The sequence below is a fragment of the Vipera ursinii genome, assembly GCF_947247035.1.
Source record: "Vipera ursinii genome assembly, chromosome: Z".
Classification (NCBI taxonomy): Eukaryota; Metazoa; Chordata; class Lepidosauria; order Squamata; family Viperidae; genus Vipera; species Vipera ursinii.
The window spans coordinates 27,062,791-27,119,431 of NC_139517.1; the positions used below are offsets into that span (position 1 = coordinate 27,062,791).

General features: G+C 43.1%; 1 protein-coding gene across 1 annotated transcript; it reads right to left on the reverse strand.

The window, feature by feature from the left end:
• Positions 1-3,300: 3,300 nt before the first annotated feature.
• Positions 3,301-55,973, reverse strand: CLEC11A (C-type lectin domain containing 11A; the record flags this gene model as incomplete). Its single annotated transcript, XM_083379248.1, has 4 exons — positions 55,740-55,973; positions 46,809-47,019; positions 4,911-5,102; positions 3,301-3,701 (listed from the first exon to the last, which is right to left on the reverse strand). The coding sequence occupies exons 1-4, from the start codon at positions 55,851-55,853 to the stop codon at positions 3,301-3,303; spliced, it is 918 nt and encodes a 305-aa protein (XP_083235374.1). The 5' UTR covers positions 55,854-55,973.
• Positions 55,974-56,641: the final 668 nt, after the last annotated feature.

The following is a 56,641-nucleotide window of genomic DNA, read 5'->3' on the forward strand; positions in this document are numbered from 1 at the left end:
ATTGTAAAGTAGTATTAACACTTCACGTGATCTTGATTCTATCCCTCTGTTAATGCAGCCTAGCACTGTGTTAGCTTTTTTGGCAGCTGCAGCACACTGCTGGCTCATATTGAAGTGATTGTCCACTAGGACTCTTGAGATCCCTCTCACAGTTACTACTATTGAGCAAGGTACCCCCCCTATACAATACCTGTACATTTGGTTTTTCTTGCCTAAATGTAGAACCTTACTTTTTCACCATTGAATTTATTTTGTTAGATAGCGCCCAGTGTTCAAGTCTGTATCTTAAGCCTGTCTTCTGGAGTGTTGGCTATTCCTGCCAGCTTGGTGTTGTCTGCAAATTTGATGAGTTCCCCATCTATCCCCTTGTCCAAATTGTTGATGAAGATGTTGAACACTGGGCCCAGAACAGAGCACTGGGGGCAGCTCACTACTGTAGATGCAGTTCCATTGACCACACGCTGAGTACAGCCGGTCAGCCAGCTACGAATCCATCTGGTGGTGATGCTGTCTAACCCACATTTTTCTATCTTATCAAGTAGTAGTTTGTGATCTACTTTATCAAGTGCCTTACTGAAGTCCAAGTAAATTATATCCACAGCATTCCTCTGATCCACTAATTTTGTCACTTGATCAAAGAATGCAATAAGATTTGTCTGGCATGATCTGTTTTTGAGAAACCCATGTTGGCTTTTAGTAATGATTTTGTTTGCCTTTAGGTGCTTGCTGATTCATTGTTTGATTATCTTTTCCAGAATCTTCCCAGGTATTGAGGTCAGGCTGCTAGGTCTGTAATTTCCTGTATCCATTTTTTCCCCCTTTTTTGAAGATGGGAACTGCATCAGCTCTTTTCCAGTCCTCTGGTAGTTGCTGAATGGCATCTCATTATTGCCCTGCTCCTGCTGGAAGTTGTAGTTTAGTAGCATCTAGTGGGTGGTATGAGGCCCACCAGCTGTTGGACATCATCTGTCTTAGTATGACCCTGATTTGATACAACTAATAGAATATGGTTCTCAGCAAGTAACAGTGCCTAACCAACCTTGGCTGATTTAGAAACCTAAGCAGTGTTGGCTGTACTTAATACTTAGATGTCACCTAGAAAGACAAGGTCTGGTGAATGACAGGGACTTCGAAAAAATAGCCCAGCAGAAAACAGTAGCAAACCATGGAGGATGGGGGGCTAGGAATGGGAAACATCAGCTACATTAATGCAACAGAATTTCAAGTCCAACATGATTTTGCTTTTACTCCTGGCATAATTGTATTAAATACCTAGAAACCACTTATCTCTTCCTCATCCTGCTTTCAGAAAGCTGTGAATCCTTGCTGCATCATTTTCAGTCTTTATGACAAATGTAGAATCAGTTGTAATTTCTTCTATTGTGTAGAACTTTTAAAAAGGAAGTTGATTTAATTTTTATTTTAATATGGCCATGGCATGTTGTTGGGTTGGCAGTTATATTCAAGAGTAGGGTAATGGTACAAAATAGGTCAGATTGAATCATATGAATGGATATTCCCAGCCCCCTCCCACCTCTCTCTTGCTTTAAGAGAGTGTTTAGGGCAATTTCTTTGTTCATCCATGTTATGGATCACACATTTTGTTTTGTGCCTCAAAAGGTCAGAACACTAGAGCTGATTTAAGCACTTGTGGTTAGAAGCAGCTTTTCCAAAAGGGTTTAGGACAGGGCTCTTCAAACGTGGCCCTTATATGACTTGTGGACTTCAACTCCCAGAATTCCTCAGCCAGGCACGCTGGCTGAGGAATTCTGGGAGGAAATCCACAAGTCATAAAAGGGCCAAGTTTGAAGACCCCTGTTTTAGGAGCTGCATGGAGTCCTGCAGCATCAGATGGCCCATCTAAATCATATAGGATAAAGATCTTTTCCATCCTAACTGCAGTTACAAATACAGGGTTGTAGGAAAGAAGGTCTCCAAAGACACAAGAAGGACCTTTTCTTCCAATGCTAATACTATGCCTGGATCAGTTAACTCGGGTAAGGACAAAGGCCTAACATTTCACAAGACAATGAGCCCAACTAGGTTTGAGTTTCATCAACCCTGAAGAGGTCCAATGAGGAATGGACTCTGCTATCTCCATGTCATCAGTGAACACAGTATTGTAAACAGAGGATTTTCAGTACAGATGTAGATTCTAGGCTTTTTTCCTGGCTTTGGCATCTAATGAATACTATTTCCTACTCAACTGTTACTGCAGATTTACTATGCACTAAAGAGGAAGCAAGAGGCAGTTTATGTATCTTTTCCTTTTGCTTTAGGGCTAAATAAGTGATTTACCACCACCAGGAGCCTTGCATTCCAAAAAATTGTCCTTTTTTTAATAGAAAATTTTATTAAATGTACATTTAAAAACAAAAGTGGACATGATTCAACTTCCCTAGCTACAACACTACTATTAGTATTACCTTATGTTACAGAAAGTAATAACAAAAACTTAAAATACATTCTATGACAGGACAGAGTATAACAAACTGTACATATAACATCTGTAAATTTTTTAGTAAACTGTCAGTCATCAACGTTATATTTACACATCTTTCAGTTGTGTCCTGATATAGGTGCTGATAAATCCTTACATTATCAACCAATCAAACAATAGTCATCTCAGCGATCCTCCTCATCTCTAACCAATTGTACAATTTTTGCCAAATTTCATAATGCTCCGTTTCAGTCTTATTTTTGATTTCTAGGGTTAACCTGTCCATTTTGGCGCAGGATAAAATTTTATCTATTATTTCTTCTTCAGTGGGTGGTTTCTCTTCAGATCGTATAAATCTTTCGCCTTTTACAAAAAATTGTCTTTCATGGCCCGCAGGGGGCGTGCCAGTGATTTAGGAATCTCACCAAAAAAGGATGGGCTCCAAGTACCTTTTTAGTTTTTTTCAAGAGACTTCCAAAGTAAAACATGGCTTAATCCTTTTAGCCACTGAACACATTACCTACTTTAATAAAAGAATCAAAAAATTTTCCCCATTTTCTCTGCAGGCTGTAGGATACAGCTGCTTTCTGAGTGAAATGCTGTCTGGGATTGAAACTTGCCCAGTACAGAATAATTCATCCTGACAAAAATACCAGGATGCTGCTATTCCTTATATTTGAAGAGTATTAGGCTGAGGGTATGGCAGGTGAAGAAGGGAAAACTAATAGATCCATGTATAAAAGTGGAGAGGGGTGGAATGTCCAGAACTTTTAGCTGTTACTGCACCCACAGACTAGTAGTGAAAGGGCACCAATGCAACCCAAACCACCAGGGACTGAGCATTGAAAAGGGGTACAACACTAGAGGCGATATTCACAGATGTAATACATGCGTCTTTCACAGTCATTGTCCCACCATTTCCCATCATCCGAGCTGAGGGAGACACAATTTTCGCGGGTACCACCATTGGGTTGAGTCACCAGATGGTCTCGGTACCAATCAAAGACAGAGACACGTTGGCCATTCTCAAAAAGCCACAACCCTTCAGAACGCCGGTCATGGATGCCAATCCAGGCTGGCCAGTTGTAGGGCTGAAAAGCATCATAAAGATAGCGGCGCAGGACAGCCAGTTCAGTATCGTCCACTGGCATGGCCAAATGCCCTCCTCTGGCTTCACAAAGTTTTTGGGCTGCATTGTAGACCTCAAAGTGCTTGAAGATCAGGAAGCATTTAGTTTGAGTGCGCCGGCCCCGCAAGCAACCTGAGTTGGGCAAAGATAATTAGTAGTAGTAATAGCAATAGCACTTAGACTTGTATACTGCTTCATAGTGCTTTACAGCACACTCTATGCGACTTACAAAATCACCATATTGGCCCCCAACCATCTGGGTCCTCATTTTACTGACTTCAGAAAGATGAAAGGCTGAGTCAACCTTGACCCAGTCAGGGTCAAACTACTGATAGTGGGCAATACTACATTCTAATCAATGTGCCACCACAGCTCTTAGTGGTTTTCATCTCCAACCTCCAAGGAATGGAGGACTATATACTAGAAGTATATAGAAGGGCCAGATCGCTGCCCTATGAATTTTATGAAAGTTTGTGAAAAATGTATAAGCAATGATTAATTTATTTGCTAGATTTATTTCTTCATAAGGCTTTCCTTTAATTCACACAGCAGCAAGCTTGTGAAATAGATTGGGCAAAGAGGATGAACAGACCCAAGTCATCCAGTGACTTTCTGTGGCTGAGCCTAAATCTATTTTTCCGCAATCAATTCTAGTCCAATATTGTTCAACTGCATCACAGCACAATGGACATAACAGCAGGGGAATGACCTTGAAAACTGGATTCTTCCTCTTAGTTCTCTCAACTCATGCACATATTTCAGCCAATCCTTTGAATAACCTTTCATTTGATCTTTTTGTCTCTAGACAGCAGAGATCAGCAGGCCCCAAGCAGTATGTTACATCTGACTCTTTCAAGTAGGATGTCTGCTTTATGTACAATAAAGTGATAACCTTTCCTTTTTGGAGGGATTTGGCAACTGGTAGCTTCAAAGGCTGAAACCAGTTCTCAGGTTGATCTCCAATTTCCAAAGATTCTGGACAGGGTCCTCCACTCCTTGGAGGTAGGAGATCAAAGACACTTATGCTTCTGGATATTGAAGCTCAGCTGGATCATCTTTGTCGTTGCTGGGATTAATTTCATGCAAACTGCTAGTGCAATTTTCTTCAATCCAGGGCTTTTAAGTGTTGGGTTGTAACTCAGATCCTATAAAACAGTGTTTCTCAGTCTCAGCAACTTCACGATGAGTGGACCTCAATTCCCAGAATTCCCCAGGCAAGATGCTGGCTGGAGTTCTGGGAATTGAAATTTACGCTTCTTAAAGTTGCTGAGGGTCAGAAACATTGCTATAGAATGGGGGGAGGGGAGGAAGACTGATTCCACTCCCCTTTTCCATCCTCACCATCAATACGTCCAAGTTCTTTCTGGTTGCGTGTGGCAACTTCGTTCAGAGAGGCAAGTGACTCACTAGCCTCAGCTAGGCCCCCCTTCAATTCAGCCAGACCTTGGGAGAACTGTGACACCCGCACATCCATGTGATAGAACTGCACGTTGAGACGGTGGACTGCTGCCTCAAGACTGTTCAATCGTGATACTGTTTGTGCATCAGGAGGAAAAAGAGAAGAAAGCAATTACAACTTAAGGATTTGAAAAACAGGAGATATTAGAGTCATCTTACCTAGGGAAGAGAATAAATCAGGAGTGAATCAGAATACAAAAATAAGGGAGAGGAACACTAAAGAGAAATGGAAATTGGGAAGAGGGATTGGATCTTCTTAAAGAATTTTAGGATCAGGTGAGAATGTTTATGCACTGGATTAAGTCCCAGGCCATATCCAGCTCTTTAAAATCCAAATAATTTATTAAGGGGAGGCAAAATCATTCTCTGAAACCAACCAAATAATTGTATGGTCCTGCTGGTAATCTATTTTTCCAGATAACATTGGACAAAGAATAGACAAAGTGCCCACAATCACCAGCACTAATAAGGCTAAATGGTCTGTAAGGAAGCTTTGGACATAGCATGATTGAAATTTCTGCAAAAATCATATACATAATCAGGAATCAGGGAAACCCAATTGCAATGCAACATATTCTACTAAAACTCATTCCTGCAACCTTTTACTGGGTGAAATGGTGCATCATAGGTCAAAACCTTTTGGACCAAAATAGTTCAAATGGACTAACTTACAGAATGCATCTAAAATCTGAGATGCAAGACTCCTGTAAAATTGAAATTCGGCAAATTTTATAAAATATTTTATCACATAAAATTATCATAGACATAGTGCAAAACATGATAAAACATTTCTTGTGGTCAACTGATGTTTGATTATGCTACACAGTTCAACATCAAAGATCTCTAAAATGAGTCAAGAGGTCACGGGGTGTCTAATAAAATATACATGAAGGGAGAGGACATAACAGTAAGAGAAAGTAGCATAAGGACAGCTGATTACTGGGAGTACATTAGCAATTCTAGAATAATTTCTGCTATGTGAATTTACATTTTAGGTTTCCCTCATATAGCAATTTCTCCCTCCATTGTAAAATCATCAAGACCATATGACAAGACTTATCAAGCTACAGATTCCACAGATACATCCATGTAGTTATTTTGGCAATGATGCTAAAGCAGTTTAGTATTGCCTACTTCCAGGATACAGGGAAGCCTTTATTTACGATGGTATTTGAGCCTGGAACTATAGTGGTAAGTCACTGAAGTCATATGTTGAAGTATCCATGAGATCAGAAGTGATTCTCTGGTCTTTTTTGTAGTGTTATTCGTAAATACTACAGTTCTTAAGTGAACTCCATAGTCATTAAGTGAATGCCATGGTCATTGAGTGACTCCATTCATTTCAAAACCAGAAACTGGCAAAGGCTATTGCAAATAGGAGTCATATGACCATGGAGGGGCAGCACGACCATTTATGATGGCTGGAGTCCTTTACAGATTGTAAAGCATCCATTTTGTGGTCGTCATAATTTTGAATGGCCATAAACAAATGATCATTAAGCAAGGACTACCTATATCTTTCTTACTTCTTATCTATTTCCGGCAATCTCCCATCCAAATTCTAATTGTATCCCTATTTAACTTTTTAGAGCAGGGCTTTTCAACCAGTGGTACAGGTACCACCTGTGGTACATTGGAACCTGGCAGGTGGTACGCGACCATCCTAGAAAAGTGGTAGCGGGGGAGGGGAATGGCAGCACCGCACACACATAAACGAAAGATGGCTCGAGCTGCAGGGCTGTCAGGGCTCAGCAGAAGCGCCAGGATCAGTGCTTCTTCAGGGCTGTCAGGGCTCAGTGGAAGTGCCAGGATCAGCTGGAATGTTGCAGCATCTCCAGGATCTTGTGATTTACATTCAGATGCTTGACAACTGATTCATATTTATGATGGTCACTGTCCCAGGGTCATGTGCAGTGACCAAAATCTGCTGCAACCACCCAGCAGATGAGGGGGGGGAATAAAAACCAAACACACACGTACATCCCCGCCCCACCCCTGCTGCTAATCCTCAACAGAAAAGTTCACAACAATGAAAACCTCGGATAGGAGGAAGAGCGGCGCCGGGCAGGCAGGTAGGTGTCTTGCTCGGCTGTGGCTTGGGGGGCACTTTTTTCAGTGCCATTGTAACTTCGAACAGTCAGTAAGCGAACTGTTGTAAATTAAGGAGTATCTGTATTATGTCGTAGGCTCTGATGAGCAGGAACGAGAACACGCAGAGGAGTACAGATGAACACATACTTTATTTAAGCAGAAACTGTACTGAGAGATTGGAGTCACCCTGCCTCCATATATATAGCCAATCAGATTGAAGCTATACTTGCCGCCCAAAGTTGACCAATAGCAGGACTGATGCCATCCTGTCTGAGATGCTGGAGAACCGTTGGTTCTCCAGCAGAGCACATGGTGATATTCCAAAAGCCCAGTACATAACACCCCTCCCTCCGAAGATCAGACTATAATACCCTTGACAATTGTCAAGGCCCAAACTAAATAATATTAAACAATACTAAATGTGATGATTTGTAAGCTAAGGTAATTAGAAGTCCTTACGCGACCTTCTCAGACGTGTCTTGTAGAGTGGACTACAAAGATATTAAAGAACGATATAACAATGCAATATACTACAAAGAGATAAAACAATCTCTCGATGAGCATGCCATACAGCAGTTAAATGTGCCCCCAATTTCTGTAGATAGTAGCAGATTGTCATACAGTTACACATCACTTTATTTTACAACATAGTCTTTAAGATATGCTGGGGGTTTATCTGGTCTGGATGAGCATCTAGGGGTTCCAGTCACTTTGTGGTCTACCACCTTACCCAGTGGGCTGGGTAGACCCATGTCCCCCTGAGCTCCTGTGTCTAGGGGAGTTGCATTGCTCTGGATGGCCTCTTCCGATGGGCCCACCCCAGATTCTGACTGTTTAGCAGAGTGTGCACAATGGTCACTGAAATTCGGCTGATTTGCATGGTCAGGGGTTCCATGTTGCACTTCTGAGCTGCCATGCTCTTCTTCTTGATCAAATTCCACTAAGGAAGGAAAACCCTGGTGGTACTGGTGTGAGCTGGCCTGGATGCCAACTTGAGGACTTCGGGAAGGACTTGTACCATAGTCCTCACTCAGTGACCGCTCTGGGAATCTTTTTCTAAGTTGGTCAATATGCCTTTTGACCAGTTGCCCTCCCTCCAACCCCTTTGTAAGATAGGGGTCCGGATTCTTTGACCACCTGACCAGGAACCCACAAGTTTCCAGGCCCATAGTTCCTGGCCCAAACCCAATCACCTGTTTGCAGCACCCTCAGGGGTTTAGGTTTAGAGGCTTCGTATGCCACTCTGTCTGGATGCGACCTGTCCAGTTTAGTAATCAATCACCATCCCCATTGAAGCTCAGCAGGACTTTCCTGTAGCTGTGCAGGGTGTAGTGTGTTGACAGAGCAAGAAATCTACCAGTCTATGATGCCAGTCACCTGTGATGCCAGTCACTTGAGCACCTCCTTCATTGTCCTCACCATGCGTTCAGCTTGTTCATTCGTAGAGGGGTGAAATGGTGCAGACGTAGCATGTCTGATGAGGTTAGCTCTGAGAAAAGCCTGAAACTAAGCAGCAGTGAATTGAGCCCCATTATCAAAAACCAAAACATCAGACAACCCATGTGTTGCAAAGAGTTTTCTCAGCACCTGGATGGTCCTAGCAGTAGTCATATTAGGGACTGGAACTACTTCCAGCCATTTTGAGTGTCTATCCACTACTACCATAAAAAGCTGTCCTTGAAAAGGCCCAGCGTAGTCAATATGAACCCTGGACCAGGGGGTATGTGTTTCCTCCCACCTATGAACTGGGGCCTGAGGCATTTCAGACCTAGACCTCTGACAGGTATAGCAACCATGAACTTTATCCTCTACAGCCTTATCCAGGCCAGGCCACCATAGGTAGTTCTAGCCAATGCTTTCATCCATACAATGCCTGGATGGCCTTCATGTAAGGAATGTAAGACTATGTCCTCAAAGTTGTAGGAATAATAACTCTGTTGCCCCATAAAATGCAACCCTTATGTGCAGACAATTCATGTCTCCTGACAAAATAACTTTGGAACTCAGGGCCTGGACTTTTTTCCGACCAGCCCGTGTGTACCCATGACAATACTCTGCTCAGAAGTTTATCTGTAGCAGTCTCAGCAGCAATATCCCCAGCATGGAGGGGAAACTCAGGTAAATCCTGAATAGACAATATTTTAGCAGCGGGGGCTGGATCAGGATCCATTAGTGGCAGTGGTAATCTACTGAGGCCATCTGCATGACCCATTTCCTTTCCAGGTTTGTGAACTAACTTAAATCTGTAAGCAGCTAAAAACATAGACCATCTCAGCATTCTTGGAGACAGTATGTAGGGAGTTTGCTTATCAGTGGTGAATAAGCCCAAAAGGGGTTTGTGATCAGTGAAGACAGTAAAATCCCTGCCATATAAATAATTGTGAAATTTTTTGACTCCAGCCACTATGGCTAAGGCTTCTTTATTGATCTGTGCATAATTACACTCAGCAGCAAATACGGTTCTAGAATAGAATGCAATAGGAACTTGTTCCCCGTTCTTCTCAATGTGGCTTAAGACTGCCCCCACCCTGTAGAGAGATGCATCACATGCAAGGCAAACAGGTTTAGACTCAATGTAATGAGTGACAGTGGACTTTTCTGAAAGGAGGGCCTTTAGATCCTGGAAACTTTTTTCATGTAATTCAGTCCACTTCCAAGGGGCTTTTTTATCAAGTACCCTGTGGAGGGGCTCAGCTATTGCAGCCTTATGAGGTAGAAATGTGTGATAAAAATTCAGGAGGCCCAAAAATGCTTGCAGTTCTGCCTTTGATTGTGGCCTAGGAGCCATTTTGATGGCCTTAACTTTTGACTCAGCAGGGTGCATCCCACTAGCATCAATACAGAAACCTAAGAATTCCATTAAAGAAACCCCAATACTACATTTGTTTTTTTTAACTTGAGGCCCGCATCACGTAGCCTTTGTAACACAGCCCTGAGCCTGTTGGCCAATACTTCTGGGGATTCCCCGGCAATGAGAACATCATCAAAATAAGGACAGATACCCTGAATTCCTTTAAGTGTGCGCTCCATAATTCCTTGGAAGATGCCCGGTGCAACGCTAACCCCAAACTGCAAGCGTTTGACTTTGAATGTTCCTCTATAAGTCACTATAGTTTGAGCCGCGGCTGTGGCCTCGTCTACCGGCAGCTACTGATACGCCTGCACTAAATTGAGATTAGCAAAAATGGTGCCCCCTTGCAAAGAGGCTAGAATATTGCTGACTATCAGGACCAGGTATGCATGTTGCTTTAAAGCTTTATTTATCGTGCATTTGTAGTCTGCGCAAATGCGAATCTCTCTGTTGGGCTTTAGTGGGGTGACAATAGGAGTTTCCCACTCCCCCCCCCGCATCAACAGACTGCAATACACCTTGCTCAACTAACTTATCGATTTCAGTATTGATTTTATGTTTTACGGCAAAAGGAACTCTGCGAGGTTTGACTCTTATCGGAACAACATTAGGATCTAACTTAAAAGAGATGGGTGGCCCAGTATAAGTTCCTAGTTTTGACTCAAACACATCTGCAAATTCCTCACAAACAGCCTTGAGATCTGCTGTCTGTGTCCAGTTAATGCCCATTATTTGAATGCCCAAAGCCTCAAACCAATCAAGTCCTATAAGACTTGTTCTATGGCCCTCTACTACTATGATATCCAGGTTCTCCAAAAACCCTTTAAATTTCACCAATACAGTGGCTTCACCCTTAACTTTTTTTTTTATTCCATTTATATCCCGCCCTTCTCCAAAGACTCAGGGCGGCTTACAAGCTTAGCAGTAGCCTATATGACTTTAACCCGAGCATTCTGAAAATCTATAAAATAATGTCTGATGGTCTTAAAGTAGCCCACTGGTTGCTGCATCTGCAAACAAGGTTGAATGTGTCCTGTGAAATAATTGAGACCGCTGAGCCGGAGTCCAATTCCATTTTGCATGGAATTCCTTGTAGCTCTACTGAGAGCTTAAGTTGAGGCTTAAGGGGATGACGAGCCCCGGTGCGACAAATGCTTCTTCGGCTCCTCAAGAACCCCACACTGACTGGACCCAGGGCTCCAGTTCCTTTCCTAGTCTGTTCTTCCGACTGGTGCTTGGGTGGCCTGTCTCTCTGGCGAGCCCTGCATACCACTGCGATGTGCCTGGTCCTACCGCAAGCCCTGCACGTTGCCGAACAGAATCTGCAGTCTGCGCGGGAGTGGTTGCCTCCACACCCCTTACATCTCGGTAAGAGAACTGCCTTGTAATTATTCTCTCTGTTGATTTCGGTGGTTTTGCTCACTTGGCTGTCTCTGGAGTTTGTTGATTTTGGGTTCCTCTTCTTCAGACGATTCTCCTGTGCCAATGGTGACCTTGTGGTGGACAGAAACTTCTGTCTTTGGGGTTTGGGTGGGCTGTACAGTTTGTACTGCACCTCTGGCTGCTTCGTCAGCCATGATCTCATCTTGTGCTTCAGCAAACGTGAGGTTTGGTCTGGCAAATAGTCTTTGCTGCAAAGTTCTGTCTCTTAGTCCGCAGACGAGTCGGTCTCTCAAACGCTCCTCCAAATTCAAAAATTTGCAGAGACATGCGGCCTGTCTTAGGCCTGCGATAAACTCGGATGCTGTGCTCACTGGGAAGCTGTACTCATTGGTCAAATTTAAACTGCCAGGCCATCTCTGACATTTTTGGCTGGAAATGCCCGGTCAGCTTCTTCTTCAGGTCAGCAAAAGATACTGCTTCGATGGGCGTTGGCATGAAGAGGTTCTCAGCTAAATCAAAAGTCGCTGGCCCACATACACACAGCAATGTCACAGCTTTTAAGCCTTCCTCTGCTATCTGGTTAGCTCGTAGGTAATTTTCTACCTGTGAGAGGTAAGATGGCCAATCTTCTGGATGTTTGATGTCGAATTCTCTGAGTTTGCCGACTTTTGGCATTTTTCCTTAATTCCTGCTCTGCTGTTGGATCCTGCTTCAAGTCTCAGGGAACGCTTCCTCTGAGCACACGGCCGCTAGTGTAGTTTACTAGCTGGCTAGAGGGGGGGAAGATGGCTCTTCCCTCCAGCGAGTAATGCCATCCCCTCGTGACTTCAGCCCTCAGGTAGAGAAGCAGGATCCCACCTTCGTCGCCACTATTAAGTCATGGGCTCTGATGAGCAGGAAAGAGAACATGCAGAGCACAGATGAACACATACTTTATTTAAGCAGAAACTGTACTGAGAGATTGGAGTCACCCTGCCTCCATATACAGGGAGTACTACAATACAGTATATAGCCAGGCCCTATGGTATTAACCAATCAGATTGAAGCTATACTTGCCGCCCAAAGTTGACCGATAGCAGGACTGGCGCCATCCTGTCTGAGATGTCTGAGAGCACCTGGTGATATTCCAAAAGCCCAGTACATAACAATCTGTACTTCATCACTTTTTTCCTTTTGGGGGGGGTGTCATCAAGTTTTTGACACCTTGCTAGGCAACTGATGGTACTCGGATGTTGCCATATCCTAAAAGTGGTACAGTGGGTGAAAAGGTTGAAAAGCCCTGTTTCAGAGAGTCAGCTAGGTGCTGCCATCTAGCTGGACCAATTCCTTACCTATAAAAAAATGGCACTTCACCTGCCCCATGATACATTTGTGGTCCAATGTGGGTGTACACCTACCCAGAAGCTTCAGTCCTACATTTGTGCAATTTAATGGCAAAGTGTGACTCTTAGCTCAAAAATTATGGCACATCTTTTCATGTAACCTCCTCCTACATAAATTATATGTGAAAATTTGAGACAGATTCCTTTAACAGAAATTGGTCTACTGCTAAGAAAGTGAAGTCCATTTCCCACATAAACACAGTGAAATATCCCTTCCTATCCCTACAGACCTTGTGGTCAAATTGTCATTACAGATAGCCCAATTCCAATTGAGCAGGCAGGCCAGGAAAGTGCATTGGCTAACAGAGAATCCTATCTGATACTTGTGTCTATATGTATTTCATTGCACAATAGGTAGGAAAGAGAAGGCAGCTGCAGGCAGCTGTATGTCATCATCATCGTCATTGTCATCATCATCATAATATCAAGAATCTGAAGCTTCCTGCAATAACTCCAGCAATCCTACAAAAAAACTGTGCTACTCGGAACATCTTACATTTTAAGGAGGTACCTGTTGATACCTAGGATGCTGGCAGCAACCTGTGTCAAGGATTTTCATCCAAATCAGATCTTTCACTTCGTTCTCTGATATCTTCAGGAATCCAGAAAGGGGAGGAAACGACTAAATTCTCTCTCCAGGATCAATGTGCTCCCTCCCCACTGCATTTTATATTTTTATAAATGTGCATATTAGACACAGGATGCCTTTAGTGTCAGAAAATTATTAACCTTTAACTTAAGGAAGAAAGATCCACAGATTGTTATCTTTGAATCTTTCCATCCCAGCCATGATTTTCTCCTCCATGTACATAAATCTAAAATGTGAAAGATATAATCCTCAGACAATTTTGTTTAAATGCTTCACTAACTATTATAATTGGCTTGAAATCAAATCAGGATTAGGACAGATGTACTGTAGCCCCCTAACTAGCTTAATTTACCAGTTGCTTTTGCAGGAACCCACAGCAGGCAGATGAACTCTCTTGCTATGGGCAGTTCTTAGATTACAGGAGAAAGGGTTACTGCCTTGTTACCTTTTGCAACTATACATTTAAAACAAGAATAAGAGGAGTAAAATATAGCGGGAATCACAAAGTGGACTTGCTTGCCAATATCATTAAGAATCTCTCTTTTCTCCCAGTAACTTGGGCACTGGTGCGAAATGCAGGGCAAACCAACTCCATGTATTGTTGTTTTTTTCCTTTCCTTACCTGCATGATTTGGCTGCTATAAAGAACAATAGTCTATGTGCATTTCCCAGTGGTGCACAAACATAACAAATGAGCCATTATAAAAAAAAATGAGACAGTTGGGGGAGCAGAGAATACAGGGAGTCTTCAACTTAGTCTTAGAGCCATTTGTTTAGTGATTATTCAAAGTTATAACAGCAATAAAAAAAATAACTTCCACTAGTCCTCACTTTCTATGATTATCACAGCAACCCCATGGTGATGTAATCAAAAATCAAGCACTTGGCAACTGGCATGTATTTACAAAGATTGCAGCTTCCCGGGATCATTTGATCACGTTTTGTGACCTTCCCAACCAACTTGCGACAAAGTCAATGGGATGAGCCAGATTCACTTAATAACCACATGATTCACCTAATACAGGGGTCAGCAACCTGAAACAGTGAAAGAGCCACTCGGAACCAGTTCCCTCACAAAAGGAAAAACTGGGAGCCACAAAAAATATGTGCGCATGTGTGTACATGCGCACATGCGCAGAACAGGGTTTGACTGAAGAGTGGAGCCAAGGCGAGATATGCACCTACCCTGCATATTTGAATTGATTGGTTGAACTTTTTTAGTCCCACTTTTTTTTTTTTTTGGACTGCACATGGCAGAGGACTGGGAGCCGCAGGAGACGGCTGAAAGAGCCGCGGGTTGCAGACCTGTGACCTAATAAATGCAACAATTATCAGCCATGGCAAAAAAAAGTTTGCAAAATTGGCCATGACTCACTTAACAACCACTTTGCTTAGTAATGGAAATTCTGGTCCTGATTGTGGTTTTAAGTCAAGAACTACTTACATACCTAAAATAATCCCCCATAGTCAATTTAGTCAATAAACTGTGGAGTCCTTAGTGCTGTCTGAGCTTCTTTGTTTTCTTACAGGTGTTGCATTACCAAACTAGGTAACATCATCAGTGCTAGTATGGAGTGAGTTTACTCTCATTTTACATACTAGTGGCTTGCTCTGTCAGTATTTGTGGTCTTGGTGGTTCCTTGATTAGGCTGTTGTATACTGTTAGCTTATTTGTCTGAGTATTTATTCTATAAACTACTTTACATTAAATGTTCAAATTGGTTGCATTTTTTTTTAAAAAACTAGTTCCTTAAATATATGATGCATGACCTTTGAACATTTCCAAGGATGGTAATCTTCTCCCTATTTTTTAAACAATAAAACATATTTTGATTGGCCTATGCCTTGACTTCTGTTACTCTCTGTATAATTAGATTAGGTTTGGAGTATTATTACAATTTAGATTAGGCCTGGATTATTTAATTATGTCTCTTCTTTCACTGTGAAAAGTTTGAGCAGTATAATAGCAAATAAAGTGATTAATTGATCAGATGAGCTATCCCTGCACTTATTGTAAAATTATTCACATTTATTTATATAGAAATATACTATATACACACATGCATGCACACAGATACACACTTATGCCTGATTTAAACCTCACAAAACACTGAGTCGTGAATATGTTCATTTGGGGATAATAGTCAGAGTGGTCCAGGATCCACTCGTAACTACTAGACAGCGTTAAACTGATGAATAAGAGCAAGATAAAAACTAAATTTCCTTAATTAAATAAAAATATGTTTTTACTCTATTTCTCCATTTTTTAAAAATGTAAATAATGGTTTGAAGAGCATTTCTGAAAGGAAATGGCCACATTCAAAGAATCTCATTCTTACACTAAGTCATAATTTGATTTGCTTGGTTTATGCTTAGTAAGTTCATGTCAGCCAATTGTGGTTTCTTCAGTAAACCAAATAAACTATTGTTGATTGTGAAATGTGAAGTTAGTCATAAGTTTTGTTAATGCTAAAGCATAGTTACAGTTTTACTAGAATACATCTCAGGATTCTACACTGCATCTTTCTCATTTCTCTTACATACAGTAAACTGCCCCCACACCCCAAAAATATCTCTGAAGTGAGGTTGGTATAGGACAGATCAAGATCCAAATCCCCGCCCCCCCATCCCTGAAAGCCAATACAACAGTTTTGGATATTTACTCTCTTGCTAACATAACCTACTTCAATGGATTTCTATAAGAATAATATGGACCAGATAATGGGAACCAGGACAATAGGAATCACACATTATCTTGAGGTTTAAATGAAATACAGCAATAATACTAGCCTGCCATGCAGAGATGTGGTTAGAATTATTGAGCTAATATTGGTGAAATGCTTGCAAGTCTTACATGACCTAATTATGTGCTGGGTTCACAGTCAATTATATGGGTTTTTAAAAAAAACAACCTTATGGATCAATTGACAATTGAACACAAAGGTGTGTTCATGGGGTTTCTAGCCACTGTGATTGAAGGCTGAACAAAAACTCAAATACATTGTTTTATCAGAAGGCAGTATCAAACACTGGAAGTGAATTCTGGCAGAAATAAAATAGGAGACAATGCCTTTTCTTTATCATTATATTCCTACAATAATTTTCATTTCAGCTGTTAAGTATAGCATTCAGAATTAAAATGTTCTTCATAAACAGTTAAGCATATTGCTTGTGTGCGTGTGCGCGTGCACACATATGCGCGTGTGTGTTCCCCTTATGTGCATGTTATGCTGAAAAATATTCCCTAGCTAGGAAATCTATAGAAGCCAGTAAAAAATGAATCTACATGAGTAATATTCTTCCCTTTCTTTTTAAAAAAAAGGAAATGAAAAAAAAATCTTAAATAGCTGTATCCACTCCCTTTTCATATATATACTGCAGGCTCCTTCTTTTAAAAAAATAAAGACTGAATTAAACCCAACACCACACTGAATGTTATTTTTTCTTCTGGCAGTGGATATGTTGTTAGAGTTACCAGATCTGACCATCAAAAATTGGACAATCTCAAGGTGACAGAAATGAGGTATGGAAAACAAACTTCCTTGTTCCCATTTAGCTCAGATAGCTCAGATTTGATAGCCCATATTTTGTGTGTATTTGTGTGCATTATACAGAGGAAAGGGATAGCATAAGCTGAAATGTTGAAAAGAAGAACTTAGCCCCCTTAATATCCCAATTCATCTCTGTGTTGCTTTCCACACACACAAATAGACATGAAGAAAGCAGCTGCTGATGACAACTTTAAACATAAAGGAAAAGTGATTAAAAAACCTTCCTCCCTCTTTTTTTAAAAAATTCCATTTATATCCCGCCCTTCTCCGAAGACTCAGGGCGGCTTACAAGCTTAGCAGTAGCCTTCATTCTATGTATATGCCTGCTTATTAGGGCTTTCACACACACACCCCAAGCGGCATTATTACAAAGTCAGCTTAATTGCCCCCAACAATCTGGGGGCAATCTGTTGAACAGCTATGGGGACAGAAAGAAAGAGAAGTTCCTTTGCTAAAAACTCATGCCTCCAATACATTTCATCTACTGAAATAAAATGACACATAACTTATTCTTAAAGGTAGGCTGTTCCCAAAATACGATTTAAGAAATTGTACCCATGGCTATATGCAGCTCTTGAGCTGGTATGTTCAGCCTGCAGGGACCCAATCCAACTATATCACATGATTTCATTTTTTTGCAGTTTTAAGGCAGCAAACACACAAAACTGATATATATCCTTAAAATGGGCTTAGCAGCATTTTTTAAAGAAAAAAATCAATCCCACTCAGAAATGTGTGCCTCTGCTGTGCTCAATGGTCCATTTTGTCGTGCTGCTCTACCTGTTGCCCCCACCCAGCAGTTAAACTCACATTTAACACAAAAACAGCTAAATCAGCCTTAAAATGTCTCATTTCTGGCATAAGGAAAACTGCAATTGATCTGAATATTAAAATCAAGTTTGTTCATGAAGGGCAAGAAAACAATCATTACATTTCAGACAGAAAGGACAAACCTCAATGCTTATTTCTGGTGAAAGTTTCAGCTGGAAAATGGTAAAATCACCCAACCTTTTGGCATCAAATGCTTTTATCTACAGCTTTTTCTCCTGGCTTTTATAAACCCAATGGAAGCTATGCTGTAAACATATGTCTTGGGAAAAGGGGTTTGGGGAGAAGATGAAAGCTTGGGATGGGGGAACAGTTAAGCACCTGCTCTCCTCCTATCTTCTCAATTGACATTCTATGCTGACAGAAACAGCCTTCTGGGTTTTGCCATCCAAAGCCATTTGCATTTTTAGCCTATGATGTCTGAAATCAGGCACAACTGGGAGATCAGGGTGTATTAGCCAAAGCCAGTCTAGCGGTCATGGGGCTTGCAGAATTCCTTGGGGTGTGAATAGCAATCAAACACAATAAAATGTCTGAGCTACAAAACAGAAACCCAGAAAATGCCTGTGATTTAGATAAAGTGCATCACTTTATGTTGCAGGCTGAATTCAGACAGCAGACAAATGTTAAAGACATCTAGAACTGCCATGGATCACAGAGTGGATGGCATCTGAGCTGTTCATCTACTGAGCAAGAGAAACTTGTTCCTTCTTTTGCTGAAGCGAACACCCACAGATATCTCTTCTGCAAGTTCATCTACACGTATATTATTCTACCACTCTGTGATTATTTCACAGATGTTTAGAGACAGAAGGGGTCTTTGAGGATATCCAGTCTAACCTTTGTTTAGGACCATGATCTTCTGTTTGCAGTATCAGAGAAAGATAGCTGCTCTGCCTCAACCAGTTAATCCCGCTAAAACGGTATAGTTAAACCAGTAATATTCCTTCTCCCACCAGAGTCATAGTGTCCATTTGAAATCTAGCCAATCCACAGGTGGCACGATTTGCGGGTAACTGGCACAATTGGTGTACATCTCAAAGTTTTCTGCAATTTTTTTTCTCTGCAATTGTCTCCCACTTTCTCAAGTGGCAAGAGGCAGGAGAGGAAAGGTAGAAAGCAAAAGTTATCCTGGGACTTCCGGTCCTGCATGGTAGTGACTGGTTGTGGGCTTGCGAACCGCTGCACCGCCACACCCAAATTTTGTCCTGCCTGGAGACCCTAATGGTTCCAAGCTGCCCTGGAGAGGTGGCAAAGAAAGAAGGGTGTCCCGGCAACAGTGGTCATTCTGTTTGTCTTGGGGAAAGCCTTCTAACCCGACAGAAGAAAGGCTGTATTTTATCGATCAGCCCAAGCTACTTGCAACCGGAATCCAAAAGAACTAACCAGCAGTTCAGTAAACAGTGTGCTTGAAACTGAGTGAGGAATCTGATTATCCCTTCTCTATTCTACACTTAATTTCCTGGAAAAGATCCCCGAGAAGCAAAATACCTTTGAAAGTGAAGGAGTGGGACTTCCACCCCATCTTTATATACTAACGGAAGCAGCTAATTAAAATTTCTATGGAGGATCAAAATATATGGTAGTAAAATAAATTTATAAATTTAAAAGCTAAAATTTAACTTTGGATCAGCTTAAGATTGTTGAATAATTAAGACTCTCATTTTAAAGACCATTGTTCATATTGAAAACTAAATAGATGCTGACACTTAGTGGTGGATGAAGATTATGACAGCTATGATTACCATAGAAAACTTGACAAAATCTGGGAAAAGCTAATCTGTCTTTGTGACCTTCAAAGCTTTAATAATAAAGAACAGCTGTGACAAAAAAAGACAGCAATCTGGGCTGCAGACAAAGAGAATTATAAACTTTAGGAAAAAAATCTTTTTTGAACTCTTTGGATTACAAATATCTATTTAACCGGGACTCTAAAGCTATTTGCAGATAAGAAGGAAAACTCCAACTTTTGGCCATCATGGATCAGAGACATGTAGACAGAACACACCAAGAAAACATACAATACCCCTCAGTAGGAGATATATAGTATACTGCAATTAATTCAAATAACACTGAGTTCAAATCACAAAGAATTCCAAAAGAACTTTGAAAATACAAACTAATCTATCTCTAAGTTAACTTTACAACAACAAAAAAAACTTCCAGGAAACAACAACAGAGAAGGAGCAGACAAAACAAATAAGTGGACATAAAATTGAAAATAGAGACTCAAAGACAGAATTTAACAAAGCAAGAAAACATGATTTAATCCTAGTGGGGGGGGGAAATTACAAGAAATTGTAATTGCATTCTCAATTCGATGAAACCTACAGTACAACCACCCTCTCCCCCACCTCCTGCATTTACACTGATAGACATCCAGCAAGTTGTGATGCAGTCAACGCAAGTTCTGCAACAAGAAATAAAGAATCAAAACAACCAGATGAGGGAAGATATAGTGCATGCACTCCAGGGCTTAGCGGCACATATAGAACGCCTGGATGCTCGGGTGGATTCAGTTATGGAGTATGTGGAGAACTTGGAAAATAAAATTACTGATGCTGAGCAGAAGGTTGATAGAGCAGAGGCCAAGATTGACAGAACAGGGGATGAGGTCACTATATTAGAGTATAAGAGCATGGAGTTTGCTTTGCGTATTAGAGGCCTCAAAGAGAATCCTAAAGAAAATCTGGAATGGGAAATAGCACAAGCAGTGGCTCCTGTTTTGAAATGGGAACCTGAAGAATTACTTAAGGAAATGGATAAGATATTTAGAGTTAACTCCTGGATTGCTAGGCAAAAAAGTCTACCTAGAGATGTAGTGATCTATTTTTCCAGGAGATCAACTAGAAATTCTATTATCCAGGCCTTTTATCGGGAAAAATTCCAGATTGCAGGCCAAGATATTATGATCTTAAAGGAGATACCTTCAAAAATTCTTGGAAAGAGGAAAGACTTTGCCTTTTTGTCTGATGAGCTTAAGAAGCGACAAGTCCAGTTCAGATGGGAAATTCCTATTGGAATTGTGGTAAATTATGCAGGGACCAGATACAGACTGGATACAATCTTAAAAGCAAAAGATTTCTACACTAAGGTCCTGAAAGCAGGTTTACCACCATCTCCCCGAATTAAGAGAACAGAAGCTAGACAAGATGATAAACAATTGAGTGAAGGGGCAATGTTACTGCCCCCTGAGGAGATCCAGAAACCGGAGGCCATAGAGCAGAATTTGATATTAAAGGAAGACCCAAAAAAACAGAGGATGACAAGAGCTGCACATAAGCGTATGGAAAAGGAACAAAAACAGAAGTCTGCAACTGGTTCAGCTACACAAGATGCGACTGTTTTAGAGCCCATGGGAGGAGCACGTCCTAAGAGAGCAACAGCTGATCTTCAGGCCATGTTCCAAAGGCTCATGGTCACCAGAGATGGTGAAGTTCCTGACATGGAATGTTAACGGGCTAAATTCACCACAGAAAAGAAAGAAAGTATTTTTTATTTGAAACAACATAAAAATGATGTTGTTTGTTTACAAGAGACACATATTGCATTAAGAGATCAAAAATATTTGACTAATTCCCGATTGGGAACATATTTTGCATCTTCTGCTCCGGACAAGAAGGCTGGAGTGGTTATTTACTTAAGAAAAGACTTTTTGGCAAGATTGATTGAATCAGATAAATAAGCAAGGGAGATATGTTAGTATTGAATTAACATTACAAGGAAAGAAAGTTCTTCTTATTGGATTATATGCTCCAAATCAACAACAGCAAAAAAAATTTAAATTCTTACACCAAAGGCTAATTGAACTGGATTACAAATCTGTTATTATGATGGGGGATTGGAATGGGGTCTTGGTGCCATCTGAAGACAAGAAGGGGTCTTCTAAAACCCTTTGTAACTCAAAATTGCCTAAAGCCTTTTTTGATTTGAAGGAAGATCTGGAATTAAGAGATGTATGGCGGGAAAGGAATATGAGAGACAGGGATTTTACTTTTTTTTTCGGATAGACACAAATCTTTTTCCAGGATTGACTTCATTTTGATTACTACTGACCTTTCCTCCTCGGTTAAGAATGTTAAGATTTTCCCTAGGACAATGTCTGACCATAGTCCTGTTTGGCTGGAGCTCTTTACTGAAGACACTAGTAGGAGATCTTGGAGGCTGAATGAGAACTTACTTTACAAATGACTTGTTCTTGCAGAAATGTAGAGAACATATGAAAGAATTTTTTGTCACGAATATGCATAAAAGTACTTCGATGGAAATGGTTTGGGATGCTAGTAAGGCCTATATGAGAGGGGTTTTTTTTTAATTGAAAAGTTTTAAGATACAATTTTCCTTTAAAAAACCCCCCTTCCCCCTCCCTCCTCCCCCCCTACCTCCCCCCCTCCCCCCCTCCCTCCTCCCCCCCCTACCTCCCCCCCTCCCCCCTCCCCCCCCGACTTCCCAGAGCTAAATACAAGGTATATATATAAAAAAAGCAAACATAAACAACCATATACTAACAACTATAAATTCTAAAATCCATCACTCTCTAGCTTATATAGGATAAAACAAACCTTAGCAATATTAAATATATATAAAAAACTAAAATAAAAAAAGAAACACTCTCTAGCTTATATAGGATAAAACAAACCTTAATAGTATTAAATATATATTAAAAACAAAAAAAAAGGAAAAAAAACCCCAAGATAGAAAGAGAAAAAGAAAAAGAAAAAAAAGGAAAAAAGAGTTATTCAAATACTACATAATACTTCCCAACCCTATACTTATCCTAAATCAGGGGTCGGCAACCGAAAAAAGGAAAGGAGCCACTCAGAACCGGTTCCGTTGCACAAACAAAACAGTGGGAGCCGCAAAAAGTGCACATGCGTGCGTCCACTCATGCGCATGCGCAAAAAGCATTTTGCGCATGCGCAAAATGGGAGGCACCTGCGTGGCGACGGGTCTCCCCTTTGTAGAGGTGCGCGCCGTCCCGTCCGGAGACCTGCCGCATTCATCAAACGGGGCCAGGCCGGTGCGCACAGGGGGGAGGGGGCGACAGGGGCTTTTCTCCTAAGAACAGCGGCTTTTAAAAGTGGGAGGGTCGGAGCACCGCGGGCAGGTCCGGAGAGGCGGGGGATGAAGCCCCGCTTGCCTGGAGGGGGGGCAGAGAAGCGAGTTGCTGCAGCCCACCTTGGGCAGCTCCTGCCCTTTGTTCAGGCGCCAGCATCCCAAGGAAGCCCGGCCAGCAAGCCCGCCCTCCGCCCGCTTTTCCGGAGGGGGCAGAAGGAGGGAGCACGTCCCTCCCTTCTTTGTCTGCTCCGCGGCTGCCCTGCGGGAGGGGAACAATGCCTCGCGTGCCCAGCCTGGCCCCTGGACCCGGTGCAGGGGGTGAGAGAGGCGGCGTTTGGGCCAGGCCAGAGGACGAAGCCGGACCGTGCGAGCTGCGCTCCCCCTCCCTCCGAGCAGAAACCTGATCCTTGCTGCTCCCGAGGATCTGCGAGGCTGGGGGAGCCGCCCTTCCCCTCGTTTGCCCCGGCGGACGCTCCTGGCGCTGCTGCTAACGGGCGCTGCTGCTAATTTGTCCTTATCCTCCCAGGGCCAGGCGGAACGGAGAAGCGTGGTCGTTTTGCAGCTTTCCAGCCCAACTCACTTCGTCCCTCATAAAACCCAGGCAGAAAAGGCCAGTGCGCTTCCCAGAGCCGCGCTCTTGACTCGCCGAAGCTTGCCAGGCGCTGAGCTCGCTGGCGGAATAAGAAATCGTCTCTCCCTGTCTCACATGTAAATAAATCGTCACCCTCACTTACTTGACCACCGGCTTGCTTGTCATTCAGGGAAATAATGGTTAATCGATGGAGACGTGTAACGTGTTAGTTTGCAGTCCTTCATCATCCTATTTTCTTCAATTGCCCCGGGGTGTGTGTGTCGTGTGCGGTACTTACAGAATCGATGGCGGGGTTGGGCGGGGGGTGGGAACGGACAGAGACAACCATTCAACCCACGCGGAGAGCCCATCAAGCAGCGCTCTGAGGGAACAGGGGAGAGGGACGAGATCGGGCTTTTGCCCTTCGGCTGAAGGCGAGGCACTCGCCTCTAGTTGCAGACCTGGCAAATGGGGGATAGCCAGAAGTTGCACGGAGGGGGGGGGAAAACGGGGCCCGCTACGAGTCACTTCAAGGGAGTCGCGGCACTTTGTGGAAAGGCAACTTTTTTCCCCCGGCTCCGCAAACGAAAAGCGCCGCACGCCTGAGTCTCAGAGCACGCCTGAAGGGGAAGTGAGAATCCAGGCGACGGGGAGGCCGAGTGTGTATGTGTGTGTGTGTGTGTGTGTGTGTGTGTGTTCATTTTCCCCATTTCTCACAACCAGGTCGCAAGGGGTTTTGCCCTCGTTGCCTGTGGACGTGCAGGACAAGTCCTCCGTCCCAGCCACGCTCACAAAAAAAGTTCCTCCTTAGCCGAGCGCCTCGGGAAACAGCATTTTAAAGGAAATGTAAGCTTGTCATCAACATCTTCCCCTCACAAATCTTCCCTTCCCTTCCAAGCGGGAGCCCCGCAGCAAACGACCAGCGTCACCATCCCCAAACAATGCAGTTCCTTGGAGCGATGCGGACAAGTGGGAAAGGAAGCCCGGCGGCCGGACCGCGCTCCCGCCTTGCCTCCCCAAGGGCTCGCGCGCGTTACCGCCCCACGTGGTTGCCGCCCCTCGCGAGCCCGCTGGCTGGCTGGTGCTGGCTCCGTCTCTCTCTCTCTCTTCCTCCCTCCCTCGGTCTCCCCATCCCCCTTTTCCGGCTTAGCCCCACGTCACCAGGAGACCAAACGGGCACATCATGGCAGAGCGGAGGGGACACAGGAAGCGGATCCAGGTACCGGGCTGGCTTATCTCCTCCCTCTTTTTGCAACCGCTCTGCGGGATGAGTTTCCCTTTTCCTTCTGGCTTACCCCCCCTCCCCCGGTCACCCTTCCCTCCCTCCCCCCCTCTGCCTCCTCCGAGGCCGCCGCCAGTCAGCATCTCTCCTGCCATTTCTGCGGCTTTTCCGTCGCTCCCGCCGCCGCTCCCCCTTCCCCACGGGGCCAACCGCATCCGGCGCCTTCTTCCTCTGGAGGGGAAATCGTGGCTTCTCTGGGCAGTTCCCGCTTCTCTGGGCAGAGCGCCGCCTTGAAGTTTTGGAGAGCTGCGCGCGCACCTCCACCCGATCAGAGAGGTGCGCGCGCACCTGGCGACTGGGAGCCGCATGAGATGGCTCAAAGAGCCGTATGCGGCTCCGGAGCCGCGGGTTGCCGACCCGTGTCCTAAATAGACTCCATCCATTTTGTCCATTCCATGATATAACGTTCTTACAGATAATCTTTCAAATTAACCAAAATCTTCACCACCTCAACCAAATCAGAAAACTTTAAAGTCAACTCTTCTATAATTGGCCGTTCCTCTTCCAGTGCCACATCTATAATTATTCCAAACAAAAAAAAAATTGCAAACAAAACTTTAACCTCCATTTGAGAATCTTCTGTATATTCCACCAAACTTTAATCCAAAAAACCTCACCCTTTCCACAAAACCACCACATATAAAAATATATTGCGTCTACATCCAAACCTTTTCCCACCTCCCATACTTGACTATAAATACGTCATAGAAATTCCATAGACTTCTGCAAATTCTGCTATTTTCTCTTCTTAGATCGTTTTGCAGCAGCACGCGTCACCCTCTGTTCTATAGGATCATCCAATGAGGTTATATCTTGATCTCCTCCAACACCGTTGTCTTCTATCTGACCATCTTCAGCCTCTTGATGCACTCCTTCTCCAGATCCCTTTTCAGCTTCCAGAAGTGTTAATGGCGTTGCATTTAAAACATTATTGTAGAAATCACGCGCTTGCATCACAGTAACCAGACGGTACCTTTTACCTTCGTGCGTCACCATCAACCCAACTGGGATCTCCCATCTGAACCTTATATCTCGTTGCTTGAGCTCTTGCACAAGAAATGTAAAATCCTTCCTTCTCCTTAAAATCTTTGGAGGAATTTCTTTTAAAACCAAAACTTCTTGATTAGCAATCACAACTTTAGTATCATAAGCAGCTCGTATAACTTCATCTCTAGTTTCCCTTTTTGCAAAATATACCACCACATCTCTAGGCAACTTTCTCTGTCCAGCAATCCATGAATTCACACGAAACACTTTATCCATGCCTCCTTTTATTTCAGATGCTGGCTGTTTCAATACTACTTCGAAAGCCTCAGAAACCAGCTGCTTTAGATCTTCCTTAATATTCTCCTTTAAGCCTCTAATTCTAATGGCAAACTGCATCTGGTAATATTGAGCAAGACTCAGTTCCTTTTCCATTTTATCTTCATTCTCCAATACTTTTGCTTCTAATATAGCATTCTTTTGAGTCAAATCTTCTAGCTTTTCCTCCAATTCTTCCACACAACGAGCCACTTTACACACTGAAGACAAGATGTCTACCTTCATCACTCTAAACTTCTGTTCCATCCTCTCCTCCATTCTCTCCTCCAATTTCTCCAATTTCTCCTCCATCTGTGCAAATCTATCATTAATTGATTCCAAAATTACCTGGGTGTGTTTTTCAAGAGCATCTTGTAAGTCCTTTGATGTCAATACATCAGGAGGATGCAGCGCCTGCAGTAATGATTGTTGCACCGGCGAAGTTCCAGCACTCCGAAGAGTTTTAGGGGGTGGTTTAGCCGCCATCTTTTACCAATTGTGACGCACTTTCACTTCAGATTTATAATCCAAAAAAGTCCATCAAGCTGGAGAGTAAAATATAATAATCCTCTTCACCTTTTCCTCTTGTATCGCTCTGCCTGCTCCTTTAATCCATAGTCATTCCTTCAGGCAGGGGTGGTCGCAGATGCCTGGCTCTGCTCCAAGAAATCAGGAGCAGAGGCGCTGGCCAGCTGGAAGCAGCCCAGGCTACGGGGGAGTTCAATCCTTCAGCCGCCCAAGCCATAAGCTCAGGCGGCCCTGGAGAACTCTACCCCTACCTGGGAGCTCACCCCCTCCTCTTCTCCCGAGGAGGGGGCTTCAAATTCGCCCGAACAGCTGATCGGCGCTGTTTCGGGCGAAAATAACTCAGCTGAGCCGCGGGCAGCCCGGAGAGGCTGTCTTCGGCGCCGCGCCGCCACCGGAAGTTCCGAGAGGGGTTTTGATTTATATGAATAATGCTTATAGGCGTAAGCAAGTGCAAAAACGTTTAGATATCAAGGAAGAGATTAAAACTAAAGAGAAAAAGTTTATTTTGAATCCATTGGATAATAATTTAAAGATCTCAATACATTTATTGAAAGAACAATTTAATATGCTATTGGCTGATCAAGTAGCAACTAATTTGCGTTATGCCAAACACAATACTTTCTGTATCGCCAACAAGCCTGGTAGATGGCTGGCTTATCAATTAAGGAAGAAACAGAAATTACGTACTATAGACAAAATAGAATATAAAGGAAAAGAAGTCTACCAACAAAATTTGATTAAGAGGAGTTTCCTAGATTTTTACTCAAAATTATATTCTAAAGAGAATATACAAGCTCTAGATATAGATAAGTATCTACAGGGAGCTCATTTTCCAAGACTTTCACAAGAACAACAACTTGAGATGAATTGCCCAATTACACCAGAAGAAATTTATTTAGCTATTAAACAGTTGAAATTGGGAAAAACTCCAGGAACAGATGGATTAACAGCAATTTATTATAAAAAGTTGCTGCCTGAAATGATTGAACCCTTAAAGATTTTGTTTAATGAAATTCAGACTGGAGGCGCAGTTCCTCCATCATGGAGGACAGCTTTTGTATCGTTGATCCCAAAGGAGGATCAAGATCTTACCCAACCTAAAAATTATAGACCTATATCGCTCTTAAATACAGATTATAAGATCTTTGCTAAAGTATTGGCTAATAGATTAATGCAAGTTTTGAAACAAATGATTCATAGTGACCAATCGGGATTTATATCTGGGAGGTATATGAAAAATAATGTAAGACAAATTGTTAACTTGCTTGAATATTTGGATAAGAACAACCAAGTCTACGCAGCACTGATATTTTTGGATGCAGAGAAAGCCTTTGACCAATTGAATTGGCAGTTTTTATTAAGAGTTGCTGAGGAGATGAATTTTGGAGAAGGTTTTCTACATGCTATTAAAGCTATATATCAACAACAAACTGCACAAATCATAGTTAATGGGGGATTAACAGAGACTTTTAGAATTGAAAAAGGTACAAGGCAGGGCTGCCCCCTATCACCATTATTGTTTGTTTTAACATTAGAGATTTTACTAATTAAAATTCGAGAGTCCTCTTTGATAAAGGGAATTAAAATAAAACAGAATGATTATAGACTGAGAGCTTTTGCTGATGACTTGGTTGTGACAGTATCCCAACCGCTACAGTCGGTTGTAGACTTGATGGAAATTATAACTCAGTACGGTAAGGTTTCTGGGTTTAAGGTGAACAGTAATAAAACTAAGATATTATCCAAGAATTTATCTACGAGTGAAAGGGATATGTTATCTAACTTAACAGGTTTTGAAATAGTGAAGAAGGTTAAATATCTAGGAGTGCATATTGCAGCCTCAAATGTAAAATTGTATAAGAACAATTATGAAACACTATGGTTGAAGGTACAAAGGGACTTAAATAATTGGAAAAAATTACAATTATCACTACTGGGAAGAATTGCAGTTGTTAAAATGAATGTTCTACCAAAGTTCCTCTTACTGTTTCAGATGATACCTATACTGAAAAAGGATGCCAACCTTGATCAATGGCAGAAGGGTATTAACAAATTTATCTGGGCGGGGAAAAAACCAAGAGTTAAATTCAAGATTTTACAGGATGCCAGGGAAAGAGGGGGACTCAAGGCGCCGAATTTGAAATTGTACTATGATGCGGCTGCTTTGACCTGGGTTAGTGATTGGCTTAATTTAACTAACAAGAGAATACTTCATCTTGAGGGATGGGATTTGGTATATGGATGGCATGCATACTTGCTTTATGATAAGAAGGTAGACAGGGCTTTTAAATCCCATATTCTTAGAAGTGCTTTACTGCGTGTCTGGAAAAAGTACAATAATAAGTTAAATTATAAAATACTGATTTGGGGAATTCCTGGACACGCGATAGAGGGTGTATCTATGGGAGTGAGTATGGATATGGTTTCTTATAAGGAACTACTCAAATTGCAAGGGAATGATTGGCAACTTAAATCAGCAGAGGAGTTAAGACAAGAAAACATAAATTACTCTTGGTTTCAATATACCCAATTGAAAGCTAGGTGGAAGTCAGATCAAAAGGTTGGTATCACAATTACAGATCAAAATTTAGTAAAGCAAATTAGAGATTCAAAATGTGCACATATAAAGAGGATATATAATGCTTTAATTGAATTGGATTCGGAAACGGAATTGGTTAAAGATTCCAGTACCCACAAAATATTCAGGAACCAATCTCGTTGGACACCTGGGAGATAATTTGGGTCAGAAATGTTAAATTTACCCAGGCTAAAAATTTAAGAGAAAATTTTTACAAAATGTTTTATAGATGGCATCTGGATCCCAAGAAGTTGTCCAACATGTATCCTAATCTGCAGTCTAAGTGTTGGAGGTGTGGTAGCTTAGAAGCTACCTATTTCCACATGTGGTGGACTTGTAGAAACATAAAAGCCTTCTGGATTAAAATTTGGTGGAACATTCAAAAGATTTTTAAGAGGAAGATAAAGTTTTCCCCGCAATTGTTCTTACTGGGTATTGTTGTAAATTGTGATGTCAAAGAGACTAATCTGATGTTGAATATGATAACGGCAGCACGGTTACTGGTGGGACAAAATTGGAAGAAGGACAATCTGCCCACGGTAGAAGAATGGGTGTTTAAAGTTTCTAATCTTGCAGAAATGTCCAAGATTTCTGCTTATTTAAAGGATCACTCACAGGAGAGATATATTTCAGTTTGGAGGAGATGGATAAATTATATTGAAAACAAATATGGGACCAAAAAGTTCCATTTAGCTTATGAGTAGAATTTAGTGGGATATTGTTATTGTTAGTAGTTATGCTAAGAGAGAGTTAAAGCGCAGTACGAATTTGGTTGATTGTATATTGTGTAAATTTTTATTTAGAATATGATTGTTGTAACTATAATCCTGTATTTAGCTCTGGGAAGTGGGGGGGGGAGTGGGGGGGTTGGGGTGGGAGGGATTTGGGGATATATTGTAAAATATTGTAAAACTCTTTAATAAAAAAAAGAAATTGTAATTGCATTCTCATTGCAAAGTTTAGGCTTAAACTGAAGAAAGTAGGGAAAAGCCCTAGGCCACTCAGGTATGAATTAAATCATATCCCTGTTGAATATACAGTAGAGGTGACAAACAGATTTAAGGAATTAGATCTGATAGACAAAGTGCCTGAAGAACTATGGACAGAGTTGCAACATTGTAGAACAGGTAGCAACCAAAACCATCCCAAAGAAAAAGAAATGCAAGAAAGCAAAATGGCTGTCTGAGGAAGCTTTGCAAATAGCTGAGGAAAGGAGGGAAGTGAAAAGCAAGGGAGAAAAAGAAAGATATGCCCAATTGAATGCAGAATTCCAGAGAATAGCTAGAAGAGATAAGAATGCCTTCTTAAATGAACAGTGCAAAGAAATAGAAGAAAACAATAGAATAGGGAGGACCAGAGATCTTTTCAAGAAAATTGGAGAGATGAAGGGAACGTTTAATGCAAAAATGGGCATGATAAAGGACCAAAATGGCAGAGACCTAACAGAGGCAGAAGAGATTAAGAAGAGGTGGCAAAATTACACAGAACTATACAAGAATGAACTTAACATCCCTGATAACCAAGATGAGGTGGTCACTGACCTCAAGCCAGACATCCTAGAATGTGAAGTGAAGTGGGCCTTAGGAAAGCTGAGCAACAACAAAGCTAGTGGAGGTGACAGTATTCCAGCTGAGCTATTCACAATCTTAAAAGATGATGCAGTAAAAGTGCTACACTCAATTTGCCAGCAAATTTGGAAAATTCAATAGTGGCCACAGGATTTGGAAAGCTCAGTGTACATTCCAATTCCAAAGAAAGGCAGTGCCAAAGAATGTTCAAACTATCACACCATTGCACTCATTTTTTTTCTACGCATGCCCAAGATGGCGGACATGCTCGGCTGAGCTCCGTGAGCTCCAGCTGCTAGGCGTCCCTTGGGAGCCCCTCACGAGCCTTTGGGCTTTCTGAGATGGGGATTGGAGGTTTATGGCATTAGACAGCGAGGCAACTAGGAGGTCGACGAAGCTGGCAGTGACCTACTTAGACTCTATCTACCGAGCTGCCCGTCTGCCGGCCCTGCTGTCCTCCGGCTGTTTCCTTTTGCTGTTGCCTTTTCCGGACCATTTGCAGCTGCTCGTGGTCGACGCCAGCTGTTTTTTTTTCTTGCTGTTCCTTTCCCGGACCGTCTGCAGCTGCTCGTGGCCGATGCCGGCATTTCCTGCTGCTTCGGGCTGTTTTGGGCCGCCTTTGACGTTCCCAGACTGGCTCCGGTCGGCGAGGAGGACGCCCGTGAGTCTGCTCAGGCGGCAGCGATGGCGGCGACGGTGTGGGCGTCGTCTCCGGCGCTGGTTGCGGTGGTCTTCGGGCCGTGCTTGGTGCCGGCGGCGGCCCACACTCGGCGGCGGCGGCCTGCGTTCGGCGGCAGCGGCCCGCGTTTGGCGGCGACGGCGAAGGTGGTGTGTTCTGGCTGTTTTCGGCGGCCAACAGCTGGTGGGACGTTTCTGGGGCCTGCTTTCGGACTGCTTTCAGTGGCACCTGCGTTTCTGGGACTGTGTGGCCCGTTCGCGGTGGCCGGTGGCTGGCTTTGGCGCTTTTTGAGCTTTTGGCCCTCTCGCCGGCGGTGGGGTCCCCATGTTGCCCCAGGTCGCTTCGGGCCGCTTTCGGCGGCGATGTCGCCCTCGGGCTGTTTCGGCAGTGGAGAGGGCGACTGTCAGTCATCTTGGCGGTGACGGCATCTTTGGGCCGTTTAGTGGTGGAGAAGACGACCGCGGGTCATCTTAATGGAGCAAAGATGACGTGGTTCCTGCACTGCTTTTGGACTGCTTCTGCAGCGATGACGGCGACTTTAGACCATCTCTACTATCCTGGCCTGCCTACCCTTTTTGCCTTGAACATATATATTTATCATCTTTCTGCCTACCCCCCTCTCCCCTTGGATTTTGGACACACCTGGGTACTGGCCACGGTGGGAGAGTGGCCTGGCTTTTTCATCTGCAGCCCCATAGAGGTGGGAGCTCTATGGCGTATGCCTACCCAGAGGATATCTGGACCACTCCCAGGAACAGAGTTGCAACCCGTCGTGAGAGGGCGGGGGGCGGCCTGTCTCTGGGAGCACCCAACTGAGTGGCAGTCAAGTTGGTTTCCGGGTGCTACACCAGCCACGAGCTCAAGGTAGTGGCGGGGGTGTGGCGGTGATTATCAGGGAGACCTTACGTCCGCGGGAGACCACCGTTCTTCAGATAGTCGGGTGTGAGTCTCTCTTTGTGAGATTTGGTTCTGGGGCGCAGTTGGGCTTGCTGCTGGTGTACATTTCGCCTAGTCACGCAGCGGCAGCCCTGCCTGAGCTGCTCGATATCCTCTCGGGGTTGGTGATTGAGTTCCCCAAACTTATAGTTTTGGGGGACTTCAATCTACCATCCCTGGGAGGCTCATCTGAGCTAGCTCGGGAGTTCATGGCTTCCATGATGGCCATGGACCTGACGCAAGTAATTTCTGAACCAACTCATGAGGGAGGCCACACCCTTGACCTGATTTTTTTATCTGGACGGTGGTTGGATGATCTTGGTGGGGGCTCTTCATTTATTATGCCCCTGTCATGGACCGATCATCATCTCCTGCGGCTGGTCTTCCGTTTTGCCACCCCCCGCCATGGGGGTACGGAGCCAATTAGATGGTACCGCCCCAGACACTTAATGGATCCTGACAGATTACAAGCGGCGCTGGGGTCCCCACCTGCCTCCATTGCTCACAACTCGGCGGATGCCTTAGTGGAAGCCTGGGAAAGGGCAGCCACTGAGGCACTTGACCGGGTTGTACCCTTGCGGCCCCTGACCCGGTGCAGATCCCAGCGAGCTCCATGGTTCTCCGTGGAGCTCCGGGAGATGAAGTGTCGGAAACGGGGCCTAGAGAGCTGCTGGAGGTCCAGCCGATCCGAATCCGACCGATTGCGGTTAAGTACCTATATTAGGTCTTATCTCGCAGCGATGAGGGCAGCGAGGTGTAATTACTTCTCTACCCTCATCGCGTCCGCAGATAATCGCCCGGCCGCCCTATTTAGGGTGACTCGCTCCCTTCTTAATCAGGAGGTGAGGGAGGATCCCTTGCAGGGTTGTGCCGAGGAATTTAGTCAACATCTGTCGGATAAAATCGCTCGGATTTGGACCGGTTTGGACTCCAGCTGGGCAGAGTCTGACGACCAGGACACGGGCGGTCTTGTCAATGTTATCTGGGAGGAGTTTGATTCTGTGACCCCTGATGAAGTGGACAGGATTATGGGGAGGCTGAGCTCCACCACATGTTTATTGGATCCGTGCCCTTCTTGGCTGGTTTATGCAGCTAGGGAGAGGACACGAGGCTGGCTCCAGGCGGTTATATCAGCTTCCTTGAGTGAGGGTAATTTCCCCACCGTCTTGAAGGAGGCGGTGGTGAGACCTCTCCTCAAGAAGCCTGCCTTGGACCCAGCTGTATTGAACAACTTTCGTCCAGTCTCCAACCTTCGCTTTCTTGCGAAGGTTGTTGAGAGTGTGGTGGCGCATCAGCTCCCTCTGGTCCTGGATGAAGCGGATTATTTGGACCTGTACCAATCGGGTTTCAGGCCCGGGTACAGCACGGAGACGGCATTGGTCGCTCTGGTGAATGATCTCTGGAGGGCTCGGGATAGGGGATATTCCTCTGTCCTAGTCCTATTAGACCTCTCGGCGGCTTTCGATACCATCGACCATGGTATCTTGCTGCGGCGTCTCAGGGGATTGGGAGTGGGAGGCACAGTTCTTCAGTGGTTCTCCTCCTATCTCCTGGGATGCTCGCAGTCGGTGTTGGCAGGGGGGCAGAGATCGGCCCCTAGGTCTCTCGTTTGTGGAGTTCCTCAGGGGTCAGTTCTCTCGCCTCTCCTGTTCAACATGAAACCGCTGGGTGAGATCATTCGTGGTTTTGGAGTTGGGTATCATCAATACGCCGATGATACCCAACTTTTCATTTCGACCCCAAACCACCCCAGTGATGCCCTCGCTGTGATGTCCCGTTGCCTGGAGGCGGTTCGGGTCTGGATGGGGAGGAACAGACTTCAACTCAACCCTGACAAGACTGAGTGGCTGTACATTCCGGCATCCCGGGACATTCAAAATGTTCCATCGCTGTCTATGGGGGGTGAGCTCTTACCCTCCGTGGATATGGCTCGCAACTTGGGAGTCCTCCTAGATTCACGGCTTACCTTGGAAGATCATATAGTGGCCGTGACTAGGGGGGCTTTCGCCCAGGTTCGCCTGGTGCGCCAGTTGCGGCTCTATCTGGACCGGGATGCCCTGTGTACGGTCACTCATACGCTTGTGACCTCTCGCCTTGACTACTGTAATGCTCTCTACATGGGGCTTCCCTTGAAGACCACTCGGAGGCTCCAACTGGTACAGAATGCGGCCGCGAGAATTGTCTTGGGAGTTTCCCGGTACTCCCATGTTACACCTTTGCTCCGCGAGCTGCATTGGCTACCAGTTGTCTTCTGGGTGAGGTTCAAGGTCCTGGTCATGATCTTTAAGTCCCTACATGGCATGGGTCCGGGTTACCTTGAGGACCACCTGTTGCCGGCGTCAACTCCCCTCCGCCCAGTGCGTGCCCACAGAGAGGGCCTCCTCAGGGTGCCTCCGGTCAGGGAATGTCGACTGGTGGCCCCCAGGGGGAGGGCCTTCTCTGTGGGTGCTCCGGCATTATGGAACCAACTGCCGGTTGAGCTCCGGATGGCATCAGACCTCCGATCCTTCCGCCGCGGGCTGAAGACCCACTTATTTGAATTAGCTGGTCTGGCCTGATGGGGGAATATGGGTTTTTAATTGGTTTTTTAGTATTTTATTATTGTTGTATTTTAATTGGGCATTGGTTTAATTTACTTTTAACTTTTGTATCGTTATTTATATATGCCCTGTGAACCGCCCTGAGTCCCTTGGGAGAAGGGCGGTATAGAAATCAAATAAAACAAAGCATAAAACATTTCTCATGCTAGTAAAGTTATGCTTAAAATCCTTCAACCTAGACTCCAGCAGTATGTGGATCGAGAACTACCAGAAGTACAGGCAGGATTTCAAAGAGGCAGAGAAACTAGAGATCAAATTGCCAACATACGCTGGATCATGGAGAAAGCTAGAGAGTTCCAGAAAAACATCTACTTCTGCTTCATTGACTATGCTAAAGCCTTTGATTGTGTGGATCATAACAAACTGTGGCAAGTTCTTAAAGAGATGGATGTACCAGACCATCTTGTTGTCTCTTGAGAAACCTATATGTGGGCCAAGAAGCAACAGTGAGAACTGGACACGGAAGCACTGATTGGTTCAAAATTGGGAAAGGAGTCCGGCAAGGCTGTATACTGTCGCCCTGACTATTTAACTTATATGCAGAGCACATCATGAGAAAGGCAGGGCTAGATCAATCAAAAGTTGGAATTAAGATTGCCAGAAGAAATATCAACAACCTAAGATATGCAGATGATACCACTCTAATGGCAGAAAGTGAAGAAGAACTAAAGAGCCGTTTGTTGCGGGTGAAGAAGGAGAGTGCAAAACTTGGGTTGAAACTTATCATTAAGAAAACCAAGATCATGGCATCCAGCCCTCTCAATTCCTGGCAAATAGATGGGGAAGAAATGGAGGTAGTGACAGATTTTATTTTCCTGGGCTCCAAGATCACTGCAGATGGGGACTGTAGCCAAGAAATTAAAAGACACTTGCTCCTCGGGAGGAAAGCCATGGCAAATCTAGACAGCACACTAAAAAGCAGAGACATCACCCTGAACAAAAGTGCCCATAGTCAAGGCTATGGTTTTCCCAGTTGCAATGTTTGGCAGTGAAAGCCAAAGAATTGAGGCCTTTGAACTATGGTGCTGGAGAAGACTCCTGCGAGTCCCTTGAACTGCAAGGCAATCAAACCAGTCAGTCCTAGAGGAGATCAACCCTGACTGCTCTTTAGAAGGCCAGATCCTGAAGCTAAAACTCAAATACTTTGGCCACCTGATGAGAAGGAAGGACTCACTGGAGAAGAGCCTAATGCTGGGAAAGATTGAGGGCAAGAGAAGAAGGGGATGACAGAGAATGAGGTGGCTGGATGGAGTCACTGAAGCAGTAGGAGTGAGCTTAAATGGACTCCAAAAGATGGTAGAGGATAGGAAGGCCTGGAGGAATGTTGTCCATAGGGTCACGATGGGTCAGACACAACTTCACAGCTAACAACAACAACAACAACAAGCTTAGGAGGGATATATATTTTAAGAAGTATTTTACTTTTTATGTTTCTTTACTCTTGCTCTCTTTTCCTTTTCTTTACTGTTTTTACCTATTCTTTAAGAAATATAAAAGTGTTGAGATGGTTTATATGGGAAAATGGATTTAAATCTTTAAATGTAATTCTTGAGAAAATCTTAACCAGCAAGAATACTTTGAACTTTATGGGAGAAACAAATCTAAATAAGGACTGTAATAGGATATAAGATGAGGCCACCAGAATGATTAGATAGAAAAGAAATATTATATTAATGATCATTATTTCTAGAAATATTGGAGAAAAATCATATATGTAACTGTTATTTATCAAAATAATAAGAACTGGATTATTTCAAGGTTTGCAAATAAGACATTTTGGGGAAAAGGGGAAATCAACTAAATGTACTATGTGGATTACGGATTATTTATTTTTATTTTTATTTTTATTTTAATCCCATTTATATCCCGCCCTTCTCCGAAGACTCAGGGCGGCTTACAATTTAAGCACAAACCAATGTGCTTAGCAATAAGAAATTAACCAATTAATTAATTAATTAACCAATTGTTAATTATTATTTTTTTACAAATGTAAACCCAGCAAACACACTGTTTACCAACTATTAAGTGATTTATGTTTTAAAAAAATCAATAAAATATATGGGGGGGAAGAATGCAAAAGTTATCCCAAGAGAAAGCAAATTCCCCCCTCCCCAAGCAGAATAGCAGGCCCCAAACAAGAGCATATATGCAAGGAAAAACAAGGTTTTTGGGGACCTGACACAGTTCATGTAATCTCAGTTCAACTTCTTTCTTTAGCTTAGCCATGGAGATTCATTACCTTCTGATGAATTATTTCAAACAGCACTTATTATTATGTTTAATGCCATGGACAGGTCCATACAGTTTTCTTGATAACCATATGGAAGTGGGCAGTCCCTGTTTTATTCAGGTTGTATTTTATCAGTCCAGTTTCTAATCCTCTCTAGTACTCTCTGTTGATCTTTCACTCAATTTATCGAAGTTCAGGAAAAACTGTGAAATGGCAACATAAGCTCATGTTTTCTTTGCAGCTGTGATTTGTGGTATGTAAACCATACATTTTATTTTGAAACAAATGCTTGTGTATAACTAAGACAAATTTGCCAGTGTGTTTAAAAGAAAGCAAAATAATATGGCCAGTGCTTTTTTTGTAAAAGAAAAAGGTGCCCGAACTCACACACGTCATACAACCTGTTGTGTACTGGGTTCCTTGCGCAGGAAGGAACCTACTAGCCATTACCACGTGGTGTTAACAAGCAAGCCCAATACATAACACCCCTCCCCCTTTAGAACGAACAATGCTATAGCAACAATAGTAATTACAGCAATACACTTTTCAAGACTTAACACTGGTGTGAATAGGTTCCACTTAGCAGCACAATAAAGTACTTACAATATTATAGCTCCATTGTCCATTACAATTTTGTAGGTCAGCATTAAATACAAGGTACATACAACATTATAGCTTTATTATTACAAAACAAAATCTTTCAGATAAGCAGGAGGTTGTGGAACGCCTGTGGGACCCAGGCACGTCCTGGCCTACCAGCTTGCCCGCCGGGCTGGGTAGACCAGTGTATCTTAGTTCAACTGATTCTGAGTGGCTTAGTGCTCTCTGGCTGGCCTTTCCAGGTTGGCCCACCCCAGAGTCACTTTGTTCAGCAGAGTTAGCACAGTGGCTGTAGCCATCAGGTTGGCTTTCTCCATCAGAGGACCCATGTTGCACTTCCAGGCTCCCCTCCTCTACGGCCAACTCCTCATTGCTTGGGCTGTGTGAGCTTTCAGGGTCTATGCATGGGCTGGCTTGGCTGCCAGTTTGTGGACCTGAGTAAGGACTTATGACGAAGTCCTTGTTTTGTGGCCATTCAGGAAAGCGCTTCCTAAGCTGATCTATGTGGCACCGTACAACTTGCCCGCCTTCCAGTCCCACTTCGTAAGAGAGGGGGCCTGACATTTTAATAATTTTTCCAGGCACCCACAAATTCCTATGCCTATAGTTCCTGGCCCAAACATGTCGCCCACTTGCAAACCCCTCGGGGGTTTTGGGCATGAAGCTTCTGCTGCCAACCTATTCGGATACAGCCTGTCCAGTTTTGTGATCAGTCGCCTCCCCTAGCGCAGCTGTACTGGGCTTTTCCCTGTAGCCGTGCAGGGCATGGAATGCTGGCAAAGTAAAAAAATCTGCCAATCTGTGATGCCAGTCCCCAGTCACTATACGCTTCATTAACTCTTTTGTGGTCCGGACCATCCATTCATCTTGACCATTAGAAGAAGGGTGAAATGGGGCCGACATTGTGTGCCTGATGAGGTTTGCTCTCAGGAATGCCTGAAATTTTGCCACTGTAAATTGGCCTCCATTGTCAGATACTATGATGTCTGGCAGCCCATGTGTGGCAAAGAGTTTCCTAAGCTCCTGGATGGTCCTAGCAGTAGTCATGTTAGCAACTGGAATTACTTCAAACCATTTAGAGTGGCTGTCGACCACTATAAGGAAGAGCTGTCCCTGAAAGGGCCCAGTGAAGTCTATGTGAATTCTAGACCAGGGAGTGTGAGTCTCCTCCCACCTGTGAATTGGAGCATGTGGCATTTCAGGCCTTGATTGCTGGCATGTGTAACAACCATGCACCTGGGCTTCAATGGCCTTGTCTAAACCTGGCCACCATAAGTAGCTTCTAGCTAAAGCTTTCATACGGACAATACCCGGATGACCTTCGTATAGTGATTGTAAGACCCTGTCTCTTGGTGACGTGGGGACTATGACCCTGTTCCCCCATAGGATACAACCCTTGTGAGCTGATAGCTCGTGTCTTCTAGTAAAATAACTCTGGAATTCAGGCCCTGGGCTTTTATCCAGCCATTCTGTGTGTATCCAAGAAAGTACTCTACTTAATGTCTTATCAGCTGCTGTTTCTGCAGCTATGTCCCCTATGTGGAGAGGAAATTCTGGCAAGTCCTGGATGGACAATACACGGGCCACTGGGACCGGGTCTAGTTCGATTTGTGGCAGTGGAAGCCTGCTCAGGCCGTCTGCATGGCCCATTTCTTTGCTGGGTTTGTGAATAAGCTTAAACATGTAAGCTGATAAAAAAATAGACCATCTCAGCATTCTGGGGGATAATATGTGGGGTATGTGTTTGTCTGTGGTGAATAACCCCAATAATGGTTTGTGGTCTGTGGTTTGGGGTCTGCCATATAAGTAGTCATGGAATTTTTTAACTCCAGCTACAATTGCCAATGCCTCTTTGTCAATTTGAGCGTAGTTATGCTCAGCAGAGGACAGTGTCCTTGAATAAAATGCAATGGGAACCTGGGTTCCATCTTTTTCTAAGTGACTCAAAACTGCCCCCACCCCATATGGGGATGTGTCACATGCTAAACAGACTGGTTTAGACTCTCTGAAATGAGTGATAGTGGAACTGACCGACAGAAGTGACTTCAGGTCCTGAAAACTTTTTTTGTGACTGCTGGTCCATTTCCAAGAAGCTTTTTTATCTAAGAGCCTGTGAAGTGGCTCTGCCACTGCGGCCTTGTTAGGAAGGAATGCTTGGTAGACATTGAGGAGGCCCAAGAATGCTTGCAGCTCTCCTTTTGTTTTAGGGCTCAGTGCCATCTGAATGGCCTTTACTTTGGACTCAGCTGGGTGGATGCCATTGGCATCAATGCGAAAACCCAAAAATTCAATTGAGGGAACCCCAATTCTACATTTGCTCTTTTTTAGTTTGAGGCCTGCTTCATGCAGCCTCTGCAGGATGGTTCTGAGTCTCCTTGCTAGTACTTATGTGGATTCTCCAGCAATAAGCACGTTGTCAAAATAGGGCCAAACCCCTGGGATGCCTTTGAGTGTGCATTCCATGATTCCCTGAAAAATGCCCAGGGCTACACTGAACCCAAATTGCAAGTGCTTTACTCTGAAAGCCCTCCTGTGGGTCACAATTGTCTGTGCTGCGGCCATGGCCTCATCAACAGGTAGTTGCTGATAGGCCTGCACCAAATCTAATTTTGCAAAAGTGGTGCCACCCTGCAAAGATGTTAGGATGTGGCTCACCACTGGGACTGGGTTTGCGTGCTGTTTAAGGGCCTGGTTAATTGTACATTTGTAGTCTGTGCATATTCTGATTTCCCCGTTGGCTTTAAGTGGTGTTACAAGTTTCCCACTCCCCACCATCTACTGGTTGCAACACACCCTGTTCCACAAGCTTGTCTAGTTCCATGTCAATTTTGTGCTTAAGGGCTTAACCCTGATGGGAACCACGTTTGGGTCTAATTTAAATGCTATTGGCAGGCCTATGTAAGTTCCTAGGGCTGAATCAAATACGTCTGCGAAGTCCTCGCAAACTGATGCTAGACTCGCTACTTGTGTCCGGTTAATACCAGTTACTTGGATGCCTAGTGCATCAAACCAATCAAGCCCAATTAGGCTCATTCTCTGGCCCCCTACTACAACAACATCCAGGTGCCCCAAAAACCCTTTACATTTAACGGCCAAGGTGGCTTCACCCTTGACTACAACTTTTGCGTTCTGGAAATTTGTAAAAGTATGTCAGAGGGCCTCAGCTTGGCCCATCTCCTACTGTGACTGCACAAGGCATTAAATGTGTCCAGAGAAATAATGGAAACAGCGGAGCCTGTGTCCAGGTCCATCTTGCAGGGGACCCCTTGCAGCTCCACCTGGAGTCTATACTTGGGTTTAAGGGGGCGTCAGGCCTCAGTGTGACATACACTTCGGCGGCTTGAGCAAAAACCCATGCTGAATGGCCCCAGGGCCCCAGTACCTCTCCTAGTCGGATCGTCTGACTGGCGATGTGATGGCCGGTCCCTCTGGCAACCTCTGCAAACTGCTGTGATGTGGCTGGTTTTCCCACAGGCCCAGCACGTGGCTGTCTGGAACCTGCAGTCCGAGCGTTGGTGGCGGCCCCCACAACCTGGACATCTAGGCAAGGGATCTGCCTTGTAATTAGTCTCTTGCTGCTTGCTGTTGCGGTGCTGTGGGTCGGGCTGTCTGTGCAGCTTGTAGACTTCGGCATCTTCTTCTGACTCCTCAGTGAGTTTGACGTCCTCATGGTGGATGACTTCTTCACATTGTGTCATTTTGGTGGGCCAGATCGTTCGGACAGCTCCACCAGCAGCTTTGTCTGCCATGACCTCGTTCTGGGCATCTGCGAATGACAGGACCTCTCTGGCAAAAAGGTTTTGCTGCAGCTCTCAATTGTGGAGGCCGCAGATGAGCCGGTCTTGAAGTCGCTCTTCAACGTCTGAAAATCAGCATAGGCGTGTGGCCTGCCTCAAGGCCGCAATGTATTCAGATGAGGTTTCTCCCGGCTGCTGTATTTGTTGTTTGAAGGCGTAGCACCATGCAATGACCGACATCTTTGGTTGGAAGTGTTCTCCGAGCTTCTTCTTCAGTTCGGCATAGGAGATGGATTCCATGGCGTGGGCGTGAACAGGTTTTCGGCCAGATTGAACGTCGCCAGGCTGCACACAGAGAGCAGTGTGGCGGCCTTTAGTCCATCCTCTGCGACCTGGTTCGCCCGAAGGTAGTTCTCGACCTGGGACAGGTACGAGGGCCATCCTTCTGGTTTCTTGATGTCAAACTCTTGCAGCCTTCCGACCTTGGGCATTCTGCTGGTCTTCGCGGCTGCCTTCTGCTTATTCTAATCCGGCCTCTCCGTTGCTCAGGGACTGGTCCTCTGAGCATGTGGTTGCTAGCGTGGCTTGCTAGCTGACCGTAGGGGGGGGAGAAAATTGCTTTTCCTGCCAGGCGTGCGCTGCCTCTCCCCTAGTGACTTTCAGCTCCGACGGAGAAGCTGGATCCCATCCTCATCGCAAGTGTTGTGTACTGGGTTCGTTGCGCAGGAATGAAGACGAGGCAAGTGAGTTCAGCAAAGATCATGGTTTATTGCTTGCAGGATCTGAACTAGAGAACAGGCTGCAGCTGCAGCAATTTATACCTTGGCCCCTAAGCAGTGGCCAATAGGTTTGAAGCAACCTATTGCCACCTAGGGGCAATCAATAGCAGCGCTGGAGATAGGTTGTCTGAGATGCTGGGAGCCATTAGCTAGCTCCCTGCTCTCGCAACCTACCAGCCATTACCACGTGATGTTAACAAGCAAGCCCAATGCATAACACAACCTGCCTTGCCTACCCTACAAGGTTCCATCCAAAAAAGGTGCCAGAACTCCGTTCTGAGCATTCTATGACAAAAAAATCCCTGAATATGAAACTACAATGCTGTACTGTGCTCCACCAGTTGTTAACATATATTTAAAATAAAAAACCCAGCACAGCCAGGCAGATAGACAAACATCCAGTTACTTCCATGTTTTTAGAGTAATCTGAAACAGCAATATGACCTTGTTTCTCCTGCCTCCTAGCATGTGTGTCCTAACAAGAATGAAGCACACTCAACCTTCAGGTGTCTCTCAGGAGTTACAGCCATTGCCATACTATATATTGATGTGTGGTGCTTGATTGCATTAAAAATACAGAAGATGCTGTGTTGTACTTCTACACATTGCCAACCAAGTTGCAATTGCATTTCTAAAAAAAGAAACACCAGCATGGCAGTATGTTTGAAACAAAAGGGGTTTAGTGCACACACTCTGTTCAAATGGTGAGGAAAAAAGACACTGGAATACCAGCATACCCATGCCTTTCTCATTAATCCTCACAGGCATTTTAGCTGGTTCTTTGAAACAAGCAAATTTTATTCCTAGAGATACCAAAACTCTTGATTACTGTTGTGATTTTGAACCTACAGAGGTGCAGGCTCATTTGGCAGTAAATGGCCCAAAGCTCAGTTTTTCTGAAGTGGAAGGAGGAATGATGGTTGGTTTACTATTGCTTCCAAGGCAAAACCAAGAATTCAGGATCTATGCGATCAGTGATTTGAACAAAATGTTTTTGGTACATATGCTGAGGACAAGGAAGAAACCAGAAAGTGATGGCTTTGAAAAATAACAAAACATTCATCATTTGGAGACATAAGATGAATGCAAGGAGAAAGTGGATATGTTTAGTTACTCATAATAGCTGCTAAGGGAAGGCACAGTAGCAGTTCTCACATCAGTTCATGGTTCAACTGAGATACAAAGCCGGCTCTCTTTGGAACAAACCCAGTGATTCTGCAGAGGATGCTTAAATAAATAATGCTGTACAATCCCCTATTTAATAAAAAGAAAAAGCTCATGTTGAAGTTACAAAATTGTAGATCTGCATTTCCCAATCTGATGCTATCCAGACATTTCAGACAGGAGGACAACTGCTATCTTTGGTAGTCAAGCTGGTTTTCTTCTAGTCCAGCTATGGTGCAGTTCAAATCTCAAAATAACCTTCTTATGATTGGCAATGCTGGAGCTCTGCAGGGCTTGGGAGTGAGCCATTTTCTAATTTACAGTAAGTGTGGCCTAAGCTTACTGCCACCGCTAATCTTGAGCTTCTCCAGTACAGAATTCTACATCTTCTGTTAGCTCAAGCGTTGGACCAAACTGCAAAAGGACATCATCCTTACTGACTTCCAGAATTCCCGAGTAGCCATCAAAGGCGAGACCACACTGGCCGTCAAATTCAAGGGGTTTTGGGGGGCCCTAGATGTGATTGTGGTAGAGGGCCAGAGAACAAGTTTAATAGGGCCTGATTGGTTTGATGTACTGGGCATTCAAGTAACTGGGATCCACCGGACAAAAGCGGCGAACTTGGTGTCAGTTTGCGAGGAATTCGCAGATGTTTTTGACACGAGCCTGGGAGAGTACAAGGGCCCTCCGATAGCCTTTAAGCTTGATCCTGCCGTAACGCTATTAGGATCAAGCCCCATAGAGTGCCATTTGCACTAAAACACAAAATTGATGCAGAGCTGGACAAACTACTCAATCAGGAGGTACTACAGCCCGTAGATGGGGGAGAGTGGGAAACTCCCAATGTCATGCCACTTAAGGCCAACAGGGAGGTCAGGTTTTGTGCTAATTACAAGTGCATCATAAATCGGGCACTACAGCAGCACACATACCTGGTGCCAGTCATTAGCCACATTTTGGCATCGCTGCAAGGGGGTACCATGTTTGCTAAGTTAGATTTGGCACAGGCCTATTAGCAGTTACCTGTGTATGAGGCCCTGCTGCACAAACAATTGTGACACATGGAGGGCTTTTAAAGTCAAACGCCTCCAGTTTGGGGTTAGCATAGCCCCAGGAATCTTCCAGGGAGTTATGGAGTGTACGCTCAAGGGCATTCCGGGGGTTTGCCCCTATTTTGATGATGTGCTCATCACTGGTGAGTCCACTGAGGTACTTACAAGGAGGCTCAAAGCCGTCTTTCAATGGTTCTGCACAACGGGGATCAAATTAAAAAGGAACAAGTGTAACATTGAGGTCCCTTCCACTGAGTTCCTGGGATTCCGTATTTATGCTGAAGGCATCCATCCTGCAGAGTCCAAACTAAAGGTCATTCAGTTGGCACCTAGCCCCAGGTCAAAAGGATTCCTGGGTCTCCTTAATTTTTACCATGCGTTCCTTCCTAACAAGGCCACAGTGGCAGAGCCATTACACCAGCTCTTAGACAAAAACACTCCATGGAAGTGGACCAAGGTTCATGAAAATAGTTTTAAGGCAGTAAAATCACTACTGTCCTCCAATTCAGTGCTTATGCACTTTAATGAAACATTGCCCGTATGCATTGCGTGTGACACATCCCCTTATGGGGTGGGAGCCGTTATAAGTCATTTGTCTAGTGATGGGACTTAAGTCCCTATTGCCAATTATTCAAGGACATTGTTCTCATCTGAGCACTGTTCACCGCCCTGAGTCCTTCGGGAGAAGGGCGGTATACAAATTAAATGAATAAATAAATAAATAAATAAATAAATAAATAATGCTCAGATTGACAAAGAGGTCTTGGCCATTGTGGCTGGGGTGAAGAAATTCCATGATTACTTGTATGGCGGGAAATTCACTGTCTTCACTGACCATAAGCTACTGTTGGGGTTATTTACTACGATAGGAACTCAAATACTGTCCCCTAGAATGCTAAGATGGTCCATTTTTATATCAGCCTACAGCTACAGGCTGATTCACAAACCTGGCAAAGACACATAGATGGCCTTAGCAGGTTACCATTGCCACAGGTGGAGCCAGATCTGGCTCCAGCAGCTTGCATCTTGTCAGTTCAGGATTTGCCTGAGTTTCCCCTCCATGCTGGGGATGTGGCTGCAGAAACTGCTGCAGACAAAGTTTTAAGTAGAGTTTTGTCATGGATTCACCCCGGGTGGCTTGAAAATAGCCCTGGACCAGAGTTTCACACGTAGATATGAGCTTTCAGCTCACAAAGGTTGCATCTTATGGGGGAGCAGGGTTATTGTCCCTAGTTCATTAAGGTACCATGTGCTTCAGTCTCTGCATGAGGGCCATCCAGGCATAGTCCGGATGAAGGCATTGGCAAGGAGCTACCTATGGTGGCCAGGGTTAGATAAGGCTATCGAAGCCCAAGTACATGGGTGTTACACGTGTCAACAGTCCAGACCAGAAATGCCACAGGCCCCTGTCCACCGATGGGAGAAGACTCATACACCGTGGTCAAGGATTCACACTGACTTCGCTGAGCCCTTTCAGGGACAGCTGCTTTTGATATGGTCAACAGCCACTCTAAATGGTTGGAAGTAATTCCTATATCTACTATGACTACTGCTAGGACCATCCAGGTGCTTAGAAAGCTTTTCGCTGCACATGGACTGCCAGACATCATAGTCTCGGACAACAGAGCCCAGTTCACAGCGGCAGAATTTCAGGCCTTCTTGAGAGCTAACCTCATAAGACATGCAACATCGGTTCCCTTTTACCCCTCAACTAATGGGCACTGCCTGGCTGAGGAATTCTGGGAGTTGAAGTCCACAAGTTTGAAGACCCCCAATATAGATAATCCTCAATTCATAACCTTCTGTAATTACAACGGCACTAAAAAAAAGTGACTTACAATCCTGCAGCATTCCCACAATTACATAACCAAAATATGGGCATTTAGCAACTGGCATTTATTTATTATGGTTGCAGCATCCTGGGATCACGTGTTCACCATTTGTGATCTTTCCAGCTGGCTTCCAATAAGGTAACTCAAGGGGGGAAGCCAGATTTTGCTTACTGACTGTGTGATTCACTTAATAACTGCAGTGATTCACTTAACAACTCTGGAAAAAAAGGGTCATAAATGGGTGTGACTCACTTAACAACTGCCTTGCTTAACAATAAAAGTTCCATATCTAATTGGAATTGAAATCTCAGAGTATCCCAAACTTACTAATAAGGGTCTCTATTTGTAAATGGGCACTGTTTTAGTTGCCTGGCAACAGCCCTATCTGCCTCACATGTAAAATAAAGGGAATCATTCTGCTCTTAAGCATGGAAGTTCCATTTCAGTGCAACAGTGTACAGGATTATATTCCATTAACATATGCCATCATCTTTTAAAAGCAGTAGAGAAACCTGTTGCATCCTCTGGGACAAAATGCGCTAAAGATTCTCCTTGAAAAAAAGGATGTCTTAGGCAAGAGAGGTGGACCACACTGCTGAGCATTACTCACAGACATAAGTGAAGCTATCCTCTTCCTCCGATGGGGTTGCTGTAGATGGCAGCCACGGTTGGGTAGGCTGCAGAACCTGTTCTTCAAGTTCTTCCTTCTTGGTCAATTTGTCAAGCTTTTCCTTGCCATCTGGCTCCTTCACTTCAGTCAACACCTCATAGGCATCCTCTTGATCAGTCATTTCGGACAACTCTTGGACTTCTTGCAAATGCTTCAGAAAGAAGATCCACAAAGAAAGTTACAGAAAACAGTTATTTTCACATGGCATTCCCCTCTTGGAAATCTGGGAGGGGCACAAGGTAAAGCTGGCTGTCTCTCAACTTGTGTATTCTGTTTAAATTCCAAACACACAAACATCATTCCTTCCCTCCCCTTCTCTCCCACCCCGCAGCCTTTTTGCTCTCTCTCCCAAATACAGTCATGGGAAGTGGGCGGAACAGAACAGAAGCGGGGGGGGGGGGGGGGAAACTCCAGGAAAAAATCCAGATTTTTTTCTTCCTTTTTTTTAACAATATTTTTTATTTCTCTTGGGTCACTGTTTAGGCTTAGTGGGAAGGAAGGAGGGGAGAAAGGGAAAAGGGAAAGGGGGAAGGGGGAAGGAGAGGAAAGGAAAGGAAAGGAAAGGAAAGGAAAGGAAAGGAAAGGAAAGGAAAGGAAAGGAAAGGAAAGGAAAGGAAAGGAAAGGAAATCTCCAGTTTGGGGAGGGAATCTTCATACCACTAGGATTTAAAAGCCCTAACATGAAACATATACTTCCATATATTAAAACAAAATTCTAATTTATACTATTTGCATTTGATAAACTTATAGTCATTCTTCTATTGATTGTTTCAATTTTTAGCTCTAAAATTCTGTATAAAAAAGACAGGCTGGTACCAGGATGCATATATGAATTCACATTCAATATTCGTTGCTACTTTGCAACTACCATTCTTCTGTTACCATAGCTCTGATCATACTGTTTGCTTTGCACAACTTTATTTTTTTAATAAAAAAAATCTCTTTGCTGTAGGTTATTTTTCCCCCCTAACCAACTAAATCATCTTTCTGAACAATGAAAGACCCATTGATGTTAAGATAAAAATGAGCCATACCTACTCAGACAATCATTTGTCTGAGATGGTATAGCTTCTTCTCCTGCTTGAGCAGGGGACTGGACTAGAAGATCTTCATGGTCCATTCCAGCTCTTTTTTATTCTGTTCTGCTCCCAGGGGAAACTAGACTTATTAACTACTGGCAGGCCATATGCTAATATCTCTGAGATAGGGTTGGCATCATCCGTTAGCTTCCATCTCCTCTCCTAGATAACCACTGCCTAAAACCACCTGCCTTTTCCAGCTAGGCTAATATCTAGGACAATTTTTCTCAACCTGGACAGCTTTAAGATGTGTGGACTTCAACAAATGCTGTTTGAGGAATTTTGAAAGTTGAATTTTACACATCTTAAAGTTGCCCAATTTCTGATCTGGAATAGTGTTTGCAAATCTTTTGGGCTTGGTGTGTCAAAAATTTGAAAAATTCCTAACATGATTCTGCTGGCATAACGCCACACACACACACACACACACACACACACACACCTCTGAAACAAAAGAGAAACAATTCTTTAGACGTTTATTTATAATTCAAGACACATCTTGTTCACCAAACACAAAAGCTGATTTCACTTCATCGTTGATAGTGCACTCACTTTGGAGCCTGCAGTTGCAGATATCCTCTGCACTTGTGCCTTGAAAATGAGGTTTGCTGTGCAAACAACTGCCTTGTGAAGCAGATGGAAGATAGCTGAACTGTGCAGCTGCCATGTTCCTATCACATTTTGCAACTTGCTCTCTCTTTCACGTCAGCACCAATCACAGTTCTGAAATTGATAGCTCACGTGCTGATATGGATGGTGAGAATCCATTTTAAGCTTGGAGGGGGTGCAGGGTCACGTATTTCTTGTACATTTGGTTCTTTCCGTTTCTTTGGTAACTCAAACAAGGCAAATAGTTCTTGTCAGGTGTTGGTGAATGCTGGTGTGTAACCCGTAACACTGTGGCATGTCACTTTTGACATGCATTTCATATGATTGCCATCACTGATCTCGAAGATCAGAAAACAAATGAAGCTTCTGCTTTGCTTTTTAATATTCCCTCCACTGTTTCAGAGCCTTTTCCCATCTTACTCTTTCCAATCCACTCCTAGTTGAACTACATTTAGAGATTGGTTTTGTGAGATTCAAAAACACAATTGAAGCCTTTGAACTCTGGTGCTGGAGAAGACTCCTGCGAGTCCCTTGGACTGCAAGGCGATCAAACCGGTCAGTCCTAGAGGAGATCCACCCTGACTGCTCTTTAGAAAGCCAGATCCTGAAGCTAAAACTCAAATACTTTGGCCACCTGATGAGAAGGAAGGACTCACTGGAGAAGAGCCTAATGCTGGGAAAGATTGAGGACAAGAGAAGAAGGGGACGACAGAGAATGAGGTGGCTGGATGGAGTCACTGAAGCAGTAGGCGTGAGCTTAAATGGACTCCAGAAGATGGTAGAGGACAGGAAAGCCTGGAGGAACATTGTCCATAGGGTCACGATGGGTCGGACACGACTTCGCAACTAACAACAACAACAATGTTCAAAGGACCATTCTTTTCAGTTGCTGTAGCCAATATCAATTCAAATTATGGTAGTGTGGGATTATGAGGGGCACATGACATAGATTTTATAATTTTTTTATTGAAAAGTTTTACAGTACATTTTTAAATAGAAAACCCCTCCCCTCTCCCCAAACCTCCCCAACTCTCCCCTCCCCTCCCCCCCCCCGACTTCCCAGAGCTAAATACAGGGTATAAAAATACAAACAAACATAATCTAAAATATGCAAACAACAATAAAATATTAAATTCTATTGCACTTTAACTCTTAATAAAATAACTACAAGCTAATTATACATCATATAAATCTGCTACTTATTCAAATGCTAAATGAAACTTTTTAGTCCCATATTTATTCTGAATATAATCTATCCATCTCTTCCACTCCACAGTATATCTCTGTTGCGATTGATCTTTCAAATACGCTGAAATCTTTGCAATCTCCGCAAAGTTAGAAGCTTTTAAAGTCCATTCTTCTATAGTCGGCAGTTCTTCCTTCTTCCAATATTGCACTACTAAAAGTCTCGCTGCCGTAATTAAATTCAACATCAGCTTAGTGTCCACAACGGTAGTATCTGTAATAATGCCCAGTAAAAACAATTGCGGACAAAACTTTATCCTTTTCTTAAATATTTTTTGCATATTCCACCAAATTTTAATCCAAAATGCTTTAACCCTTTTACAAGTCCACCATATATGAAAATACGTTGCATCCTCACATCCACACCTCCAACATTTGGGCTGACAGTTCGGATACATGCTTGATTTTATAATTTGTCAACTAACATAGTTACTTTGTATTTTAATTTAAAATACAATAAAATGTATTTAAATTTAAAATGTCTCTCTTTTATGAGGATTTATCAAACCACTATAGACTGGAATGTAGCAAAACTTTTTATCCTGTCGCTATATGGATTGATTGATAGCTTCTAACATTCCTAAACTGAAAAGATAAACTACAGAAGAATGGATGGATACTATTTTCTAGTAAGAAAAGGTTTATTAGTGAAAACTGGCATCTAGTTTGTCTCTTCATGAATTCCAAACAAACTTTGTAGCTGATTTACTGTGCAAAGGAGAGGTCACTTTTATCTGTCCCATCAATTTTCTTCTTACATTTTCTTTGTTGTATTAGCTATAAAAAAGAATGTAAGTTGTGTCTCGGGACATATGTGAGTGTGCACTTTTTTTTTTACAGGGGTCTACAAAAAAGCCAACATGGCTCAGCTTTTTCTTTTTCTTTTTTTGCATGCTTTGTAGGAGACATCTGCAATCTTGACTTTTTTGATCAATAAATGTCAACATGACAGTATAACTATGTGATTGAAGCCCTGGCAAGTTATACAGGCCTGTAAAAAGGCTCAGTTTTGATTAGACACTCAGAACTGCCATTGTGAGTTTTTTGAGTCGCTGACCCTGATCTTCATCTTCCCAACTGAGTTCCAGTAAGTCTGGATGTAGTTGCTTCCTGAACTTCTATCAGGGATAAGTTGTTAAATATGCACTATTCTTTCTTGAATATGGAGGTAGCGCTCTTTCCCATTTACCTGAAATCTAGATAAGGCAGAACAGGAGATGCATCTCTTTTCATGGTGGTTGTTTACAAGTAGTTTTAGAGTATGTGATGCTACTATAAACCCAATGCTAGCATAACAATTAATAAAATCATTTTATTTTAGTAAATGCGGCAAAATAGACAGTTGGGGAATTAGATAGCTGAACCAAATTATACTAGACTGCATACAAGTGCCAGAAATTAATCAAGCAAACAGACAAACTTAGAAACAGGGATAACCATGAGAATGAAGGCAAATCCACAGAGCAGAATCAAACAGTTCTGAAAATAAAGAAATAATCCCTGATGCTTTTGCTTATATTTTCCCTGCCTATTCTGTACTTTTAATTCTAGTACTTTCAGAACTTGAGTACCACGAAAAATCTGCTCCTTCATCCCTTCCTACTGCTCTCAGGAATCTACTGCCAATTTTGACTAGGAAAAAAAACCTTCTACCTGCCTCCTCCAGCCTGGAAGGGGACAGTAGCTTTTGCAGAAATATCTGTTTTGTAGAAAGAAAAATATTATTTAGTTAGTCTTGCATACAACATGAAGATCATCCCATCCACTATCAGTGTTATCACCTCCATCCACTACCAGTAATTCTCAAACTCAACAACTTTAGGACATGTGGATTTCAATTTCCAGAATTCCATGGTCAACACACTGGCTGGGAATTCTTAAGCTAAAGTTCAGTGTTTCTTAAAATTGCTAATTTTAGGAAACACTGCATTATATTATTTAATTTATCTCTGTGCATTTCTGCTATTGATTGATATAGCAGCATAGAACTGTATTATTTACGAATTTTAAAATGTGGTTAGAAACCACTCCTTGTAGTGTATCAAGCACTAGACTATTTTCCAATTTTTTGCTTTCCTAGGCAGGGACCAAAACAGAAAGCTGATGCACAATGCTCATGACTATGCTCCTTTTATTTTTCTTATGTTGTCAGTTGTGGAAACATGGAGTACTATGATTTAGAAACTTAATAGGAACATATACCGTAAGTTTAGAAGTCACCCAGTTAAAAATGCTAGGTATTTAAACAATTGTATTTGTTCAGTAATAAAACAATGAGCATAGTATCTAGAAAATAAATGCAAATGCATGCAAAAGAAAAATTAAGATTCGTTAAACAGGATTCAGAGATCTGGAATTTATTCTTATTTTCAGCCTGTGAATGGAACATTGTGAAATCTATTCAGTTAGCAATCAAGACATGGTGTCATAGTGTGTGTCTGTGTGTGTATACTAGACAACTACGAGTTGTTGATCACATTTTGAGCAAAAGATTGGGCAGTCTGATGTAACAAGAATGAGCATTAAATTTATATGATTTGTATTGCTATTAGTTTGGTTTGAAAATTAACCTTGATTCCAAAGTTGCCATGGCATAATGCTAAAGCAGGAGCAACTTCTGACTTCCTCCTGGCTTCCCCATTGACTTTGCTTCTGAGAAGCTGACAGGAGGTGTTGGAAACCACAATTTCATGACTGTGGGAATACTGCAATGTCCAGAACTTTGCAAATAAAAGTGGTGTGGACCTGGTGTAAATTTCAGTTCCACAGGAGTAATTGGTCCCAGATTTGTTGCTCATTCTTTAAGTTAGACGACTGCGTTCAAAAATTGTTCTGCAATGATGCACCTTGTTAACTGGTGGGTGCAAACAAATGAACAGTCAGAAGAATGTTAGTAATATATAAAGTAAAGGTAAAGGTTCCCCTGCACACGCGTGCTAGTCGTTTCCCACTCTAGGGGCCGGTGCTCATCTCTGTTTCAAAGCCGAAGAGCCAGCACTTGTCTGAGGACGTCTCCGTGGTCATGTGGCCGGCATGACTAGACACCAAAGGCGCACGGAACACTGTTACCTTCCCACCGGAGTGGTCCCTATTTTTCTACTTGCATTTTTACGTGCTTTCGAACTGCTAGGTTGGCAGAAGCTGGGACAAGTAACAGGCGCTCACTCTGTTACGCGGCACTCGGGATTCGACCCGCCAAACTGCCGATCAAGCTCAGCGTCCTAACCCACTGAGCCACCGCGTCCCTTTAGTAATATATAGATATAGCCAACTGCAGGCAGCAAACATACCTTATTAATTCAACCTTTTATTTTCCCCAGAACAAGAATTGTGATGTGAGTTGAACTGAGAGAGAACAACCTGCTCAAAGTCACCCAGCTGGTTGTCATGCCTAAGTGAGGCCTCCTTGATAGTTGATTGATAGTCCCCTGGTTTCTAGGACAGCACCTTTAAAAGTTGTTGAACTGAACAATCTGAACTCAAGTACTAAGTTTTTTCCCAAAAATTTCTGCAAATGTATGTAAGGTATGGTAATTTTACTGAGATCTACTTTGGTACGATGATAAAAAGCACCAACCTAGAAACAGAGAGACTGTGAGTTCTAGTCCCATTTTAGGCATGAAGCCAGCTAGATGACCTTGGGCAGTTACTTTCTCTCATCTCTGAAAAGGACAAAATTTGTCCAGTCACCAGGAGTCAATACTGACTGACGGTGCACCCACCCACACACACACACACACAAACACACACCCACACCCACACACAAAGCATTGATAGAACTGTAATAGAAAAATACTAAGAAATAAGAAATAAGATAGAATTAAAAGAATTGTGATGGAAAGTATTGAGTGATTTGCTGATACAATGTACCGTAAGTGAATATATTACCCGACACACATATGGCTATCGTACTATCACCCACAAATACACACATACGTACTAGAAAATGAGCAAATCCTTTTGGTCTGTTAAGAATGATAAAAATCCTTCTTACAGAGTTACGATGGAAAACAAGTTGGAAAAAACCTAAACATATTGCTAAACATATTTGAGGGGAGAACTTAGGCTACTCTTGTTAAAAACTTGTCATAGTCACTTCAATCCCAGTCCATTGCTGATCCCCAAAGTTTCTTCTTCCTCTTCCTTGTTGCCGTAATTACTATACATCCACCCTCACTAAAAATATAATCAGTGGTAGCAGTGGCAATATTTTTATTTGTTGTGTGCTTATATACTGCATATGCACTATAGAAATAACAATGAAGTTACACCATAGTTTAAACGTGGCAATCTAGGGAAGGGATAAATGAGATTTTCTTTGTGAGTCTATCTATTACAGATAGCAAAAAGAATAGAATTATATCCAGTGTCTACATAAATGTTAGAAGCCATCATAAGAAACACTGGTTTTAAATTTAGCTTTTGTTTATTCATATTTCATATAAAAATCTTTCGGCTACAGCTTTGTGGTTGAACACATTGCTAGCATGCATCAAATACATATTAAGAATTCTCAAAAAGGATGAACTGATGTTCAATTAACACATATGGAGGAGGAATCAAAATAATAGTTTAGCTTCAGATTTAGGATGGTGAGACCCTAAAAGTAATTCACATAGAGCCTCCCACACCCAATCAGTTTTCAAAGAGCTTTGATAACTTGGCTAATGTACCTGGCCAGCATACCTGTCTTTGATAAAGGCAGCAATAATGCTACATTTATCCAGGCATGAGCCACCATTTTAATTCCTTGCATTGTTCTTGATAAAACATGACATTTTCCTGTGATTTACCTAGGTTAAGTGAGCTGTCTAAATCTGAGTACCATCATTTTTGGTTTAGAGTGAATGAAATTTAAGGCCAATATCTACTCATGATCTCATTCACACTTGCCAAAAATGATGGCACCTCTGGCTTGAGTTAAGGTGCTTAATTACAGGAGAACTGTAATATGTGGATAAGCAGCTACACAAAAATTACATTGATATGCATTTGTATTGAAAATGCTTTAGAAATATATGACATTGAAAAGCATGTGCTCTCTCTTTTCATGGGCTCTAGTTTTAACTTCCTTCCAAAATAAAATTCTTTGTATGAGAGAGAGAGAGGGAGGGAAGGCTGGCCTGATTCCTCTCTTCATAGCCCAAGCAACTACGCTCCTTGTGTGCCAATATTCACAACTTGCTGCCCTCTAAATGTGCAGGGACTATGACTCAAAGAAAGGCTAGAAATTGTGAGAGGACCCTAGATTAGAAGAATCTGCTCCAGACTTTTCTCTTGTTCCCTTGACTCCCTGCTGTATCAGTGTGATTTCCAATATTGTAAATAGGCTTCTTTTTCAGTTTTTTCTTGCCAAAGAGTAGCATGTCACCAGGATTGATTTCAGGTTTAATGAGATATTTGTCAAATTGCTTGGCCAGAACTTAAGTCTGAAAGAGGAGATTCATTAGCAACCATTCCACAAATGTGAGAAAGAGAAAAAAAAATCCAGTTCTTCCTGATAAAGAAAAGAGTTGGAGAAAGCGTAACTGGAGGAGCTGGAGAGCCAGAATGCCTGGCCCTGTTGCCAGATTTTGTAGTAAAGTATAACTTGCCAGGAGGGAAAGTCTGTTACGTAAAGTGGCTGCATGAATTTTGTAAGACTATTGCCGAGAAAAGATGAAGAAGATCTTTATGCCAGAGCCACCCAAGTTTATTTTAGGACTGTCTGGTTCTTCTTTTCTTGCCACTCTAATTTCAGTTCAGAATTTCCTGGGATGGTTCAATGACTTCTAAATCATTTCTTTCTCTCTCTTTTTGGGTGATACCTATTTAAGTTACTTACAAAGCAACTCAAGATTAATTCTTTCTAGCAAGCAAGCAAGGATCTTTGACTGGTAGTGGCACAAGAAGCTGCCTAAGGTTAGAGATTCCAGGGCAAAGACAATGTTTTTCTCACCTTGAGCATCAGAGCTTTTCGTTCTTCTTCAGAGCTGAGTTCATCTCCTTGTCCCTGAGCTGTACTCAACAGTATTCCCAGGAGCAGTAGCTGTACCAGAGGCCAAAGCTCCATGGTGTTTCTTTCTCTGCAGAGTTTTGTCCAAACAGTGGAAGAAGATACCAACTCTCTTGAATTTGCACAGCTATGGAGAAAGTATGAGTCTTCTTTTTTATCCTGGAATTCACTGCTGCTCTGCCCAATCAGACGTTGGGGCAGAAATGAGGAGGGAGGAACAAAGCTGCAGCCATCCAAAAGCTGGAATGTCTAATCTGATCCAGATGTGGGAATATGAAGCCAAAACCTCACCCACACTGAACCTCAGCTCAGAACTGCCTGTGAGTTGTCACCTGGCCAGTTTAAATTTAATTTTTTCCTTTTCATAGAATAAAACTTCATGATGGCTGCTATGGCAATGGTGATGATGGTTCCTAGAATTCAAGGAGAGTTAATCTCTGTGACGCAGAAGCATTTACCTATGTATATATTTACATATGAAATAATGTAAACAATGCATTTTAGCTGGAAGATGCTGCATCTAATTCAAGAAAGACAATTCAATTTTAACCTAGTAATCTGTAAATGAGCAGTGCAAGTGGGAGTATAGAAAAAGGTATCATGGCAAGCCAGTCCAAAAAGCAAAGGACAACACAATACAAAATTTGCAAGTTTGACTTTCCAATAAGAAATGGTCATGCTGTGTGTGGTTCTCTCAAAATATATTACAAATGTAAGAGCTTTTTTGTATATGTATTATTAGTTGTTTCTTTGCAATTAGTTGGTGGCAAATGGATGCTGGGCAAAATATGTTTGTTTGGGTTTTTTATCCTCCCATCAGTATAGGAAAATCTGGTTAAGTACAG